Genomic DNA, 72,089 nt, shown 5'->3' with positions numbered 1-72,089 from the left:
GCAGTTTAGAGTTTTATATATCAGAACTGATTCACAAGGAACCATCTTAAAATTAATCTTCCAGTTTATAAGATATTTGTGACCAATGAAGTCACATGCCCCGCTCACTGTGAAATGCAGCTGAATGAATAAGCTGTAAGTACGCGACACTTAGCAGGACTGAGACCTACATATAATACAAAGTAGTAATGTTAGTTTTTATGACACCAGCAAATAATTAAGTTAATAATTCAGTAATAATTAATTTTCAGGCAGGCCTACAGGACTTTATCTTGAATCTGAGTCAACAGATAGTAAATATATTTTGTTGCTTTACTATTATAGATGTGTCTAAAGATATATGCAAATAGTAAGTGAAAAAGCTATGAAAATGGAACAGAATTCATTAATGCTCACGTGAGATGGATTTCAACTACATTGGGTACTTAAAAGGCAGTTGTCTAACTCTCAGGTAGATCCCAAAGCTATGAGAAACATGACCCTCTGTTGATGCTTGCTTCTGTCTGTTCACTATAAAAGTAAGCCTTGTGCGAGTAAGCTTGACAACTAATTTTTAGGCATCTAGCCTAATTTTTAGGCTAGATGAGGAAAATACCACTTTACATGATCAAGCCTATGGGGTAAAATTAACATTTAGTGGACTGTGGGAGACTGTTGTAAAGACAAATGGAAAGAAAGTTTCACACAGAAGTTCTCCAGAAAACACTTGAAAGATGACTTCTGTTAGGCTCTTACCTCCAATTTCTAATGGATTAGAAGACTCATTGATATGACTGGGGGCTAGAAGCAGTCAGAGTGATAAAACAGTAACTTTGTCATGGCAAAGACAGTATGAACGTGATGAAACAAACAAACAAACAAACAAACAAACAAAAATCAAAAACCAAAACTATATGAACCTTAGAAGCCTCATCCTCAGATGCTGGAAATTAGAACATTCATGAGTTGAAAGAACATCATAATAGCTGAGATTTCAAGGGTCTTTAAAAGCTTGGCGCTACTGGTGTCTCCCTGGAATAGAGTTAGGTATCTGACAAGCTGGATTTTTACTATTTTAACTTCTTGTTGTTGTTGTTGTTATTTCCTCTCTATATGAAATTTTTCTGTTCCAAGTATGTTGCTTTAAGGAGATTGTTTCATCTCTGACTATAATTGCTATTGCTCCCAGCATGAGGAGACAACTAAATGATGGATATGCCAGAGGTGCTAGGGTAATTGCTGTTTTTGTACATAGGATTTCAGATTCCAGGTTTGGCCTGAAAATGAGAGAACCGTCTGCAATTGAAATGATGATCAGACTCAGGTTACTCTGAATGAGACCAAAATGACTATCAAGTGATAAAACCCTCCAGCCTCAGCTGGAACCTCAGTAGTTTGAGCATGAAAAGAGATTACAGATTAGTTCTGGAGTTCTAAAGATTATTTTTTTTCTCATTTAAGATTAGTCACTTTGCAAAATCTTCTGTATGTTTAAAACTAAGCATAAGCATTGATTGCCACAGAGTTGAGTTTAGGTGTCTTAACGGTGCATCATCAGGCTGTCAAACTGCTGGCTGATAGTCACTATTTTGAAAGACCTTTCCAGTTACATTTGCACTTCTATATGAAACTTTTCCCTGTCACCTTATCCACCATATATTCTTTTGGTGTCCCCACTTGAGTAGGGGGGTTGGACCAGATGACCTCCGAATGTCCCTTCCAACCTAAAACACTCTGTGATTCTGTGATTCTTCTCCTCTCACCCATCATGATGAAACCAGCAACATTAACCATGTGGAATCACTGCTTTTTTACTGTTTTTTTTTATTTTTTTTTTCCTCCTGTTCTTTTGATATACATTCCAAGGTTTTTATTTTAATGATAGCTCCAAACCATTTCCTGCACTTTCCTTAATCTTTCAGTACAGATCTGCTCACAGCAGACGGTTCCTCTTATTTGCATGCCAGCACAATATTAAGGCCTTTCAGCCTGATTTGAGTGATTGACAATTTTAGTTCCTTTTAGCAGTCTGGAACAACTGATTTACCACTGTGGGTGTAACTGCTTTCTTTGCAACACTGCTAATTTACCAAATGAATTGTGTTCTTGCACCTTTACTGAGATTAACAGAAATTGGAAGTTAAAATTAGGTAAATCAGTTGCAAACTTGTTCTGAATATTTCACTTAAACAGTTTTTCATCTTTCCAAAACTAGTCTCTGTGTGCTACCGTTAACTAAGGTATCATTGATACAGATGGGTATTACATTTTTATTTCTAAGTAAAATAAAAGCAAACAAACAAACAAAGAAACAGCCCTGATATATAGCTAATATTAATGGAAAAAATGAATAGCACAGCAATCACTTCCTGCATATGTTTTACGATTGCTCTGCTCATTCTTCTTCATCTCATTCTTCTTCATTCTGTACAACCACAAATGAAACTGAATTTAGAACAAAGTATTTGCAGTTAGTCTATGATTAATTCTAAATTCAGGATTTAACTGAATTTACATTGAAGAAAAACAGGAGAAATGAAATGAAGAGGTAGTTAATTACTTTCATATGCTTTACTTCAGTTTGCTTTTTTTTTTCTTTCTTTTTTTTTTTCTTTTTTTATCAGGAGCAAGGAATGTATGGAAAGGAATACAGTAACATTTTGAAATGGGTAAACAAACATTACATTAATACCTTATAGGTTTGCAGAGCTGCAGAGTTGCTCACCGTGGCCCTACTATACCAAACTAGACCACTGCACTGCTAAGGAAGTAGAAGATGGCATCTTTAGTTTTTAGGACATCTGATCTGAAATTAAAGAACCATTGTCCGGGGTAGAGAAAAAAGCTTTAGTCAAAATTTCTGTTCATCAAAACCCAAACTATTTCCATAGTGGTTTGAGCTTCAGTTTTTAAGTTTAAGGCTTCAGCCTTAAAGAATTTTTTTTCCCTGCATTTTCTAAAGTTCTGCTCATGTGATATATATTTTTTTTAATTTTCAGAGTGACTTGTTATATATTTACATTTATTTGTAGAAAAAAAATATATTATTTTGACATGGGATTCAAATCAGTTATATAAAAGTTTTTTTTCGTTCCTAACTGCTAAATATTGAAGAAGTTACTCAAAAACATTTTGATCAGTATGAGTTTAATTTTCTTGCTATTGTATATATATATACATTAATATACTAATTTGGATTGAAATTTTATTTTCATATTGTCTATTTTTCATTTCCAAACAGGTCTCATTTGCAGGTTACCATGGAGGAAATAAAAACATTTAGCATACGAAATCTCAGGCAACGTTAGCAGAAGCAGTTAATATATAACTGCCTGCAAGGAGAGAACAATAAAATAACTTATTTTTAATTTGCTAATAGAGAAAAAATATTTAATAGTAAAGAAAAGTGACCAAACTGTCCACCTGCCTCTCATATATAAGTCATGCTTTTTGTAGAACCAAGTAGAAGTGTTAAGGTAAAGACTTAAGGAAAGTCTGTAGTAACTATGTTAGGGTATGGTAAACCTACAAAGTTGCTGAGGAACATTGTAAGCAGAAACTGCTGTACTCCAGCTAACATTGACATACTTATGGTCTATTGATGCCAGTTGGGTCCAACATGTTCATTCTCAAGAAGCTCTTCTGGTTCACATCTAGCAAGCACTGTGTTTGCAAGGATAACGCCAGCCTGGAAACCTAAAGGCATGCATCAAGTGAGAGTAAACGTATTTATTTGTCACTGATGGCTGCTCAGGGCCAGGAGGAGAAATGCCAGGGGCACACATGGTTTAAGGAACCAGAAGAAAAGTGCTCAGGGCAACAGGCTTGCTAGAAAATGGTTTTCTACATCCCAGATAAAATGTAGCTTTACAGCACAACTGTGGAGGCAATTGCAGGGACCCTGCTAGCAGCCCATGCTGGGAGTTTGTATTGCCATGTGTTCCCTGTTACTGTCAGCCAAGCTTGCTAGATAACACTGGCAACTGGGTTTACTCTGGACTGCAATCACTGTTCCAAGTAGGACATGGACCCACCTCCTCTGAGGAGCTGCTCTTGCTCCTCCTAATCTCTGTGGTACTGAAGACAATCTCCCCCAGTGTTGGCTGGGCTGGCAGCCCACTGCTAAGTGAGCAGCATTTGCAGAATAATGGATACGGGCAGTTACATCTTGGTGTAGGGTCAGTTAAAAGGCACACAGCAGAATGTTTTGAAATGGACATCTGGCATGCAGTAAATGCATTTAGGAAGCAATAAACAGCTCATTTTGAATGACTTCTGCAATTGGTTTCAACACAAGCAGTTGGTGGAAAAACAAGCTTTTAGAAAGGTCATTTAGTGCCATATATAACCCATCTCTTCCAGTTAAACTGCTTAGCAGTGTACAAAGCAAATCCCAGCCCATTTCTGGTCTGATAATTAATAGAGTCTTCTACTCCAGCTAAAGCAGTACAAAGAAAGTGAATGTTGTCCTTGTTATAGAGACTTAATAATTCACCATTTAAATTGTCAGGGTGTCTTTGAAAGAAGCTGATTGTCGAAATTCAAGTGCAACACATGTGAAATATGGTATATTGTGTCTTCATGATGAACACAGAATCCACATGCTTTTAGTCAGTAACATTACTTCTAGTAATTACTTCTAGTCTTTGGAAAAGGAGAATAGATTTTCGGTCATAGTACTTAATACTGGAATTTGCTTGCTGATATTTTGTTCAAAACATATAAATAAAATATGACTATCAAAGCATTTAATTTTCTAACCCTTAAAAAATAAAACATATTTTCTTCCCTCTATTTACCATCAGATATGATAGACCAGCAATAAGAACAATACAAATATAGACTTCTAGTGATAAGTAAATGGATCAGGTTTCTACACTGGCTAGACAAATTGACACCGATACATGACAACTACATAACAATCACTCTGGCAGAAGTTATTAGTTAGCTTTTACAATAAAATAAATATATTTGATGTACTGAGATATCAGTTCTAGACAACATTGATTCCACATGCTCCAAATTCAGAAACGATCATCCTTACTCTTGAAAATCGGTCTTTATTTTGGCTTAAATATATCAAGCCTACTTATATAAATGAAGGCAGGTAAATCACATTTCAAATTGAACATAAAGACTACAACACCTCAGGACATGTAACTCTGAATTTTTACACCTGTAGAAATATCATGGAGAGGGCTTGGCAAAATGTTTCTAATTCATGTTGAATTAATTGAAAGTCAGATGGTGTCTCACCAACTGATCATGAACCTATTCTAAGTTGAGTGGAAGAAAACAAGAGGGGAAGAGAATTTCGGAGAAGTTTAATTTTAAAATTTTATTGTAACCTTTCATATTAAGATGTTTTAAATTAAAACTTTTTATTTTGGCCTTGGAAATTAAGTTTAATATAAAAAGGAAGCTGAACTTATTATTATTATTACTATTACTATTATTATTAATTATTATTTAGTGAGAACATTAATTCCTAATTTTGGTGTTTATCACCACTTGAAAAGAAAAAAAATATGTTTTATTCCATGTTAACCAGAATATATAGCTCTTTTCAAAGAACAAATGTGCTTCTTTTCCCAAGTATTCTTTTCTTAATTATTTTTTTTACAAATGAAGAGACATATAAATTATATTTCAGAACACAAGGTAGAAATTGTGAAGATAGTGGAGTCTTGTGTCCTGTTTCCTGGCTCAGAAACAAGAATTTCATTTTGTCCTAAGTGTCCATATTTCAGATTTAGTTTTCATTTTGTAGAGCAAGGCAAAGAGCTATCAACATTTAAATTAGAAGACAAGGAGAGTACTGTTTAGTCAGCAGATGATCCATTTGTACAATCGGACAGGTTTAAGAAGGACCACAGTGCTCCAAGGCAGCCTGGCCCAGCAGTAATCTCATGCTGCCATGTTCCAGCCAAATCCATATTCAGAAAAGCCATCACTTCCTCTAATGGAGCATCTGGGGAGGGGAGGATGCCCTTCCCTTAGAAAGTACAACCACAGCTTGCTTCCACAGAACAAAGATCTTCTCACGTAAAACTTCTGCTTCAGCAAAGTATATTCAGATAGTAAAAAAGTAGTGGGAAAGTTCTCTTTCTCCATTTATATCCTGACTTTGCCAATATTCCACATTGTGACAAATGGAAAATTCTTTTCACCTCTACATGTGGAGTAATCTGCTTTACACTGATTCTGAATTAACTTTTGGCTATAAGGTAGTATTTCTCATGATAAATTTATAGTGATGAGCAGTAATGTGAGGAAAGAAAAAAAAAAAAAAAGAAAAAAAAAGAAAAAGAAAAGAAAAAGAAGCTAGTCCTGTCTGTGCTCTTCCAACATTCTGAAAATTCCAGGACATTTCTACACTTCTGCTGAAAGAATCTGTAAAAAGGTAGTTAACATTGACCATAAGTGGTCATAATTAGGTCTGTAAGTGAACAAGTTATTGAACCCTGCAATTTCAGCTGCATTTCTATAAGAACTGCTATTCAAAGTAATCTGTCTCTGGACCTTGGCAAAGCCTCACATGAGGTATGGCTACACTTGTAATTGTGAAGCTATAGCGAGACTGAATGTCACTAATTTGCTACAAATAACACCAGAGAGTTCAGCATGGGTCAGTCAATCACTCACCAAAGGAGTGAGGTTGGCAGTTTAGACAGTGCTTCAGCAATGCCACAGCCACCTTCCATAGCCTTCCTAGCCAACTAAATCAGTTCAAGCCTATATTACCAAGACATCTGCTCTAGTTCAGAAGTTCTGCCAGTCTCACATTGCTGGGAGATGGGGGGGAATATTGTGGGCAAGAACTTCTCTGGGCTAACTGTGGCTTCAGCTGCAACTAGTGGTGAAGTACTGTGCTAGCTGGAGCTGCCATCTGACCCTCTGCATAAGTTCTTGAGCAATTTCTCTACCAGGTATATCTCTAAGAGCATCCATCTTTTGACAGAAATATGAACCAAGCATCAGAACATTTCATCTTCTAACCCCCAAGGGCTTTGGTGGGCCAACACCAATATCTATACCAGCACAGACTAAACCATTAACACAAAATGTACAGGCTCATGAGTATCCATCTATACAGGTTAGCCTCTGTTTTCCTTGCTTACCCTTAGTGCCGTCTCTTTGTTATTGAATATTCACTGCTTGCCATGCTGCTTTTCTAGGCTGATGAGACAAAGCAGCTGTGACAGAGGATTCCTGCAAGAACCTTTTACATGGGATTAGCACCATTCAGGAGCTGGAGACTGTCAGCCAGGGCAAGGTCGTCTGTCTTGTTGGCAAAGTTAAGCATTTAATTGAACATTCAGATTTGGCAGGGGGACAGAACAGACTGGTGACTTTATCACACCTAGATGAAAGCTTATGTGTATTAAATCATCTTGCATATTTCCCACTTAAAGGAAGATCAGGTTGGGCTGAACATCTTTCAAAGCGAAGCCACTCTTAGCAGAACAGATATTGGCGACAGTGGCTCAAGATAGTTCTCTCTTGGTAAATTAAAATTTGAAGTATCACAAGTGCAATAATTAAATAACAGCAAAGATCTGGCACACACTTGATCATTCCAGCTCCTTTGAAAGTTTATGTGATATTTAAATGATTTTGATTCATAATTTGATTTGATGAACAACATTTTTAGTTGAATATAAAATAATTTTAAAAGTGTTGTGTAGCTATATAAACTTGAGCAATATTAGACATTAGACAACATGATAGTAGGAGAAGCTTTCTTTTCATGGTATATTTTTAGTGCACAACTTTCGTGCCTGCACCCCTTCATTTGGGAGTATAACATCTAATTGATAGATTTATTATCTGGTAAAATTCAGATTAAAAAACGTGTTGGATTGGAGGTGAAGGGAAGGGAGATTGTAAAATAAATAATTACCTGCCTGGCTTCCATTATTTTCAACAGACTGCTTGGAACCAAGGAATTTTGGGGGGAAGGTGGGAGCTGGTTGACTTCCGTCCTTATCTAGAGAATGGACTGCACATATACAGATGGGTAGTATCCCCTTTTCAGATATAAATATCAACCTTTGTTATTTATAGACTAGATATCTGAAGAAATTACCCACCTCTTCTTGTCTGTAAAAAGCATTGTGATGAGTTTGTGCCAAGCATTTTCTTGGCACAACCACAATGATTTCAGACAGTGTCTTGATAGGAAGAATGCCTGTTTCCTATTGCACAGTTACTTGTGGAAATCAATGCAGGTAAACTGGGAGTGGAATGGGTCAGCTAAGGGTAACAGGTAAAGGAAACTGAGATGGGGTTCTGACAGAGCAGAGCTCACACTAATTAAGAAGTGGGAAAAACGAATGTGAGAATGGATAACGTTCAAGAAAAAACAACTCTGTTTCTTCTGCTCTGTTAATTCATTCACAGCTATGTCACCCCAACTAACTTCTACCAATAAATATTTCCTTCTATGGCTAAAAAATCAACATCCAACCAGTTTGGTTCCAGTAGGCACTACTCTTGCCTAACCATATTTTAGCACCCAGATATCTAATAAATGTTTCTTAATTAAAAACAACAGCAAAAGAAACTTTTAAAATCTACCTTGAATATTTTTGGAGGAATGTTTCTTTTAGAAAGCTGGCATCATTCCTCACCTTTAAGAATGGAGTCAAGGAGATGTCTAGCCTTCATCAGAGCTACAAATGCCATCTGCACATGACAAGGAAATGTAGGAAAAAAACGTCATCCTCAGGCTGTGATGTGTCTCTCACTCCTCAACAACCTCCCATGGAAAGCTGAGCAGAAAGGCAGAGGCCTTATAGACCTGTTGGGGGGAATAGTGTGAAACTGTAGTTCTGAACTGTCTTCAGAAAGGAAATTAAGGTAGCTGGTTGTCTCCATACATATCCCCTTTTTCAAGCCTCACTCCTTTACAAACTCTCTAAGCAAAGAGTGAACGTAGAACAAATGTTCAACATGAGAGATGGACTTGCAGGGAAAGGATAGGCTTCAGGAAAAAACAGAAAGCACAGGACAGCAAGAGAAGGCTTTGCCCTCAGTCCATCCTCACAAAGCTCTCTGCCCTTGAGAAATAATGTTATGTATGGAAATGATCCCTGACTTTACTCTGACTCCTTGGTCAGTTGTTAACCTACGGCAAACAACTGCTCAGTGTGCGAGAAGCAGAGGATGCATCAAGAGTTGGAGAGAAGACGGTATTGATTTTATTTTAATACTAGACTATAAACTGATGCTATTCTCATGGAATTTGAGTTTCCAGCTTGTTCACTGTACTTCAAGAAAGGTAAACAGAAATAAACTTCAGGTACATCAAAAGACTTTCATATGGAGTGAAACTGAAGTGCCTGAGGGCTTGTCCACACAGAGAAGTCATACCAGCATACCAGTGACTCAGACACAACTAAACCATGACCATAATGTCAGATTACCCTCCTCTCCTCTTGCTGGTGGGATAGCCTCATTGTGGAATGAGTGGTTTTATTTATTTATTTGTTTGTTTATTCAAATGAGCTTAAATCACTCCTTGTGTTGTTTTGAAAGTTAGATGGGGAGATGGGGAAAGGATGTTCACAGATTATCCATATAAGTTTATTCATAGAATGGCTTGGGTTGGAAGGGACCTTAAAGATCATAAAACTCCAAACCTCCTGACATAGACAGGGATGTCACCCACTAGATCAGGTTGCTCAGGGCCTCATCTAACCTGGTCTTGAACACCTCCAGGGATGGGGCATTCACAACTTCTCTGGGCAACCTGTTCCACTGATTCACCATCCTCTGAGTGAAGAATTTCCTCCTAATCTCTAATCTAAATCTCCCATCTTTAGTTTAATACCATTCCCCCTTGTCCTGTCGTTATCTGATTGAGCAAAGAGTCACTCTCCATCTTTTATATAAGTCCCCTTTAAGTACTGAAATAACCTGGGATGCTGGGTGCATTAACCTGTGACTACACCTGTGCTGTAGCATATCCAGCAGAGATGTTGATGAGCAATGGGAAACAAGCCATACACCAGTAGCCTCTGGAGGACATACGTGGATGCCTAATAACAGCAAGGCACTACACAAACCCTTCCTGTTGCTTCAGCACCCCACTGGTAGTTACAGTTTCAGCAGAAACTGTTCTGAGGCACCTCCTGTTTGCCTTCCCAGGGTATCATGACCTTGGCCAAGACAAGTGTCATAGTCTCCCAGTCTCTCAAATGTGCTTGGGAATCACAGATGAGGCCCGCTGTGGACATCCATACTACAGGATATCAATGTCTCAAGGTAGGTTTCTGAGGCTCACTTCACAATCAAGGATATATGAGTATCTTTAGCATTTAATCCAAAAATAAATAAAAATGGATGCCTAACATGGATCAGACAAACTGCTATGAAAGGAGGCAAAAGGTACTAGCTCATGCATTTTCTTTATTGCAGACACCTTGACTCAGACATGGTGAATCACACCATCAGTGTCTGTGTGTCTAGGTTTCCCACAAGTGTTAGTTCTAGTAGATCTACTCAGAATACACCTGCCCCATGAGGAGTGTACTCACCTGGCCACAAGGAACAGCAGTTCTGCTCACTTTCAGCAAAACATGGGTCAAAGGATACAGTAGTGTCTAATTATGGAAAAGGATCTAGTAGGCCATTCACTCAGAAAGAATGTGAAAGATATGAGTATACCAGAAAATACTGGAGCCTGATTCTGCATAGACAATTACCTCATGCTGAATAGGTGTGTTGAGTTGCTACTTGCCTTTTTGTCAGCTTTTTCCCTTTTTTTTTGAAGCTGTACTATGAGCCCAAGGACTGCAAATTTTGACCAACATTGAGAACTGTTAGCAACGAGACCGATTTTGGACTGTTTTCTGAAGAGAATGGGGCTTCATGTCACGATGCAGTTAATCAGATCTCCCCTCTTCTCCATCCCTGGCATAATTTCTAAACCCATCAATCTATCTCAATGTAGCAACACGTTACCACTACCAGGAGCTGCTCTCATATCAGTTTAGGTGCTTTAATGAATTAAGATACTACTTCAAATATTGATTCTCCTGCCCCACAACATTTTTTTAGGGATTCTTATCTCTCTTTTATTTTATTTTATTTTATTTTATTTTATTTTATTTTATTTTATTTTATTTTATTTTATTTATTTTATTTATTTTTAACGGGTGCCACTACCTGCAAAAGGATTGCTCTGTTCCTCCTTTGGTCTTCAGGAAAGGTGCAGAAACTGGGGTTTCAGCTTCTCTGCTGGGAATGACTAGAGGAAAAAGGGGGAAGGTGAAAAGAAGCAGAAAGCATAATAATTAGCATTAACTGCAGGCACATATGATTAATGTTATTTGTATAATAGCATTTAGCCAACAGCAGCACCCTCATAACAATAGGTGGTTTGAGGGAATGTTGTGGCAAATGTAAGGAGCTGCTGTTGGTGGATAATAATGTGCTTCCGCAAAAAGACTCACTTCATGATTCATGCATTAGAGTTGCAAGAATAACAGTAAGGGGGGAAAAATAGCTCCTGGGTACAAATACCAGACTGCAGCTGAACCTAGCCAGCACCTTCATGAATATTACAAGGACACTGACTTATCACCAGTGTATTTTTATATAGCACTGTCTTCAGATTGTTAATAGGACTAAATGAAACAAGCTGCAAGCTTCTTTTTTTTTTCTCTTTTTTCTTTCTCTCTATTCATTCACTATTCTATTATGTAAACCTTCAAAAACCACTAAAACAATATGTTTTACTTGTTTAAGCCTATGGATATTTTTCTGAGAATTATCCTTTTGATATTACCTCTTCTAGTAAAAAAAAAAAGGTAAAAGAAAATGGTCCTTTTTTTTTTTTTTTCTTTTTTCTTTTTTCTTTCTTTTTTCCAAAGGCCAGAGAAACAGACAGCTTTTATTCTAAGTGCCTGCACTGCTGTTCATCTGCAGCCTACAGGAAATCAGGTCTGTGAGGGTCACATCCTTAAGTCATTTTTCTGTGGCCATCTAATGGTTTGTTCAAGTCACTTTTCCATGCTGGTCCTGGGGAATATGAAGAATGTTCTGTAATACAAGCTGTGGCTCCAGCTCTACAAAGACATGTGTGATATGCTAAATTTAACCCCTCTGAGTCTTGCTGGCTTCAATGAGATTATTCATCTGAGCAGAATAGTTCAGCAGCTACAAAAATAAGCATGACTGAGCCGTACAGTCAGGATCCCTAATTATAAGTATTGTGAGCTTCTATTATCTATATATTTGTTAGGCATCTACAATTTGCTTGGCACTAGCCATTACTAGATACATTAAAATAATGTGAAAGTTAAATTTAGGTACCACAACAAAATTCTCTTAGGCTCCAACAGGGCCAGTATTTCAGCCTCACAATCTGTGAGCTGTCTCTGAAAATAAAATGCCCCAGAAACTGTAACTATATTTGAATGAATAATGAAAAAGAAAAAAATATTTATATTTGCTGAATGTAGATAAAGGTACTCATAATTGAAACTATAGTCTGTCATAGTTTTTCTTCTTGGAGGATACATGGTTCATTTTAAGAACTTCATTATATTCTAATATAACAGAAATCCAAGTTAGGTACCTTTGGTGCACTTCTGGACTTAGCTGAGAACCCAGATGCAAAAGAAGCAAAAAAGTAGCCAAACAAGAACACGTACAGGAACAGGGGGCTGAAAATAAGATAATATCTTCAGAGAGGGAAACAACATGGTTTCATCAATTCTGCTGTGTACAATATTGGCTGTACTGCAGAAACAGAGAATTTCCAAATGATTCTGCTGGCAACAGCAGACGTGCTTCGGGCATATGATCCCCTCACCATCTTGATGAAGAAACAGCAGATTCCACAGGTTAAAGACAACAACATTGTTAGAAACAATGTAGTTCCATAACAACCTAAACTCCTCTGGAGGCTGGTTCCACCCTCCCTTCTGGCCCACAGATTAATGGTTCATCCCTACAGAAGCTTCCACAATGAAAAAATAGTCCCTAAACAATGTTAGTCAGCAATGAGCTTACCTGACTGATAAATAATAATAATCATCATCATCATCAAAATAAAATCACTACATTACCTTAGCTCACCTAGTTGTCACTTTGTTGGACTTCAGGAAAGAGAGTATGAACACCAGTGGTGTAGAGGTTATTCAATTTCTGCTAATATCTAATGCATTAAAAAACACTGATTGTCAGCACCTGCAAAATGAGGAAAGTCAATAGTAAAGTTGCAGTTTCACTTCCAATAAAAACAATTAGACTAGATTGGCCAAAACCATGATAGAACAGTACCAAAAATATATATAAACAAATATTTCGGAATCACCTGATGTCCATTCTGTCAATTAATTCTGCAAAAGACTCTGATCCACAGCTATACAACCCCCATAGTTAATTGCAAAGGAGGAGCACAAACATATGGCTTGGACAGGAGCTGGAGACAGGCCTGCTCCTTTCAACATAGCACAGTTACAGATTGGCTTAAACAGGTCATGAAACTGTATCCTTAAATTATAGTGGGTCAAAAGAACAATGTCCCTATTGAGTCCAAGGCTTTTTACAGACTATCCAGCTAAGAATTTGAGCTTCCAAGATCGCCTTGCTTTCTGTGCTTTCCATGCTTTCTGTGAGTCTCCCTAGAAGATCGTGACAGAGAGGTCAGGAATGGTGGATGTTTTCTGAGACATATTTACCCACTGGAAAAGGGGCATTGAAGCCCTTTATTTGTCCTCTGTGAGAATTCACTCCAACATTCAAAGGAATACTAGTTCATTTTTCAACCACGTATGGTGACAACATTTTAGGAACAAGTTACTTCTACCTATTTATACTGGAAGTTCTGGTGATGATTATTTTAGAGACGAGTGGTTTCTTGTTTGTTTATTTGCTTGTTTGTTTTTTAATGTAGAAAGAAAATTTGTAATAATATTGCTTTGAAGATATAATTTTTCAGTGTAAATTAAAATTACTTGATTATTTTCTATGTAGACTTCAACATTATGTCCTGGTATACTACACACAGGTGTGTACTGTTGTTGAAGTTTTTCTTTCATAGAAATAGGTTTATACGTTAATATGAGCATTTAATTCTAAATTGAAACACTAAAATAAAATGGATTTCTCCAGAGGAGTGTCCTCTTGCTGGGAGTTTGTTTTTGTTATTGTTGCTGTTATTGTTTTATGTTGTGGTAAATTGGATGTTGTCACGGCTCTAAGAACAGATGCAGCATTATTTGAAAGCTCAACTAAATGTCAGAAAATATATATTTGATTTAGAGGATTGCCAGATTTGTGGCGGTAGGTGTATTAATCTGTGAATTTATTTTCTTTTTTTGAACATGTTAATTGTACACGATAGGTTAACATTTCTGTATTTTATTGCAAAGTCTAGCAGTCTAATGGTGGTAGAACACTGGTGGTATCAGCTAAATTCTTGACAAAATTAACTATAAAACCCTACTTTGAATTTCTTGTCAGAACAACACAATGTTGATTAAGAGGTTATCTAAAAAGATAGTTGTTACATAATCTGGAGAGAAGGGCATCTCGGTGTCAATAGTTTTGCCTCTGGTTCAGAGGAAAATACGGACACTAATTTGACAAACTCTTTAGCGTAAAATTTGTTGTCAATATGAATTTTATGATTTTTTTTTCCTTTTTTTTTTCTTTTTAGTGAGGATAGCACAATTATATGTATGAGAAACAGGTAAAAAGTTCATATGGTGGGAATGTGAGAGAAGACTGTAGAGAAGGACTTATACGAAAGGGCTTTGCTTACCTTAGCAAGAATGAAAAGACAAGCTAAATGTTTACTCTGTTTTGATTTACTTTTCCTGCAAGTTTTAAATGTTGCCAGAAAGAAAAATAGATTGTTATAGAATTGAAGACTACTATGTAAGCACAAGGAGCCTGTTAATTGTATGTGTGATCTCCATTCTGGCATTGCATAACTCCTGTATATTGGGAGGTTTTGCAACTATGACCTTGTAGTACAACTTAATTCCTTAATTCTGGATGGAATGTTAAGAATTCATCCAGTATGCTATACAGAACATGAGTTAGCTAAGAATTACTGGTTTAAAACTTGAAATTCAAAACTCAACCACACCTGAAATAATTATGATAGGAGGGATACAGGCACACCTTTGACGTTAAGACAACAACCTTCCAGTTTTCCAGTTCCTGCTCAATAGACAAGCAATAACTGGAGTTTTCAGTTTGACAGGACATATGGATAAATTAATATAAAAATATATAGGGTATTTTTCTCTCTCCACTGAAGAAAAAAAAACTTCACTATTTTAACTGAAAATTTTTGTTGGAAAACCAAACTGTGGCAGACAGATGGCAAGGAAATTTTCAATTGCAAACAGGTAAACATACACAATTTTAATCAAGTTAAAGCAAGACATTAAAGATTGATTGTAGGCATCACAACCTATCTTATAATACACAATCAAGTGACCTTTTAAATAATTAAAAAAGACTAAGCTTCAAAACCAAGATTATTTTATTTCCCTTTTTATTTTTATTTTTTATTTAATATAAATTATACAATTAGACTGGGTGACACATTGCCACAGGGAATTTTTAAATTCAAGCTTAGGTAAGAATCAGAAAAAAAAAATAATCTTTTTCTCAACACTTCACAATTAATCATAATATCCTTTCTTTTTAAGTAAGGCATAGAAGGATTCAGGACTTGAGCCTTTCAGGATGGGGTCTAGTATATCGCATGTTTTATACCTGTCTTTCTGTATAGTAATTGCTACTGATTACAATCAGAAACAGATTATAAGATAAAAGGAATGAGGCATCTCACCCCTTACGGTAACTGTCCTGTATTATAATTTTGTTGTGTTCAAGATAAATAAGGGTAGAAGAATAAAAATGTACTTTCTATCTGTCTCTGAATTTTAATAAAATATTCTGGTAAGGAATTGCTGGCTTTACTGTTGCACTATGAGCAACTGTACTTACCAACCTTATTTATGGAGTCCCTTAGTTGTTACTTTTTGCTACACTTTAATTTATTTTGAGATCTTAGTATACCTATAAATACTAATATTTTCTGCATAATATTCATCTTGTATAAAAAATAAATAAATAAATTCCAAGTGATATACATTTTGTGAAATTTCTTGCAGGATGTGTCTCATGCTATAGTGCCATTCTCACAATAGCCATTGCAAAGTGGCTCATGGCATTATTATTTGCCCATAGAAACCAAGATTAAATTAGAAATAGATTTTTAATAATTGATGAAAGATTGTGAAACAAACAAACAAAACCTATTTACTGTCTTGAATCAAGGCTGCAAATTTAACATAGGATTTTTTTCATAGGATTTTTTTTTTTTTTTTTATCATCTCCACCCAAAATATAATTCCTTCCCCAAGGAGATTTACTCCCTTTTACACTCACGCATAGTCATGTCCAATATGATTTCTATCCATTGTGGCCTCTGTAATATTAATAACACCCGTAATTACATTGTGCCTTCTGACCCCAGTTTAACATAACACATTTGAGTTCATGCACTAAGTGAAATGTTTAATCACTAGTGTGCTGAGGGAGGAGCAGGTGTTCTCAATATCTCACTTCCAAATGCTTGCCCTATGGCTGGTTTCCTCTTACGCACCCATTTATTATAAAGCTGATGGAACTCATAGCTCCTGCCTCTCTGAGCTTCTTAAGTAGCACCTCCGGCATGAGCTTTATTAAAAAAAATAAAATCAAATCAAATGTGAAAGAAATAGGGCAGGTGGATAGTCATAGGGACTTGGTGCTATTTAGATTACACAGCTCCTCAGGTATGTCCTTACATTTAATGATGAGCATTTGGTACCTGCAAGTATATAATCACCTCTACTCATGTCATTACTTGGTTTAACAGCTAATGCGTAAATCATGGTTCTTGATGGATTGACAAGAGAATGCGTTTCCCTTCTAACCAAATACAAAGGACAGAGATCCAAGTTTCCTTTTTTTCTTTTTTTCCTCCCTCTCTAAAGGTTTTTAAGACTGCAACTTAAGACTGAACCTGCAAGGGCTAGGCTAAGTATTCATGCAATAATATGAGAAGTGTATTTGATACAAAACTTGTGTCATTCTGTGCAGGTAAAACACGGGTCACTTTCTTTTCAATAGAAAACTATTCCAGTTAAATCTGGATGCTCCTTCTGCATCTCTGAGGTTCAAAACAGTGAAAACAAGCCCTCCAAATATTCTTATAATCTGGTGGGGGCAGATATTTATTATGCAGGACTGACATTTTGATGAGAATTCTTAGAAATTGCTACCACTTGTATGTTTGCAATGCACTTGGAGCTTTCCTGGTGTATATGATGATCTGTTTTAAGGCCAAAAATGATTGCTATCCCTGTTACCTCTGACCTTCAACACAACAGACTGGAGAATGTTGCTTGGTAATACCTGAATAAAGCCCATAACTCCTGGTTGAGATACAGCAGCTGTTCTTTAGAAAGCCATCCAGTCTTTATATGAAGACGTTATGTGATGAATGAAATGCCTAGCTAGTTAACTACTGTAAGAAGTGTTTTTTTATGTAAAAGTTCATGTTAATTCCAGTCACTAAATTTTAAATTGTCAGTTGGAATTAAGAGCCTTCTTCACTGGAAAACAATTTCTCAAAGCTGGTACTTATACATTGTGACCAAGTAACCTCAAGTCCCTCCCTTGGATATACTAAACAAATCAAACTTTTTCACCCTCTGGTTGAAAATATGTGAATCAGACATGTTCAGGAAAAACATAACTCTTGTCACCCTTTTCTAATATCCTCTAACACAGACGCCAGAACTGACAGTAGCGTTCTTGTTAATGCCAAGGAGAGCCACACCACTAGCTCTTCATATTTTTTCTTGTTTCCATTTCAAAAGTTCTTGTGAGCTCTCTCCACACTTAATAGTTGTGGACATAGGCATTCAGTTGGTTGACTACTGTGACCTTGTATTGTCCTCAGAGTTGCCAATTGCTAAAATGGAGTCTTGTTCTATAACCATGACTCATTTCCTTGTATTTGGGTATATGAAAATTTGAGTTGCTAAAGTACTACTTATAATGAACTTCTGAGTGCTCTGTAGAACTGGCCTGCTCTTATTATTTACCGTTCCCCAGATTTTGCTTCAGTTGCTAATTGTCTCTTTTGTTCAATTTAGCATCAATGTCCCATTAGTTACTCCTCAGACTATTCCATGATCCATCTGTTCTCACCAAAAGGAAGTTATATTCATCTTAGTCCTTTTTCTTTCTTAAACTCATCTATTGCACCTATTAATATTCCTTTCTGCAATCTGAAGTCTTTCTTCTTTCACTCCAGGAAGCCAGCCTCCAGTGCTAAGCCTGGCAAAGGCAGTGATTACAATGGATGAAAATCTGTTTTGTTTTGTTTTAACCTGTTTTTTTTTTTTTCTTTTTCTTTTCCCTCTTTTTTCTTTTTTCCTCTGCAGCTGTTCTAACTGATTTGGGAATGACCTGCAGGCAGTCAGCAAGCATTGGCCTATCCCTATCCATCATAATGGTGTGTACTTGGCCCGTCTGTCATTCTGTCTCATCAAGTCCATTAAACCATTTTTCAAAAGATTTGTCTTTTTATTTCCAGCATTTTCCACCATGCAGTGCAGTAACAACATTGGCACAAGCCCTGCTACAGGGAATGAACCATGCCCTAAGCCCATCTAAGCCTTTTTCACAGCCCCAAATTTAGCCAAATTTTAAGTGTGGATCCCATCTGCTATTCCATTGTCCACCCAGTTTACTGCAACTCCTGTATCAGGAAAAAAAAAATAAAAAAAATCATCTCTTCCCCTACACAGGTAAACAACGTAAGGTGTAAGGAAGACACTGCTTTGTACAGCGCAACAGGAGTGTCTACGTGGAGATGTTCACAGGTTAACTCTTTGTTCTAGCCAAGCAACAAATCCTCCTACGAGAACTTAGCCATAAATGGATTTTTAAACATCATACGTGAGCTACTGAGAAATGTTTGGCCATGTATATGTATGTATACACTCACATTGCAGTAGCTTGCTTATATACCAATAATCACAAACTTGGGTGAGCTGATGCACTGATGCTGCCCCATGTTCCTAAGTTAGATGCATCCTTGACTCTCCTCAGCTGTGCTCATACCTCACCCTCCACAAAGAAATAGTGGGGGAATATATATATATATATATATATTTTTACACCAGCAAGTGAAAAACACGCCTGAGAGAATGGTGATCTGCATGCAGATGCATTTTCTGTCTGTTTTTGAGAAGATGTTTTGATTCCAAATTATGAGACATTTGTAGGAGTCACTATTGTATAGCTTAATAAATAAATAAATAAAATCAGAAAAGGCTGATATTCACATCCTCATCCTCAAGAGAAAGCTTACACTCTGGTTTGTAGCAGTTGCCCTGATCTTCTGGTGGGACTACCCCTCCAAACAGCAAAACATTATACCCACACATGGAAGGGGCTGAAACAAGCCACAAGAGAGTCTAATGCTCAGGTCTGGGAGTCAGAATTGTGAGAAGTAATTCTGGAAATTCTGGTCTCTGCTGAACGGGATATTGTTGAACGTTATCTTATGGCTTTTCTGCTTAAACTACAGAAGCAAGGATGCAAAGCAGTAACTTTGAATTGTTCTCTGCAGCAGCTGTAGGTGTCCTCTCTGAAAACGAGGTTTGGAGCTGGAGAGGATATAAATGGCTGCCCAAAGCCCTTACCTGGGGTATTTAAGTACTGGAAGGAGAGGAATTGTACCAGCCTGTGCTGAATAGTTCTATTAATTAGAAGTAAAATGAATTTGATTCATTGTGCAGAATTTTTCTTGTCATTTTTTGGTGTTTACTTATGAAGAAATTCAGAGATCTGTTGCTGTTCTGAGGCTTTGAGGTTCTTAAAAGGTAGGTCTTATAGCATCAACATGGGGACTGAGGAGTGCCCAAGGTTTGTGCTGGCTGCAATCTCATATGAAGCTGGAGAAGAGCAGGTCAAGAAGGGGTAGGAGATCTGCCTCACGCTGGGGAAAATGATGATTATAAAGGGGAAGTCCCTCCAGCTGGGATGCATTAGAGCAGGATGATGTAAGGATGAGACTGAAACAGATTTTTTCCCAAAGAAGGAGCTGAAACACAGAAAGGAAAAAAAAAAAAAAATCTTATTGTGAGAACTCTTTAAAAAGCCACAAAGGCATAGTAAGGCCCTAGGTAAGAGTATCTCTCATGATTGTTTCTTCTTCTGAGTCTCAGAATGATTCCTGACAACAAAAATATTTTTTTCCTCAGTCTGAGGTGGTCCAGAGGTCAAAGTCTCTCCTGTCTCCCTAGTCCTTAAATGGTTCTTACTGCTTGCTCTCTCTTCATTCTTTTTGTTTATCCCTAACGAAGCCATCTGGCCCAACTTTCACAAGGCTGCTCAATACCTCACTGGGTAGGGCCTCAGACTCCCTTATTCATGTCAAGTATTTAAGTCAGACACCATTTATAGTTTTTTCACTTGTAAAAACTACAGGAGCTTGGAAACAATAACTGATTCTTTTTTTTTTTTTTTTTTGGTATTGTGATAAAAATAGCAGACCACAATAATAAAACCACTCTTCTACACTAATTAAATTAAACCAAAACAGTAATGCTCTGATTCAAACAGGGAATAAAGGGGAATATAAAGCTAAGTTTGAAAATGTCTTAGTCCACATGAGCTGACTAAATCAATCCTCTGCTCGGGGGAATCAGAACCTTTTCCAAAGTGTCTCCAACTTCGAACAAGAAATGTATCTGAATTTCCTGGATTTTTACATGGTCAGAGCAGTGCCAGGCATTTTATCTTCAGTCCAGCAGTGGGTTTAGTGGACCTTGGAGCGCATTAAGTTTTCCTGGTACAGCCGTTTGTTACCTCAGCCTCCTCCTTCCCCAAAACCTACAGTCACGCCTGTTGCCACTGACTGAATTTATGCCAGTAAATAAAAGCAGACAGTGCTGCTTCACTGCTACTGGGGACAAAAAATACAGAAGGGCTCGTGTCCACACAGCTTAACTCTCATAACCCTTCCTCCCCAAAACAGAGGGGCTGAGTTCAAACTGCCCACTGAGAACACTGCCTGGCCTGAGCCAGCTCTCAGATTGTCCCCATGATAGCACTAATTGGCTGAGACCAAAACCATGCCAAAAATTTCACAGTATGAACGGTTGTATTCATACAGTGCTCAGGCCCAAGTGCTGACCTTTTTTAGTTTATTAGTTTAGTTGTAACCATTGTGGCCATGTCTAATTCTCCATGGGCTGCTCTTTGGCTTTAAATAAGGTCAGTTTTATACACCCAGCCTTGGATATGAAATTACCTAGAGTACAATCCTGCAGTCTATCTTCCTAAAAACAAATAAAAACACATTTTCCTGAATATATGTATATATTTATATTTTCTGAACTTTTTGTCTTGTGGTTGTAATGTTTTAAAATTTAGATAATAGAAATCAATTAAAAAAAAATACAACCATTCTAAAAAAAATATAAAAAAATCCATAAACGAAAGAAAAATAAAATACTCCAAAAGGAATTCAAAGTTTGGAAAGTAGGGAAAACAATTAAAATCTATTGTTTAAAGCATGCTAACAAGCAAACAATCTAAAGACACACATTCAATTACTTATCCTTTGACCACTCCAAACTGAGTCACTGTAAGTTCTGTTGGTTAAAAAAATGTTTCCATTATTACATCAGAATATAACAATGACATAAGAACTACTTTCTGTCTCACAATAAATAAATTAATTAAAAAAAAAAAAGTATTTTTAGAGGAGTGATTGTAATCAGATGCTGAAAAAGTCCTTTCATACTCATCCCCAGAACTGGCCTCACTACTAGAATTGGCAGTGATATGAAAACTGCTAAATGGGCATTTTTCTTCTAACCCCAGGTGGACAGAGACCAGCTTGTGTCATGAAAGAACTTGCTTGAGATCCTCTCTAAAGATGGTATGCCTTTTTTTTTTTTCTTTACAAATATTTATATATATATTTTCCCCCAACCTACATAAAAATTCTTGCAGCAGAGTCCTATAAGTAATTATTTCTTGTGTTTAAACAAATATTTCTGAGGGATTCTTTAGCCTTTTCATTTTTATTATCCTCTTGTTATTACAGCTCCATCCCCAGTATTTCAAAGAAGAAAAATTTTGGAAACTTGTCCTTGCTGGATATGGTTGATGTAGTTTGAACTAAAAAGTTTGGAGAAAGTTCATTTTCCATATTGTGGAAAATATGCATTTAATTGGCAGGTTACTTTAGAAGAGGCAGATGAGGTGTAGGTACTACTGTTTCCCCCGGTGTGCAAAGTGTGGTGTAGTCTCATTCTAGAGAGAGGCATCTTGCTCAGCATTTGTTTATGATGATGCCAGTTTTTTTCCTGAAAGATATCTTAGCCCTTAACTTGAAATGCTTTTCCACAGTCAGATGTGACTGTAGAGAAAATGTGTAGAGAAAGAAGCAATTCTCTTTTATCTCCAGCTCTTTTTTTTTCAGTTCAGCAATGGACAAGTACCCACAAAAACTGTAACTTGTATGTTACCAGTGCAACAGCCCAGTGATCCAATCAGGTGCTGACCAACTGAGCGATTTAGTCCCTTGTCTGTGGCCTCTAATCCAAAGTGAAGATAGTGGAGAGAAGGAGGAAGACTGTCCCATCTGATGACACATTAGGTATTTTGGATGAGAGAGAAGGCTGAAGGTGTCCCTCATAACTGTGTCCCCTGCTTCCTAGGTACTGTTTTAATTATTAAGCTATTTGGATTTGCAAACCTTTGCTTTGGGAATCTGCAGCATTGAACAAACCAGTGGCAGAGCTCATCTGCTGCCACAGATGCTAGAAAACCCTTCCTGACTTCTCCATTTATGAAGCACAGACCAGAAGTGGCATGGTTACTGCATATTCCTGTTGTGCAGTGCCTTTGAAATAAAGATGCAAAATGTAATAAATATAAAAAGATGAAATGAGCAAGTAATAACCATTAAATAAACACTGCTTTGAAGAATGAAAATGCTGCAGAGCACTAGTGAGAACTTTGACTGTCACGTGAAAATGCAGAGTTAACCTTATGGTTATTAAAAACCAGGCTATATTTTCCATCCATTTTTATTTGTGAGGTCTCATTGAAATGACTTATAAAACTTGGGAACCTAGGCAGCTTTTCTCTAGGGAATATAAAACTATAGCAGCTGATACTGGTAAAATAGGTTATGTGGAGACTTAGAAATGACTGCTTGATTTGTCCAGTATTTATTGCCTGAGTAATGTACAAAAACAGTAAAACAGAAAAGCACAACTTTCCATCTGTGCTGCATTATGCCATACATAAGAACTATTTTTCATTTGAAATAGTGGTAGCCCCCGTAGGCTTTCTTGCTTTGATATCCTATGCTACCACACATGATATGATAGAGTATAAACAGACTGACTATAAATCTGAATCTTTACAGTTTTGAAAGCTGAAATTTTCCAGCACTCGCTTCCCACCAAACAGGCCTCCTAAAGTGTAGGTCAGGTGTTTGATTTTTTTTTCTTTTTTTAAGTGGAGAGCAAGGGTTGCTACATCAGAAATGTGAAGCCAGCCAGGAGGAGAAAAACAAAACAAACCAACCAACCAAACAAACAAAACAGCCAAACAATTAATCACAGGAAAAAAAAAAAAAAAGCGTTCATATCTGGTCCATAAGATGTAGAGACCCCAAAATCATCAGAGCATAAGCAAAGGTTATGCTGATTTAAAGAGAACTTTCAAACATTAATATCCCTTTAATTCTCTAAAGCTCTGTTCATAACTTTGCATGGCTTAAATGTCACCAAAGCATGAGCCTTCGTGATGCTGGAGGAACACTATCCTCCTTTATCTCTACCCATCTGTAATCAGAGAGAGAAAGCAGGTTAAAAACAGATGGGCTTTAAAAGGGATTAGAGTTGTTAGGGGGAAGGGTCAGTTTATTTCATTTTCTCTGTCCCATAACTTTATATTTTTAAGAATATGAATATAGAACTCTCACAGCTTTGTGGAATATGATGGATTTGGGGAATCAAACAGTTTTCATTATTTCAATGTTTTATTCAGTTTTTCTGACTTCATAAATTGATATGAAATTGCAAGCGTTTTCTAGTGCTGAGCAGCACTTTGGAGCCCCCCTAAATCCTTCTGAATCCAGGGAGGATCCAAGTCATCTAAGGATGACTGTCAGGTATTCTGAACAAAGACTTTCTGGGAATCCATCACTGACAACAATATCTGTAGATGGATCTTAAATTAAGGAAAAACACCCATATGTGATACTTTAAAAAAAAAAAAAAAAGGTAGTAAATCACACATGGAAGGGGAAGGAGGAATCAAATTACTTTGTCTACCACATTCTGTCATTTCCTTCCATTACCCTTTAAAAAAAAAAAAAAAGTTTGCATTTCCTGTCTCTTTGTGGTTCATCAAAGCCCCTTTTTTTTTTTTTTTTTTGGTAAGAACTACATTGTGTATGACATTTATTTCAAAGGAAGAATCACTAAACGTGTTTATGAGCCAAAGTACAAGTTCTTCATTTTTGAATGACACGTGCATTTATAACTATATCTGTTCTGCACTTCGGAGTATTTCTATGTATATATACATATATATTACTACTATTTCTAAAAATGGAAAAGGTCAAAAGTTGAAAGCCTCAATATTGTTGATTTGTAAACATAAAAGAAAATTCTGAGTTTAGATCAGAAAGACTTCAAATGTTATAATGCAGGTATTAAAGAAATGCATTTCTGGGCTAAATAAATAAATAAATAAATTGGAAAACAAAAATGACATCCCCATAATATTCATTATAATATTGCCCAAGGGGATTACACATCCATATCGTGCACACTCTAGGCCTATAGGAATGTTTAATATTATATTATATGCTTAATATTAAATATTTTAATCTAAATTATTTAAAATCATTTATAAATAATAAAATGTGTTTTAAATGACAAACACAGCAGCTATGTCATTTTCAATCATCTCTCTCTCAAAAAAAAAAAAACATCTTTAAGTGGTCATTTAATTAAAAAAAATAATAAAAAATAAAAAAGGAAGGACAATTTTGCTTTTTGCTAAATTCCCATATTTAGTATCAGCCTGTGAGGCAGGGGTAAAGCAATTTGCTTCCAATTCCTCAAGGCTCCAGCCTCTCAAATACTGCAGGTATTTTGAAACTGGCTGTATCACACCAGATTTTTTTCTGGACCTCAAACTAACCATACACAAAATGCTGACCCAGCCCCAAGTCTGCAATCGTATTTTTGTTAAAGACCTAGAGTAAAGCACTGACTACACACAGCTGGACTCACAACCCCAAACTCACAAACCCACTGCTGTTTCCTGCAGCAGTGTCTCATGGCTTTGAGCCAATGTGAACAACAGAGCCCTCTGCACGCCTCTGCCCATCACAATGTCATGGGGACAGGTTTTGCCCTTTGAAGCAGTGTCTGTAGCTTCTTTGGAAAAAGGAAAAAAAGGACCTTTTGGAGTCAGGTAGGATCTGTTGAGAGTTTTCACAGACTACATCAAATTTCTCTTGACCTGCAGTTTCCTTAGCTGGGATCATGATGGCATTGCAAGACTGAGAAAAACTTAGCAACCACAGACATCAGGAGAGGTCATGGCTTCTTGGGCACATCTCCTTTTCTGAAATCCCACATTCTCATGCCATGAAAACCTGATTAGCTATATAACGTGTATATAAGTCTCCTTCATGCTACAAGCATGGTGTTAGGGAAGATGTTACAACCAAGGATTCATCCCATATGGATCAGTAAAATTACCCAAGTGGCAGTCAACAACAGTAGATCATCTCATAATTGTCCTGCCTCATGAACTGCACCCAGCTTGACAGTTTATTTAAAAGTTAGTGTTCTGTTAAAACACATAGGTCACTTTCGACATATGAATAAGACTAGTGGGGAGTCAGTAATCCTTTTCTCTAAAACTGCAAAGCAAATTTTCGTATCAGATCTAAACCAGTAATAATATTTCAGCTGCTTAATGTGCTTGACTCAATATATTACTGAAAACAACATTAAAAAAATGTAAAATTTAATGTGATATGAGAGAAATGGATGCATTTCTAATTTTGATTCTAAACTGGTGATTCAAAGTGTAAGTTATTCACAGAGTGATAACTCCAATTAATAAACAGAAATCTATTAGTAATCAATGTAGTACCATCATTAGCACAATAAGTGGTGGCATAATAATAGTTTATATATTTTGCATTCGTGAAGTATACATATGCCGTACCCATTAAAGCTGACTTAAGTTACTTAACATTCAATTGTGCATTTTGTGGAGTGAGTCAATAGAGTGACTCACTAGCCCACTGCAGTGCCATATGGGAAACTTTCCCTCTCCTGAGCAGATGGAGACTAAGCATGTCACAGACAAAATGTGTTTTGTCTCTGGAGAAAGGATGTTGGCTGCTTTGTTCTTAGACTTTTTGACATGCCAAGCCTTCTGCTCACAAGTCCTACATTTTGGGGTCTCATGGATATTTCAGCATCTCTTTGAAAAGCTGAGCTGCCCAAGACAGGCAAAACCAGACTTTCTAGAAGCCTGCAAGTAAAATATGACTATTTCTGTGTGATACAGTATTTGACTGGCGAGAGAAAGCAGAAGAAACCACCACTTTGGCCATCCTTTTAACAGATAATCCTCTTTGAGGGAGGCAAATGCTCTCCTTTTTACTGTAAAGATGTAGGTGGAGGGCAATTTAGATGGAGTTTTACCTCTGAAGGTGACTGAGGCCACAGAAAACATATTTTTTATTCCCTCTGGCTACATCTACTGAGAAGTACATTTTTCCTCCAAATCCCTTTTGTATATAGTTTTGCTGCTTCACTTTTCCTCATTTTTCTGAGCATTTCCTTCTGTGGGTGAAGGGTGACCACATCCCTACACATTAGTCTTACAACAGCAGAAGGAAAATGCTAAGAGAGATTACTGTTGTCCTTCCTTTGTTAAAGTACCTTTCGTTGCTTAGCAGAGGTAAGCATTAAGCATGTGCACCTGCAAGAGTAAACATTTATCAAAGGGCTAATGCAGCAATAATGGACGTACTGCCTCTTCCTTCTAAATCCTTCTGCAAAAGTTGCTATGTTACTTAATATATTCAAAGAACATAAGCCTTGTAACAGTTTAGCAGCTTACCAAACAGTAATTTATCTTTATTGATCACAATTGGTCAAAGTGCCTTGTGCACCTTGTTGTTTTCAAGGCCTTTCTTTCCTACCTCACCATAACTTTTCAAGACCATTTGCTGCTAGGGTCAAGTGCTTCCTTTTTCTGTTCCTGCAGTGTGTACCACACTGAGACCCAGATAAGTCTCTTATATCCTCACCTCACTGTCCACTTATCTATTTAGCACTTTGTATATTTGTCAGCAATGATATTGTGAGACAAGGTGTCATGCCATGCTGAAGTCAAGATAAAGAACATCCACTGCTTTTCCCTTGTCCTTTGAGTTAGTCATTTCATTGAGTCAGGTTGGTCAGACATGATTTCGCTGTTGTAGATCCATGCTGACAACTCCCCATAACCTTATTCTCCTATGTTTGGAAATATTTTCCAACAATATTTGTGCTCTCACCTTTCCAAGGATCAGGGTTAGGCTGATAACCCCCTGGTTCTGCAGATCCCCTGGTTCTTGAAGACAGAAGCAGTCTTTGTTCTCTTTCAGTCCTCAGGAACCCCTTTTAGTTGACATGGCTTAAAAAAAATAATCAAAAGTGCCCTCACAATAACACCAGACAGCTCCCATTGCACTTATGGGTGAATTTCATCAGGGCACATGGACTTGTGTATATTCAGTTTGTTTAAATGTTTCCTAACTGATCCTCTTCCACCAAGGCCGTCTTCCTTATGCCAGACCTTCCCACCTATCACAGGGAGCTGGGATTCATGAAGGCCAGTTTTACTTTTGAAGGCCAAGACAAAATGCAAGCTCCTGCACCTGAGTTGTGGCAATTGCCCGTATCCGTACAGACTGGTTGATGAATGGATTGAGAGCAGCCCTGTGGAGAAGGACCTAGCAATATTGGTAGAAAATGAAACATGAGCTAGCAATAGATGCTTGCAGCCCAGAAAGCCAATCACATGGCGGGCTGCATCAAAAGAAGCATAGCCAGTAGGTTGAAGGAGGTGATTCTCCAAAGAAGAGCTGATTACTCCACTCTTGTGAGACCCCACTTAGAGTTCTGCATCCATCTCTGAGGCTTCTAGTACAACAGAGACATGGATCTGTTAGAGTGGGTCCAAAGATAGTCACGGAAAATGATCAGAGGACTGGAGCACCTCTCCTCTAAAGAAAGGTTGAGAGAGTTGGGGTTGTTCAGCCTGGAGAAGAGAAGACTCTGGGTAGAGCTTATTATAACCTTTCAGTACTTAAAAGGGTCTTATAAGAAAGATGAAAGAGAGGCAAAGGGTTCTGTGCCACTTGGTACTCGCTCCACTTAGCGAGGTGGATGTCATCTTTTCCTCAGTCCCCAGAGAGTCCCATGGCTGCAAAACACAAATCCTTATTGTTAATAATGACTGTGTAATTCTTTGTTGACCCATAGAATCCTTGCAGTTCTCGTCAAGCCCTTCCTCCCTGGCAGGATCAAGGAGATGCCACCTGGTCACCCATGTCCTTGGCCTTCACCTGCGGTAAGATATAGTCACACTTGCCACACTCCAGGTCTCCCCTGCCAGTATCATTGGTGCCCACATGGAAGAGCAGCTGGGGGTAATAGACTGAGGACCAGACAAACCTTGGCAACTTTGCCACAACATCTTGGATCCAAATGCATGGCAAGCAGGAAACCTGCCTAGACAACAGGTCAGATCAGCAGATGGTGACCTCCATCCCCAGCAGCAGGGAGTCTTCCACAGATAATACTGTTGCTTCCTCCTGGTGCTTCTCAGATGCTTCTTTGGACACAGCTCCCAGACCCTCATCTGCTACCAGGGCACTGAACCTACTCTGTAGCTACAGATGAAGTCATCCTCCTGGTACCAGAAGACAGTTTTCTAGCTTCACAATCATGGGAGTCTCTGGTAAGCACAGACTTGGCCTGGTCCCCACTCAAGGCAGTTAAAGGTTTAGAGTCTTGAAGCTAGAAGCTCTAGGAGAAGCTCCAGTCAGTCTCTTTTTCAACATTTCTGGTGCTGCACAGTCTGCTGATCTCTTTCCACAGCTGCTGTACTTGGATACACAGAAAATCCCCCAATGCATACCTCCTGCAGGCAAGAAGCCCAGCAAGAAGACTCACCCTTCAGCCCTGGAGCTGCATCCTCCCTCAGCAACTTGGTTTGAGTGAAGGTCTTTAACACACCAGAGACAGAGCTATTCCAGAGAATGCAGGGGACCATACCCTATAGCTTTTCACCACCACCAAGCACCTGTACACTGTTCTCAGCAGAGCCTTCATAAGCAGTTATACAGGCCTCTCTCCAGCACCTCTTTGGAAGGCTGCTTGACCCTCCCAAATCAGGATTCATATGGAGTCAGCACCCTTTGGTCAAGAACAGCTGGAAGAGATTATGAGAAGTTGTTAGAGCTTACTAACTATCCTGGCACTCTGTAGCCACCCTTTCCCAATGGTAGCAGCCACCCCAAAGTTCCTCCAAGTGTTTCTAAGAGAATTTTCTAGAAGATCTAGAAGGACAAACCATAAACTGCTGTATTTAACTGCCTACTTCTGTTAGCTGTGGCTACTGAGACAGAAGCCACAGTCAAGTGCCATTCCATATATGCTGTTTTCTTTTGTTTTCTAATTAATTTAATTTACAACAGATTCAGTTTCTGAAATGGGACCTTCTTCAGATCATCTTCAGAATCTACAGCTATAGGAGCTGACATCTGTGCTGGTATTGAACTTACTAAAGTTCAATGAGGCTCCAAACAGTTTTATAGCCTTAAATATTCTATGGTAAGTCTAAGGTTAAATGTTGCCACCTTACAGCTGGAGAATATTGGATCAAGGAGCAGCAGTTGGCATAAATTACTTTACCTCCACCAAAACAAGGGGAATCACAGCAACTCACAATAGTTCTGCGTTTGGAGCATGTGGTTTCTCCATTGCACAAATGAGTGACAGCTTCAGTGATAAGAAAGGATCAGAATGAGCCTTTGGAATTCACTTAAATCACTGTCACCTATATATTTGTACTAGGAGAAAATGTCAACTGTGGCTAATCTAAAATATGTTTTCAAAAGCTGTCTCTTAGCACAAAATGTTATTAGTGACATCTTAAGGAAGAAAATATGAATTTTACCCAAAATCTGCTAATGAAGGATCCAGATTTTTTTTTTTTAATGGCTGTCAGACTTGCTATGTGTGAGGTCCTTACAGACAGTACACTTGGTGCCATATGAGCAAAATGGGTCAACTGGACTCAAGTACTTTGTGAATTTTTATAGTTAGTCTTTTCAGTTGTGTCTTGATGAAGTATTGAATGCACAGAAGAGTACAACACATTGAGGTGCTTACATCAGTGTTAATATTTTTTAAATATACAAATGTACATTATAAAAAGCTGTTAGGAAATGACAGACCAAAAGATTGGAAAAGAAACAGAAATGGAGGAAGAATGTCTTGACTGGAAAAATTCTCAACCCACCATTTCCACAGAGCACAAAAATAAGGTCTTGGGAACATTGCTCAGCTGGTACATTCATCACAGGTTTATTACCACAGCTGCTCTGTTGAAAAAAGGTAGCTGACCTTGTGTTCCTGCATGTTCACAGCCAAGCAGAGCTGTATGGGAGCAGAGATGGAGCTAGACGAGTATAGCTGCTGGTCCAAGGCCGGGCAGGTCACAAAAAGTAGATGTTATTTATTTAAAGTGTATCTTAAATTGTTTGGTCATAACGTCTCTGAGGAATGTTTGTTAGCTTTGCTGCACTTCTCACTTTTCTGCACTTTTATCTGTCATAAAATGATGACAATGTCACAAATGATTCACAGAGGCAGAATTTTTCCTAATATTTGGTGAAAGTGGCAGGACTTCTGGAATGCAAGTCCTGTGAGGAGTGGCTGAGGGAACTGGGGTTGTTTAGTCTGGAGAAGAGGAGGCTCAGGGGAGACCTTATTGCTTTCTACAACTGCCTGAAAGGAAGGTTTGGGGAGCTGGGGTCGGCCTCTTCTCACAGATAATAGTGATAGCACTAGAAGGAATGGCCTCAAGTTCCACCAGGGGAGGTTTAGGTTAGAAATTAGGAGACATTTCTTCTCAGAAAGAGTAGTCAGGCATTGGAATGGGTTAACCAGGGAGGTGGTGGAATCACCGTCCCTTGGGGTGTTTAAGGAGAGGTTGGACGTGATGCTTAGGGTCATGGTTTAGTGGGTTATATTGATGGTAGGGGGACGGTTGGACCAGATGATCTTGGAGGTCTTTTCCAACCTTAATGATTCTATGATCCTACTATTCTATGACTTCCACAGAAAGTATTCAACTACTACCACAAATATTCTTTAAACACAAATGCGAGTGACTGGCTTAAAAATATCATTTGAAATTCTTGCATCTACTCATTCATCTAGATTCTCATCAGCTTTTAAAATTGTTTTGATATGTGGTGCTTAAGATTTAATAATTTCCATCTGTAATGTGTGTCTTGCATAAGTTCATCCACATCAGCCCACTTTATCAGAAGAAAGCTATTAAAGCACTTTTGTTCCGTAAAATATTGGCCTGTAGTGACAGGCCCTGTGGTGCGGCCTGTTAGCATCAGAGACACCATGCAGCCTCAGGTCAGGTTGTTGTGGGCAGGGCTGAAGGCAAGAGCTATGAGCAGCTGTGCAAGGGGCCTCCCCACCTGCTGGGAACCTCCCCGTTGCCTCAGAGATGTGTGTCAGCTCCAGCCCTCGACCTTGGGCCTTGTCTGAGCTACAGCACTTGTGTCTGTGCTCATGGACCTTGCTGATTCCAATCCTGGTTTGACTCCCTGAGCAGGCCTTGGACCCCTTGTCATCATGAACTTCTCCTAGGCTCCTGGTGGTCCCTCGTGACCATCACCAACCTGCCATGCTCACCTCATTCATGTGCTGTGGGGCAGGGCCCCCATAGCCTGGCTTTCATCCCACTTCCTTCCTCTCCTGCCCCTACAAACCAGACCTTGCTGCTCCCACGCACCAGCCTCAGCACCTTGTGGAGCTGGTGGCAAGACATACCTGTGACTTCTTGGTTAGACTGACCGCCATAAGAAAAGTCAGGTCATGTATCTGGAATTCACTTGTCTAAATCTAAACTTACCAAATAGCAACAGAGGAAACACTAGAGGAAAATTCACTCCTTTCTGAAACAGGTGACAACAGGAAAGACACTGCAAAGGTGTCACCCTCTCTCAGTTTAAGGGAAGACTGCCAGCCCAGATTTAAACCACTACTTTTTATATGCAAGAAGTGAGGTGAGATGAATCCCATGAATCCCACCTCCAGAGCTTGAATTAGGAGTCACAGTTATTTCTTTCCCACCAGCTGTAGTGGAGGCAAGATCTGGCAGGCCTGCATATCCTGGATCACTCATCTCACTCTTGAATTTAAACACTGTATTAGTAGCAATGCCTAAATTAGGCATTTAGAGTAGGTGGTTTAAATATGGTCCCCGATCATAATTTCATATGCTTTTAGAGTGCCTGGAAATACTTGGGCTTCTTTCCAGACTGAAACATCTAAATAGTATTGCATTATAAAGATATCATGAATGATGTATAGCTTTGTATCATAAAGTAATGTATAGCATTTTTATCTATGTTTACTTTCTCCTTGAGTTTAGTTTGAATGTCCCCAGCAAAATTGCTGATATTAACCACAGCAGTGACCAAAATATGATTGCACCATTGTAAAAAAAAAAAAAAATAAATAAAATAAATAAAAATCAAACCATACATACATAAAAAATTAAGCCACTTTTACTTCTGAATGTTGTTTCTTTTTTCTTTTTTTTTTTTTTTCCTCATTCTCACTGTTGGAAGATATTACTTCAGAGATTGGACATTTCAGTTCATTCCAAGTTTTAATAGGCGGTAAGAAGGTTACAGACCTAGAAGTTAGCCTTATCTAGTTATTTAATCAAAGAATGCATGCTAATTGTATGCTGAACAATATATTGTCTGCTCTGCCAGGAAAAAGTAGCCTCCAGCTCAGTACCTTACTGGCTTACAATTCATTTAACAATGGGAAAGGTTTTATGGAATTTAATATATGGCAGAAAGTATATATTCACTTAGCTCTTTCGGGAAGAGAAATATTGGGGGCCAGGAAAAAAGAAAAAAAAAAAAAAGAGAGAGAGAAAAAAATCTTTAAAGCAGAGAATAGTCCACTTTATGGGCCTCAGAAACATGGATAGATATAAATCCAAAAGAAAAGTTATGTCTGTGTTTCATCTGTTTTTTTTTTTTCCTTCTATGTTTAGTTTTTCTGTCTACAATACTAAAAACCATACTAAACACGTGAGAATCAATGCAGAGATGATCTGGGAAATACACTCAAAATACAAGATATTTAGCTTTGGTAATAAATATACAGTTACTATAAATGGTTCTGTGCACCTTTATTCATTTATGAGACCAGGGAGGAATATTCCTACATTTGAAACTATATCCCGCTGTTCGATATTTAAATCTCTATTTTATTTAAATATAGCTGAAAATGAGTATTGACTATGGACATTCTCTAGAACTTTCTGAACCTCTGTAAAGGTGGACTCTGTTTGAAAAGGAGGAAAGAACAGTGAGGTTAAGTGGGACAGAAAAGGTTGAGAGTCTTACCTCTCCATTTATATTTATGTGAAAATCTTACAGGATTCCACCCAAATTACAATTAATCTAATTTTTTTTTTCTCTGTTAGTTAAGAGGTATATGAAGAAATTATGGTCCCTGAAAATAGACCCATGGAGTGGCAAGATTTAGAAATCTCTCTATTATCCTCTATGTTTTGTATAAATTAAGCTTTGCAGAGACACAAGTATGTTCCTTTTTTTGCACATGGCTGATGACATAATTCCACCAATCATTCTAGGCTACACCATTTGACCATCCCCATCGCATTCTTCCTAAAAATTTTCCCTGCATCTGCTCTCAAACATCTAAAATATATACTTCCAATTTTCTTTTTGGTCTTTTGAATTAAAATGCACTTACATACCATAGAAACATATATCCAGTGCAGGCCAGGGAGAGAGATGTAGAGTTTCCATTAGTGCAGGAACTTCTTGGTGTATAGATTAAACTGACTCCAGGAAAATGTACTTGGAGACATCATGTGAGAGAAGGAGGATTCCTCTGTTTAGAAAGAGCTTTGAAGCAGAGATTTTGTGGGTTGTATTCCACTGTTCTAGCATGGAAAGACCAAATATAAACTTTCTGATAGACAATTTATAGATGAAGGAGAAATCTGTAAACACAAGTTCAGAAGTGCATGGATACTCTCTAAGTATTTTAGTATGACATGGGATTTAAAGCCAGAGATTAAAAGCCACTGTGATGTCTGTAGTCACTGCAAAGCTAGACCTGTGAAGAAGCACAACACTGTTAACAAGCTGAGAGACCTCGAAGAACATTTATCACGTGAGAATTCGACAACTTCTCAATGTGAGGCCAAGAATAAAGAGTCTAGAGGCTAGACTAAACAGGCTAGAAACCTGTTTTAGTAAAACTGAACCACAGGCTTAGATGAGAGGAAATATTTAAATGTACATTTATTTTTCATCTTTTATTATTTTTATCAGAATATCTTTAAAAAGAGAAAATACTCTTTTAGAACCTTCTAAATAGAAATTTTATGTTAATGAAAAACATTTCAGAAAGATTTTTTTCTGGATGGTGTGATGTGCAAGACCTTACCTTACTTGATTTGCATAAGCAAAATCACTATTATCTCAAAAATGATTGATGCTTTTTTGTTTTGAAAGCATTAAATTCAGATGCCTTGTACATTTTTGCATACATATTCTGTCATTAATAGCCATAACAATATCTTTATGTAGTCATATTTTTCAATACTGTCAGTTAGAATACTGTGTTTCAAGTACTCATAATTTTGTTAAATTTTAATCATCCAAGATGAAATTTCAATATCAGAAGTGTGCCTTAGGCTTATTTATTTTTAACAAAGTGCTTTAGGTGTTTTTGCAACCAGGATAGAGGAAATATATATTGTTGTGTCCACGCTAAGAAATTCTTATAACTGTTTTATTGAGATCTCTCAATACAATGCTCTGAAGTATGGATGCAAAAATTGGCATTGGATGTATGTGCTGAGCAAAAGTCAAAAATGTATATTCTTATCTATGAAAAAGATATTCATGGACTTGTTGAAGTATGCAGCTAAATTCAGTGTTTGCTATCTGAACTAAACATGAATTTACAGTTTAGATCTTCTTCAGACTAAGTGTGCACCTTGTCTCTAGAGCAAGTGAGCATGTGCCAGTACAAGCTATATGCATCAGGCAGACAGATTCCTTTCCCCACTACTGTGACAGGAGCAATGCAACATGCAGAATATTGTATCTTCATTGACCTCAACCAAACAACTACCCAAATTAAAAGAATGAGTCAATCTTACTTTTCCTGACTTCATTCTTGGAAATGACTCAGTCATTTGAAACTTAAGCAAGGAAAGAAGGAATGGAGGTGCCTGTGGTGCATTGTTGAACTTTACCCACTGCGTTAAAAATAACAGAGATAGCATAAAGTATATCAGATATAGCACAGATCCCATTTGCATGGGGATCTTCATCTTCATATGTGTAGCATCAGTGTCTTTCAATAACAGAAATCTTTTAAAGATGAAGTATGTTGGATTACGTACATCATCACATGCTACAATTCATTAGTCTTCCCATCTTGAAAATAAAACCAGATTGAACCTAAAGTACAACTGGAATCAGAATAAAACCTTTTTTAAGCATTTCAGTTTGGAGAAAGTGTCATTTTACTGTGTATTTCATAGCTGAGTAACAGAAATCAAACACTGGAAGGAAAGCTGTTCATGTGGTGCCATATGTCTAACCAAACTGAAAAACATAATAGCAGAATATCTCATGAGATCTTGTCCTCATGAGATTTACAAATTTGAGAAAGTGTTAAAATAAGGAAAGTAGATAAAATCACGGGTACTTGAATCTCAAAAACTCAAAGGATTTCACAGAATCACAGAAAAAAGCAGGCACACTTAGGGGATGTTGCCCAGTACCATGTCCAGACAGCTTTTGAAGGTCTCCAGGAAGGGAGACTCCACAACCTCTCTGGGCAACCTGTGCCAGTCCTCCATCACCCGCACAGTAAAGATGTGTTTTCTGATGTTGAGCCAGAACCTTCTGTGTTCTGGTTTGTGCCCATTGTCTCTTGTCCTGGCACCAGGCACTACTGAAGAGAGCCTGGCTCCATCCTCTTTGCACTCTCCCTTCAGGTATTGACAGACATTGATGAGATTCCCCTCTGAGACTCCTCTTCTTGAGGCTGGACAGTCCCAGCTCTCTCAGACTCTGCTCGTAGGAGAGGTGCTCCACTCCCTTGATCACGTTGGTGAACTTGACTTGGATAGGCTGGAGAAGGGGGCCCCTATGAACGAAATGATGTTCAACAAGTCCAAGTGCAAGGTGCTGCACCTGGAGTGCAGACAGGAGTACAGACCGGGAGAAGAACATATTGAGAACAGCTGTGCAAAGAGAGACCTGGGGTTTCTGGTAAATGAAAGGCTTGGAATGAGCCAGCAGTGCATGCTTGCAGACCAGAAGACCAACTGCATCCAGGGCTGCATCAACAGAGAGGAGTGACCAGCAGGTTGAGGGAGGTGAGTGTCCCCCTCTGCTCTACCCTTGTGAATCCCCCCCTGGAGTATTGCATCCAGCTCTGGAGCCCCCAGCACAAGAAGGATGTGGAGCTGTTAGAGCAGGTCAAGAGGAGGGCCACAAAAATTTCAGAGGGCTGGAGCACCTCTTCTATGAAGAAAGGCTGAGAGAGCTGGGGATGTTCAGCATGTTGAAGAGAAGGCTCTGGGGTGACCTCATTGTGGCCTTTCAATACTTAAAGAGGTCATAAAAAGGATGGAGAAGGACTTTTACTTGGATAGATAATGATTGGACAAGGGGGAATGGTCTTAAACTAAAAGAGGATGGATATAGATTAGACATTAGGAGGAAATTCTTCACTGGTAATGAGGCACTGGAACAGGTTGCCCAGAGAAGCTGTGGATGCTCCATCCCTGGAGGTGTTCAAGGCCAGGCTGGATGGGGCCTTGGCCACCCTGATGTAGTGGGTGGCATCCCTTTCCATGGCAGAGGGGTTGGAGTTAGATGATCTTTACTGTCCCTTCCAACCCCAAACATTCTATGATTCTATGTCCAGTCAGGTTTTTACATATCCACAGATGGAGACTCTGTAACCTCTCTGGACAACCTGTTCCAGCGTTTGATCACGCTCAGAGTAAAAATAAATAAAAACAATAAATGTTTTCTTGTGTTCAGATAGAATATCATGTGCTTTAATTTGTGTCCATTGCCTCTTTTCCTGTCAGTGGGCACTACTGAGAAGAGTTTTATTCCCTCACCTTCGTTTCCTTCCATGTGGTACTCATACATATCAGTATGATCTGATCTAAGTATGATATTCCCCATGATCTTCTCCAGGCATTTTTGCCTGACTTCCTCTTTGTCTTTGTCTACTTTTCTATGACCTTGAAGTGTTTTTTTTTCTTTTTTTTTTTTTCTTATTTAGTTTTCTTCATAATTGTGTATTTCTGTAAGCCTATTTAGAACTACCTTTCATGACACCAGCAAGGTCAGAAAGTTTTATAATACCTCAGAGTGAATAATTTCCAGAAAACGTAGATCATCATGTTTTCTTGTGCTTATAGAGTGAGTACATGGTGTATTTGGCATAGAACTTCTAGTCATGTTTTCTAAAAGAGCACAACACTTTTGATTCAGAACACACTAGTCCTGATAGAAAGAATAAATAGAGAATCGAGGATTTATCCACACAGCCCATAACAATATTAGAGAAAATCTTCCACATTTTGTTCAATTTACTAACCTTTATTTAAACTACAAATGAGCCACTTTTTGGAACAATCTCAAAATCGCCTGTGCCTGTAATCATAATGTATTTTTTTTCAAAGCTTGCTTGTGATTTCTCAACCTGAGAAGAGTATGGCTATACATAAATTTTTTACTGATGGGAGATTAAATGTGTAAGGACAAGTGCTGAGTAAAAAGCACTGATGTAACAATGAAGACTCCTGACAGTGGTCCTGGTAAAAGGATCCAATCTCAAGACCACACGCTATATACAGAATTGGCAATATGTCTGTAAACTTATTCCTTGATTGTTTCAAATATGCCTCATGTCTTTTAACTCTTTTGCTTCTTCATTTAAAATATTTCCCTATTCCTCAGAACTTTCAAAAAGCTGCTTCTGAAGACCAGAAGCCTTGTACCACTGGTACTGATTAGTCATAGTAATATGTCCCATGAGGTGCTATTTTCTGCACTGAGTGCTGAGCTTCAAGGGCTGATGATTTTTTGTTTCTCAGTGAGGGACGGTTGCTGGGAATTATGACATAACAAATGGGAGGAAGTAAAGCTGATGCATAGGACAAAGGCAGGCTGTGTAAACCATTTCGTACCACTTCAAAACTACTAAAGGTTTTAGAAAAAGGCAAGAAAACTAGAATAGAAAAATAATAAGCTGTGCAGTGTGGATGTCTCAGTGATTAAGGTGTTGCACTGGCATGGGATGCCCAGGCTTCTCTTCCCATTATGTGATGTGGTGTCAAGGCAGTCCCTGGTACAGGTATCTTCCCCCACCTTTCATCAACTTTGCTGAGTGCAGCTACAAATCCACTGTAACCTTAAAATTGCCTGTGCAAATTCAGTACTTAATGCATTTCTGAATCACCTCAGCACTACCTTAACCAAACCACAAAAAGTGCAGATGCTGCTTTAGCTTTCTGAGAAGAAACTATTTTTTTTCAGTATACAAATTTCCCATTCCCAATCCCCAGATGAAATTGCACCAAATAAACTTTACAAGGGAACTACAAGCCATTCTTCCAATGTCTCTGCAGCTCTGTTTCTCTTACAACCTTTCTCCTAGTTTTTCACTCTCCCCTTCTGATCTTGTCCTCCCTCTCTTTTCTCTGTTAGACTTTTCCTCATCTGTCTCTGTCTCCTTCCTTACTGCTTTCAAAAGGGATTTGGGTCAGCACTGGTCAGCCATGCTTCCTCCAGGCTTATTGGACACTTCTGTCTCTGTTTGACAGATGAAATTCCCAAAGCTCCTAGTTAATTTTAGGGTCTCTGGGGGAGGGAGAAGCCTGGCACTGAACCAAACACATATTTAAGTGTGCCAGAAAATTACACAGCAGTCAGAAAATTGCAAAATCTGCAATTTTTATGCAGCCCACAATTTTCTAGAGGTCTTGATTATCATCCGGAGTTCAGTGTTTTACAGGAAGTGCAAGGGGTTACATTTCCAGTGATTTTTAAGTGACCCCAAAACTACTACACTGTGAAAAAAATCATAAAAGGATTAACTATTTAAGTGATATTTCTATCTGTTTAAAGAGCAGCCAACACAGAAGAAAACTTTTTAATGAAACAGATTTCACTTTTGAGGGTGATTATTCTTAACGCTTATATCCACAGCAAATTACCTAAACATTTTGGTTTTGGGGAGATCCATAGTGAAAATTCTGTTGTAGGAATGTGGTTTTGTGCATACCTGTGTAACATGACAGATGTTTGAAAGAACAGTATTTAGCGAGGCAGGAGCAGTGTTGGTTATTCATTACCTAGATAATAATAATGAGGTGAGAATGTCGTTGTTGCCTGTTGGAAAATAGAAACAATGGCCATTACCTTCACTCATCTTGTAATTTTCTCCACTCTGTCCATTTTGCACACATCCCAAGTTCCTAGGCACCTGCTTGTAAGCTTGGAGACTGCCAGAAAAAAAATATAAATAAATGCTGTGACATGACAAGACAGCTGGAGTGTCAGGACCATCTAATTTTCTCCTGTGTGGCGCTTTTTGTCCTTAGGCAGAGTTGCCACAAGCACATCTCTGCAGCTTTGAGGATGGTCAGTGAGATCCCAAATGTGGGCAACTGCAAAGGCACAGAAAACTTTTTGTCCCAGTTTGTTGTGATGCTGGGTGAGGAACTAGTACATGTGGTGTTCATGTTCAGTGCAGGAGGAAACCAAGAGAGATTTTACCGAGGGTCATCAAGACCCCATGGCTTATAAGAGCTGCATCTGTGTCCAAGACTCCTTTTAAGATTTCTCTTCTAGCTTTTACTTCTCTCAACTTTTTAATTCCTCTCAACAGACACCTGCAAATGTTGGAAGTTCCAGAGATAGTCTTAACTTGCAGAGGTTGTCTTATTTGGAGTCCTAGTCTGGAATAAAATACCTAGAGCTGTGACTCCGTTCTGCTGTGCATCCTGCAGCCCTGGACCCTTCACAGGCATCCTGGGTGATGTGGCTTTGGACAGGGTTGGGATCTGGCCACATGCAGCCCCTCTGAGAGGACTCATTGAGAAAAGAGTAGGTGTGCTCCTACTAGTTCTTTGGCTTGTACAACTGGGGACAGAGAGCATGAGGAACTCCCACACAGTGAGGTGCAACCAGCATGCAATAAATCATTTAGTTCAATGTTTAAGATAGTCTTGCCTACTATCCACAATATCTTTTTCTTTCTGTAAGCTGTAGCACGTTCCTGTCACCTGAATGTTCTGCCACATTTTAACCCTTTCCCCAAGGAAAAAAACAAACAAACAAACAAATAAAACCCTTAGATTTTGCTGATTTATTGATAGCTGGCGAAGTGAATGATAAAGGGGGACAAGAGTGGGAGAACAACAAGGTTGCACCACACTGGATTTGTGATGTAAGACTGCAAGCTTGACAAGCAGATACCTGAAAGCTTGATGGGTAGGAAATGGAGTAAGGATGGAGTGACAGGAGCAAGGCATGTTAAGGTTCCTGTAGTCTCCTATCTCATGACCATATGAGGTCTGTCATATACTCACTATTCTCATTACTCTAAATTCAAGCTGCACTGGTGACCTCAGTAGTGACTCATCCACAAGGACTGTTTGGGGTTTTCCAGTGAGCCCAAGCCTCCTGAGGTGAAGGATAAGCACATATCCCACTAAGTACTGTTAACTTGCATTATAACGGTTCCTTGTGTGATGAACACACGTGAGCAGCATGTGTGAGAGGTAGCACTTTATATACAAAGACAGTCTGTCTTCATCATGTGCAGTGGCCATGTGGAAGGTCATTTTTGGCATACCTACTGAGAAGAACTTGAAAGCAATACAGCTTTCTAAGTTGTGCTAATTAAGTTGTATTCATATGAAATTAATCAAATGATTGTTACTTACAAAACAGGGATTGTCTTTTTAATGAAATGTCACCTCTCTTCTACTGACACTCTTCCTAATCTGATGTTTAAGCATGGCATCAGAAACATGTGTTTATAAACTTCATCTCTTCTTTCTAGCTCTCCTTATAATTTACAATCATACGTCAACTTACAATTGTGCTCCTTGACACTGGAGAAATAGTGATGACTGAATGGTTCTTTTTATAAAAAGGCTAATAAAATTAAGCAATAATCTATAAGCATGAGAAGGTTACAGTTTTAAATAATGTCTCCCGCTGTGAATTGAATAGCAAGGTAAAGAAAAGGTTTTAGCATTTATAAATGTCAAGGCAACACAGACATTCATTTTAACAGCATGACAGGCATATCACTTATAAACTTATTGCACTTAAGGATTATTACCACAATTCTACACAGATGGTTTCAGGATTCAACTTAAAATTTTAAATGGTTTTGAATTTTAGGGCTTTGTTGAAACAACTAATAATTCTACTAACCATCTTATCACTAAAGCCAGGAATAACAGCAATGCTATAATAAGCATCACAGTCTTACACGATATTAAATTTTAGAATAAGAAAAGAAAGCCCTAAACAATTTGACTACAGCCCTGGATGCTCCCTTAAATGTTCTGATTAAAAAGCACTATGCCTGGAATTGGCCGGAAATGTCATTTAACCCAACCTGTATTTTCTGCCTGCTTGCTGTCAAGAGACACAAGAAATGCTAGAATTAAATGGTATAGATTCAGACTGTCATCAAGACACTGCACTTTCAAAACAGTGGTGAAATGTATTTACTTAGCCAGAAAGGAATGAGGTTGAAAAAGTGAGAGATGTCATGTCAGCACCTCCAGCTGGGAAATAAGATGTGGTCTATATGCCAATTTATTGCTCTGATCAGAGACCCTGACATTTTCCTTCCCTCTCCCTCCGTCTATCTTCCAACCTGCTTTGCTGAAAAGAATGATGAAAATGCACCATAGTGTTTTCTTCCAGGATGTCACTGCCATTTGGTGATCTAATTGGCCCCAGAGGGCCATTCAACCATTTCCATCAGAGATAGAAAAGATTTTCTTCCTTCTGCTGGAGACTGATAGAAAGCATTAATTATGCGGACAGCATCCAAGAGAACAACTCAACTCTAAACTAAATCAACATGCAAAACAGACACAGAATTGTCACATCATAACAGCAAATGGCTATGGCAGGAGGAGTTAAAAACAGAAAAGCAAAAAAAAAGAAAAAAGAAAGAAAAAAAAAGAGAGAAGCAGCAGCAGCTTATTATAAAAAAAAAATGCAGTATTTGTTTTGATGTGCAGACTCTACAAAAGTACATAAAGTTGTACTTGATATCTTCTCTTCCATTAGAGACATGATTCAAGGCAGAGTAATAAGAAAAAGTTATTGCAATAAAACCCAGACAAGGATTCTTGAAGCTTTTATTTGAGCTTCTTAAACTACTAGAAAACAAAGATACATGCCAGCCATAAGGGGCTATATAAGAGGTTTTGGACAATGAAGCCCTCTCCTTTCTCTAGCTGTGGAAAGTTTGACAAAATGTTCCTACCTTTAGAAAAGAGGAAATGAAGAAGGGGAAGGGAAGGGAAGGGAAGGGAAGGGAAGGGAAGGGAAGGGAAGGGAAGGGAAGGGAAGGGAAGGGAAGGGAAGGGAAGGGAAGGGAAGGGAAGGGAAGGGAAGGGAAGGGAAGGGAAGGGAAGGGAAGGGAAGGGAAGGGAAGGGAAGGGAAGGGAAGGGAAGGGAAGGGAAGGGAAGGGAAGGGAAGGGAAGGGGGAAGGCGGGAAAAGGGAAAAGGGAAAAGGGAAAAGGGAAAAGGGAAAAGGGAAAAGGGAAAAGGGAAAAGGGGAAAAGAAACACAATTATTGCAGAAGGAAAATTATTGAGAGAAAACAAGGTATACAGACAGCCCCAGCTCTATGGAGTATGTATGTGTTGCAGACAGCTGCATAATTTCCCCAGGAGAGAAGTGTCATACAGAGCTATTGTCAGTACCAAGCGAACTCATCTGAAGCTAGCTCCAGCATCCTTACACTGCACTGTCACCCCCATGGAGATATCCCACTATCATCTCTAAGAAGAAAAGTCAGTCATGGGAGAAAGCTGCTTGCTGTGCTATCACTGTGACATACCTTCATCAGGGCCAACAGGCAACACATGCAGGCAGGCACTTTGTGTCTGTGCTGCAGTATGATCTGTGCCTCTGGTGGCAAGGCTGTGATCTTAGCCAGCATCAGCAAGCAGCATTCAGCACACACACTGCAGTATGTAAATCCACATGCTGACTGGAGAATTACAGAAATATGTGCATAATAGCTGGCACACCCTCCTAGTTTGGAAAGGGTGAGTAAAAGCAGTGTAAGCGAGCTCATGCTTTGAGGTGGACTTTTTTTTTTTTTTTTTTACTTTTTTTTTTTCTCTCTCCTATGCAGCTGCAGCCTGCCAGAGCACTTCAACTTCAGTCAGGAATAAAATCTCAGAGGCCATGGGCAAACAGTCCCAGCTCTTCCTGTGCCAAAGCACATGCTTAAGTCCCTAATGAAACTTGGGAAGATGCAGAGGGCTGATCTTTGTATCTCAGTATTTGGCTTAAGCAATCAGTGGGATGTGAGGTAGATAGGTAGATTCCCCCTTCTCTTGTCTTTGGAGTAACAGAAAAAAGATTTGGCTCAGCATCTGGAAATTGTCTCTCTGAGTCTGGTTCCAGCCAATAAAATCAAAGCCAACATTGGACATAGCATTACTAGACAAGAAGCATTGTCTGCAGAGCTGAACTTTCCTTGTGTAGACTTAGAGTCCTTCAGGAACATTCCTACTGAATTCCCAGCAAGAAAATCCCATTATCCCATAATGCAGAGCCAAAACACATTAATTCCATTGCAAAGCATGTTTTGGAAGAAGAGGATTTTATCTACATGATATGCCTCATGAGTCTACCCTGACAAAGCAGTAATTTTCCCAGTAACTTAGGTATTAGGAAGACCAAGCCAATACAGTGAAGGTAATAACACAGTGTCCACTGTCACTGTTTTGCTACTTTCACAGTTTCTAATTAGGAAGAGAATCTCACTTTTTGTACAAGTGTCTGTTGTCAATCAGACCTCACTGAAATTGGCATACGTAACTGTAGGTTAAATCACATCATTTCACAAGTCACAGGATTTTATGATAACATATCAAACACCTTCATGATGCCAACCAATCTGTCAGCATCGCTATGAGAAACAGATTCTTTTTAAATTAAAAAAAGATGGTAAATGTAGTTAAAATGGTAATATAACCAGTAGAGCCAGAATATAATAAAGTCAACATTGTACGGTATATATAGTGTACTTTCTGCTGGAGAGAATGTCTTATGGCAGCTAATGACCAGTAAAATAACCCTTCTGGCTTAGGAAATCTGTTTCATCTTGAAAGGTAAAGGATTTTTTTTTTTTCAAATAATTGTCTGTGTGCAACATTAAGTTCTGTTCAGTCTCCCTACTGACTGTAGTCATTGGAACTGCATGCAGAAGCAAATATATTTCTGCACCATGTGTGGCAAGACTAACATCCTGATCTAGTTAAGCACTTAAATAGAAGCACCTGAGTAGAGTAGTACTAGTTACACAGCAAAAACTGATCATCAGTTAAGAAATCTGCCAGATCAAAGGCCTAATAGATTTCAAAGAACGTGATGAAAATATGTTCTACATAACAAGCATGGCTGGGTGCAAATCTGTGCACTTTCCACTGTAGGCATTGATTTTCAAGGACAGAAGCAAGTGTTTTACAGCTGGGTCTTTTGGATCTTTTTTTTTTTTTAATTCTAAACTGAATTTTGTTTTAATTGGCAGCTAATGGAAAACCATGTTCCTTATTTTTAAAGGGAGGAAGAAAAATGTAGGGCTGGCTTCGGGCTGCTACTTCTTGTACTGTAATTGTAATACAACATTCATTTGTCAGACCTGCAGGGAAGCTAAGGTGAAATGGTAGCATGCAATACCAGTGTGTATGCCACAGATGCTGCCCAAGGATTCAGGTTAATTACATACCAGGCATGCTTAGGGACCACCCATGTAAAGCAGCTGGCAGGATGGAGGCTTAAAATTGTTCCCTGCTGGTCCCACCATTGCACAATTTCAGCAAGAAGCACACTGCCCTCTTCAATGCAGTGTGAATTTCTTCGTCTGGGCTAATTTACTCTAGCCAGGATAAGTAACTTAGGTTCACTTATCTCTTTTCTCCGAGCCTTACTGGCTTTGGAATTGATCCTTCCTATTCCCTACCTCTTATATTGCTTCAATTGACCGAACCTAAAGAGATTATTCATGTGGATGGATACAGTTTTCTAAGTACTGTACACATCACAGCAAAAGCCAAAGGAGGCAGGTACTAATTTAAAATAATAAAAAAAAAAACTGTAACAAAGACCCTCTCTTTTGTGTAAGCTTATCTACCCAAGGAATGATTTACTGTTTTACTCCATGTTCTGATATTATTATACAAAATACTCTTTTCTTATCTTCACTATAATACTGAATCATTTGAAATACTGAGGTCATCCTGTTATGTTTATCTTAATTCTGTGCTTCTAGGGTATTCTGGATTTTAGCTGAGCCACTATAGTACTTCAGCACAGAAAGGATTTTTTCTCTTTTTTGTTTTGTTTTGTTTTGATTTAAATGACATATTATGAATGCCAGTATGACCATAGGTGATAGAGGGTAATGGAATATATTCATAGTAATTCATCTCACCCAGATCATGAATTAGGTTTAGTTTCTTAAAACACCCCATAACCATAAATTAAAATGGTGATAAAATGTCCTTGGCTTTAGAGATATCAGCTAAAACTGCCCATCATTCTCAGTATATTTTTTATTATTAATTTATTCTCCTGATATTGCTATGCAGTAAATGTAATATTTCAAAAGGGTCATTATTACAATCTGGATATTTTTAGGCAGGTTTAGCCAGAAGTTTTAGTAAACTGAGCTCACTGAGTAGCACTAATGGATACAATGCATTGCTGAATCTCTCATTTTACTTATTCTGTAGAAAGATTTGATTTTAGATAGAATTAGAATTAGAATTTTACAATTAGAATTAGAATGAATTAGAATTAGAATTAGAATTAGAATTAATTAGAGTAGTTCAGTTGGGAGGTACCTACAAAGATCATCAAGTTCAACTGCCTGACCACTTCAGGGCTACTTACAAGATAAAGCATATTATTCAAGGCATTGTTCAAATGCTTCTTGAACACTGACAAGCATGGAGCATCAACCACCTCTACAGGAAGTTGGTTCCAGTGTTTGACCACCCTTATGGTAAATAAATGTTTCCTAACATCTAGTCTAAACCTCCCCTAGCACAGTTTTATGCCTTTCCCATATTTCCTACCAGTGGTTACCAGGGAAAAGAGACTGACACACTCTCTGCATTTCCCCTCCTCAGGAACATGTAGAGAACAAACAGATCATGAGCTAATACATGACTAACTGACTGAAAAGACTTAACACTGGCCTTAGTAACCAACGTACATATCACTAAAGACCCTGCTCTGGCGCTTATATGTAACATGAGTAACTGCTGGCACTTGAAACTCAACCCACAGTTCACAGGAGAGACTGTCTCTGACTTTGGTAGGCTTTAGAGTAGACGCTTAAGTAGAGCTGTGTGCATTAGTTTCTTATTCTTGGTCATATGCATCTGCTCTAGGACTGAACTTAATGGTAGATGGATCAGGTCCTACAAAAAGAAACTGCCCTGAAGTTCCCATGTTTTTTCAGGCAGATAAGTAACATGTCCTTTGATCTGAACAAGCCTATTGAGAGGTATTGTGAATACTGGATTGTCAGTTATCAGCAGATATATTTACAGTGGCATTGTAAATAAATGCAGAAACTTGGCACAAACAAGGAATATGAGAGATATCCAGTAAGTTGGACTGAGGGAATTCATTCTACCCTCCATGACCAAAATGAGAGGTTGTGTAATGCAAACTTCTGAATCTAATCTCTGCCTACATGACACGGAATTCTGTTTGGGAGGATGAGCTGCATCGCTGCTGAGAGTTAAAACAGTGTTAAGATGCATCTACTTACATTTACAAAAGATACAGCACATGTACTAGCCCCCATCTGCTAGGGGTTACAGTTATAGTTCTACGCCTGTCCAACCCTTTTTGACTTAACCAAGAAGGAGCCATTCAGGATCGAAGAGTGTAGCATTGCCTCAAGCTCTGATGCAGTGGGAAAGGGAGTAACTTGTGGAAGGAGTGAGTCTGACACAACAAATTAAAGGCAAGTTTGCATAGTAGTTTATTGCATAGTAGCTCATGGTAGTGGGATAGAAATCACTAACTCCATTCAACTACGCTAACAGAGGAAGGGGAAAGTTTATATCCTTCTTAGTCCGCTTCATATACTGGTTATGATTCCCCCTCCCCTCAGTCCTGGCATCTGACCACAGCCTGCCTTGTACTATTCATGAAATCAAGTATTAAGACACAATAAAAATAATCTATTCCATTTATATGTATAAATATATATATGTATAAATATGTACAGTATATAAATATACAGTCCACAAGTGAATTGTAATAATACCTATAGATGGAATTTTAATGGAGCAGAGGCATGACCACCCTGCATTATAATCATAGGCCTACCTAGCCTAGCATCCAGACTCTCATGGTGGCAAAAAACATACTTTAAGTTGCTGGAATCCAGTAATGAAGGACTTCATCTCATGTGGCTTGTATTCTGGGTTGTATCCTCATGCACAAGATTTCAGGTGTTTCAAAACAAAATGATCCATGGAGCAAGGACCCTTGGGAACACAAAATGAGAATCACTCTGAAAACACTTGAATATATACCAGCACTGAAAGTGAATCCCATTCTTTGGATTCATGCACTTTATTTTTAATATTATTTTTATTTATTTATTTTTATTTTTTTTATGGTGGATTGAATCCAATAATAAGAACTTTTTGTTGCTTGGTGGTCTCTAGACAAGCAGGTGGGAAATCTTCCTGCAAGATAACATGAAAACTCTCAGTCTCTTTAGTCTGAGGCAGAGGGACTGAACCAAGGTTTCCTCCTTCCTCAACATATGCTTCACTAGAATGAGACTACTGAACGTGGGAGGTACCAGGAATTTTAAAACACATGTGATGCAGAGTCCTTTTAAGTCCTTTCTTGATGCAGTGCTCAGCTCCTTGCTGTGTACACAACAGATCTGAGATTCAGCCTCCGGGGCTGAGGCATTAAGACTGTACTGAAAAAAGCTGTGTGAAAGGAAATCACCAACTTTTTTATTTTTATTTTTAAAGAGATAATCTATGTTTTTATATGTTGAAAGTTTTCAGTCCCTGACAGAAGTGATCTGTAAATTCCTATCAGACCAAGCCTCACGCTGAATTTAGGTGAAGTGCTGGGCATAGACAAACCAGGAGTTTCAGACCTTGAAGACCACTCATGTCACACGAAAAGCTTCTGTGGAGTATTGGTGCTCCCAGGAATGAGGAGGGGTCAGAAGGTGTCCATATCCTTTTTTCAGAGTTGCATAATTCCAGTATGTCATGGCCTCATCACTTCAGCACCTTCTGTCACCTACCACAACCCCCAGGATCATCTTCCAGCACCTAAATCTCCGCTGCTTTACAAGCTGCTGTCAGGAATTTAGTACCTTAAGGCTGACTTCAACACCTTTCTTTTATGTTTTATGTTTTTTCCAGTTTTATAGCCATTACACAACTGCAGTAAATGGCAACAAATCAAGTGAATGACTTAAAGCACTGCAGAAAAAAAATCCCTTGTCTGCCCATGTTGCTCTCTCAAAAAGAGTTAAGTGCTTATTAGAGCAATAAGTAATATTTTGATCTGCAGAACAGCATGTTTTCTTATTTTCCTTGTTGACTGTTTAATATAAACAAAATAAATGGCTCTCCTGTAAGCTTTTTTTGATGAGGCAAAGCTAATAAACAGCACCTGATTTCAGACTCCAGCCATTCCAGGTGCAGCTCACACTTGGTTCAGGGCTGTCAACAGATCCTTGGGGAGCCCCTTTTCCTGCTCTGAGAAAAGAATTCCACCCATACACACACCCCACACCCCTTTCTGGCTGCTCAGGGTATGTCATTATTTAGTTATGCAAAGCCTAGACACTTCAGTTTTGATGTCAATGGGCTTCAGAGCAGGCTTTAAGTTCACAGACACCTACAGTCTTGTGATCAAATAGTTAACTAAGCATGTCTTGATTTTCCCTTGGGCTTATCCCTTGGGTCAACCAGTGAACCAACGAGCTATTTCTGTAGCTTATATTTTTTTAGGCTCCTGGATATGGCATATATCCACTGGCACTAGTCCCAAGAACTCCAAATGCAATCCCTAAAGAGGACCTGAGAATGATCAGATATTTGCAATTTGCTGTTGTTATAAATGTGAGCTATGTTCAGACAATTGCAATCTAGGCAATTTCTGGAAAGATGACTTTATCAAGAGATGAGTTTATAGTGTTGTTTTCATTCCCCCATTTATAGTGTTGTTTTCAATATTATATATATATATATATACACATATATATAAACATATTCACACACTTGCATGTACAAATATGCAAAATAATTTAAAAATACACACAATGTAAAACTGATTTATATTTTATTGTGTTAGCTAGTCCCATTTTCCTGATCAATAGCACAAACTAATCAAATTAATCTTGAATAGAAAACAGCAGACCAACAATAATTATGGCATCCAAGTAAACAAAAACACATAGCTGATGCAAAGCATAGATATAGACTAGAAAGCTGATGCAAAGCATAGATATAGACTAGAAACATTTTCACCAGAGCCTGTCATACAACATGGAAAGTTTTTTTTTTTAAGTCTACTTTCATTCTTTCCTCTAAGCTCTGAGATTTCATTTCATATTTGTTTATGAGTAATTGCTTTTTACATTTACAAGGCAAACACAAGGACCAGCATTGATATCGTGTGGGCCTGCTGGACTGTTTCTAGCCTAAGTGCGTGCCTGTAAAATTCACAGATTCACAGATTCACAGATTTTTCTAGGTTGGAAGAGACCTCAAGATCATCGAGTCCAACCTCCGACCTAACACTAAGTACTCCACTAAACCATATCCCTAAGCTCTACATCTAAACGTCTTTTAAAGACCTCCAGGGATGGTGACTCCACCACCTCCCTGGGCAGCCCGTTCCAATGCTTAATAACCCTTTCGGTAAAGAAGTACTTCCTAACATCCAACCTAAAACTCCCCTGTCGCAACTTTAGCCCATTCCCCCTCGTCCTGTCACCAGGCACGTGGGAGAATAGACCAACCCCCACCTCTCTACAGCCTCCTTTCAGGTAACTGTAGAGAGCGATGAGGTCGCCCCTGAGCCTCCTCTTCTCCAGGCTGAACAAGCCCAGCTCCCTCAGCCGCTCCTCGTAAGACTTGTTCTCCAGACCCCTCACAAGCTTGGTCGCCCTTCTCTGGACTCGCTCGAGCACGTCCATGTCCTTCCTGTAGCGAGGGGCCCAAAACTGAACACAGTACTCGAGGTGCGGCCTCACCAGAGCCGAGTACAGGGGCACAATCACTTCCCTCGACCTGCTGGCCACACTGCTTCTTATACAGGCCAGGATGCCGTTGGCCTTCTTGGCCACCTGGGCACACTGCTGGCTCATATTCAGCCGACTATCCACCAATACTCCCAGGTCCTTCTCGGCCAGGCAGCTTTCCAGCCACTCATCTCCCAGCCTGTAGCTCTGCTTGGGGTTGTTGCAGCCCAGGTGCAGGACCCGGCACTTGGCCTTGTTGAACTTCATGCAGTTGACCTCAGCCCATCGCTCCAGCCTATGCAGATCCTCCTGCAGAGCCTTCCTACCCTCGAGCAGATCGACACACGCACTTAGCTTGGTGTCATCTGCAAACTTACTGAGGGTGCACTGGACGCCCTCATCCAGATCATCAATAAAGATATTAAAGAGGACCGGCCCCAGTACCGAGCCCTGGGGGACTCCACTAGTGACCGGCCTCCAACCAGATTTGACTCCATTCACCACAACTCTCTGGGCCCGGCCATCCAGCCAGTTTCTAACCCAGCGAAGCGTACGCCAGTCCAAGCCCCGAGCAGCCAGTTTCTTGAGGAGAATGTTGTGGGGAACGGTGTCAAAAGCCTTACTGAGGTCAAGGTAGACCACGTCCACAGCCTTTCCCTCATCCACCAAGCGCGTCACTTGGTCATAGAAGGAGATCAGGTTCGTCAAGCAGGACCTGCCTTTCATAAACCCATGCTGACTGGGCCTGATCGCCTGCTTGCCCTGCAAGTGCCGCGTGATGACCCTCAAGATAATCTGCTCCATGAGCTTCCCCGGCACTGAGGTCAAACTGACAGGCCTATAGTTCCCCGGGTCTGCCCTGCGGCCCTTCTTATAGATAGGCGTCACATTGGCTAGCCGCCAGTCAACCGGGACCTCCCCCGATAGCCAGGACTGCCGATAAATGATGGAAAGCGGCTCGGCCAGCTCCTCCGCCAGTTCTCTCAGTACCCTCGGGTGGATCCCATCCGGCCCCATCGACTTGCGCACATCCAAGCTCCGTAGCAGGTCGCCAACCATTTCCTCATGGATAGTGAAGGCCACATCCAGCTCCCCATCCCCTTCCACCAGCTCAGGGCACTGGGTGTCCGGAGAACAACCGGTATTGCCGCTAAAGACTGAGGCAAAGGCGGCATTAAGCACCTCAGCCTTTTCCTCATCCTTAGTAACTAGGTTTCCCCTCGCATCCAGTAAAGGATGGAAATTCTCCCTAGTCCTCCGTTTCGCGTTGATGTATTTGTAAAAGGATTTTTTGTTGTCTTTAACGGCAGTAGCCAGGTTGAGCTCCAGATGAGCTTTGGCCTTTCTAATTTTCTCCCTGCACAGCCTCGCTACATCCTTGTAGTCCTCCTCAGTGGCCCGCCCTTTTTTCCAAAGATTATAAACCCTCTTTTTTCTGCTAAGCTCCAGCCGCAACTCTCTGTTGAGCCAGGCCGGTCTTCTTCCACGCCGGCTCATCTTTGGGCACGTGGGGACGGACCGCTCCTGTGCCATCACGATTTCCTTCTTGAGGAGCGCCCAGCCTTCCTGGACTCCTCTGCCCTTCAGAACCGCCTCCCAAGGGACTCGGCCAACCAGCGTCCTGAGCAGCTCAAAGTCAGCCCTCCGGAAGTCCAAGACAGCAGTTTTACTGGTCCCCTTCCTGGCCTCGCCAAGAATAGAGAACTCTACCATTTCGTGGTCACTCTGCCCCAGACAGCTTCCGACCACCACATCTCCCACCAGTCCTTCTCTGTTTGTGAAGAGAAGGTCTAGCGGGGCACCACCCCTGGTAGGTTCACTGACCAGCTGCGTCAGGAAGCTATCTCCCACGCTCTCCAGAAACCTCCTAGACTGCTTTCTCTGTGCCGTGTTGTGTTTCCAGGATATGTCCGGGAAGTTGAAGTCCCCCACGAGGACAAGCGCCGACGATTTTGCAACTTCTGTCAGTTGCCTATAAAACTCCTCATCCGTCTCCTCATCCTGGTTCGGCGGTCTATAACAGACCCCCACCAGGATGCTAGCCTTGCCGGCCTTCCCGCGGATCCTAACCCACAGGGATTCAACCTTATCATTCCCAGCCTGGAGTTCTACAACATCGAAAGATTCTCTAATGTAGAGAGCCACGCCACCACCCCTTCTGTGCTGCCTGTCCCTCCTGAAGAGCCGATAGCCAGGCATTGCAGCACTCCAGTCGTGGGAGCGGTCCCACCATGTCTCCGTGATGGCAACCAAGTCGTAGCCTGCCTGCTGCACAATGGCTTCCAGCTCCTCCTGTTTGTTACCCATGCTGCGTGCATTAGTGTAGATGCACTTCAGCTGGGCCATCGCCTTCTTCCCCGGCCTAGCCATTGTTTCCCCCGGCACAGCTCCGACAAGCCTTGTTTGAGCCCCGTCCCCCTTCTTACCTAGTTTAAAGCTCTCTCTATGAGCCCCGCCAGCTCCTGGCCTAGGATCCGTTTTCCCCTTGGAGATAGAGACCCATCTGGGGCCATCAGGCCGGGTGCCGAGTAAAGCTCCCCATGGTGAAAAAACCCAAAATTTCTATGCTGGCACCAGCCTCTGAGCCACCTATTAACCACGTGAGCTTTCCATGTCCTCTCCGTGCCTCTCCCTTCCCCCGTAGGGATGGACGAAAACACCACCTGCACTCCCGCTCCCTCCACCAATCGTCCCAGCCCCCTATAGTCCTGTTTGATGGCCCTGAGGCTTCTCTTTTCAACATCATCGCTGCCAGCCTGGACTATCAAAAGCGGGTAATAGTCAGAGGGGCGAACCAGGTTTGGAAGCTTCCTGGTAACGTCTCTGACCCTGGCCCCAGGGAGGCAGCAGACTTCCCTATGTGTGGGGTCAGGCCGACAAATAGGGCCCTCCGTTCCCCTGAGGAGGGAGTCGCCCACAACAATCACCCTTCTTTCTTTCTTGGTGGAGGCAGTCCTGAGGCGTGGAGTCAACTTCCTCACCTCAGGCATCCTCCTGGGTAGGCTTCCTACCTCATCCTCACCCACCGGTCTCTCCAGCTCCAGGGCCTCAAACCTATTGTTCAAGGGCACCTGGGAAGGCGGCGCCGGAAGGGGAGGGCATCTCCTGCGAGGTCGAGCAGGGACCTGCCTCCATTCCTCCTCAACTCGCAGGTCCCCTCCCTCTGCCCGATGGCAACAGGGCAGGGGGTCCACCCCCCTTTGGGGCGTCTCACCCTGGTCCCTCTCCCTCCGGTCCTGCAGGGAGTCGCTCCACCAGTCTATCTCCCGCTCGCACTCCCTGATATCCCTCAGCCTCTGCACCTCCTCCTTGAGCTCTGCCACCATGCGGACCAGGTCGTCCACCTGCTCGCACCTCACGCAAGCAGTCTCTCTGCCCCCCGCCGATGGCAGCAAGAGGCTCAGACACTCCCCGCATCCGGAGACCTGAACTGCCGCATGTTTGGACGGGCAGTCGGTCTGGGTGTGCACTGACTTCCTAGAGAAAGCACCGTGCCTGGTGGAGACCATCGCAGCCCAGCTGACGGGAGAGTGCCGTTAGAGGAGTTGTCCCTATGGGCGGGTGTGAGCGCTCCGCCCTGCCTGCCCGCCCTGCCTGCGCCAACTGCCTCGCTAACTGCCGCGTCACTCCCACCGTGTCACTCCCTGTTTGCCGGCCCTGGTCGCCGCGCTCCTGGTCGCCGCGCTCCCTAAGGGCTGCCTTTGAACGGCCGGGGGGAGGAGCTGTCGCTGACGCTGCTGGCCCCGCCTACGCCTCGTCAGCCTCCCTCACGAGGGCTGCCGGTGCCTGGCGGCTCCCTCACGTAGGCTCGATGCCCGAAAAATAGCCCTGAAAAATATAGCTGGGGCCCAGGAGGAGGGCTAATTGTGCTTCTCTGTATAACTTCAGCCAGACAACTGTGTGTTAGAAAGATGTGGACTTCTGTCTCCTTCACTTGCAAGGATCAAAATGTGTGGGTGTTGGAAGGTACCTGAAATGACAGGCTGGGGAGCCAGAGGCATCCCTTAAAATTTTATTTTTTACCCGTAAGCCTTTTTCTGATACAGAAAAAAGCTTGATTCCTCTTCCTTCTAGGCAAAAATCAAAGCATTCCACATAATTTTAATTGATAGTTTATCTGTCTCAATTTTTCTTGCCAGGACTTTCAAGATGTTTACTATTTGAGAGGGAGAAGTATATGAGGGAGTGAAACAAAGTAGGAAGACAAGAGGTGGGGGTGTAAAAAAAAGACTTCTATTGACATTTAAAAGGAACAGCTCAGTATAAGTGTTCCCTTTATCTGCACTATTCTCCTTTGAGCAAATCACATTTTCAAAGTCTGGTCCAGGATTTTCTCTGTGCAACTCATATGACCTTTAACAAGATCAACCTCCCAAACCTCCCAGGACACTTTGAAGATTTAGACATTGCTATTTACATTAACAGTGGAAATATTGATATCTTTAGTCTTTGAAAAAATGTTTTTAAGTCAGAACTGGCATTAGGTTATCAGATTAGACTTTGTGTTACTTCTTCAGATTAGGTGTCTTTTTTGATTAAATAGTCAATAGACATCCCCCCAAGTGTGTCTAGTTTGTTAGATTAATTCATTTGTAAAAGGAAAAATCCTAAAAACATTATGTTGAAGACACCCCATGTCTTTTTGTTTTCTTCACTTTTTTATTATTATTTTATTTTTATTTTTATTTTTTACCTGGTCAAAAATTGACTATTACCTTTTTTAATTATTATTATTTATTTTTATTTATTTTTATTTGGGGGCCCCTCTACATGCCACTGACTAAATGAGAACTTCAGGAAGGTAGATGTGCACTCTGGCTTCAGCACATGCCTTTCCTTCTCCTGATGCCTCTGTCTACACAGGAGAAATGAACACCACACTCCACATATAAGTGCTGTGGTCCCCTGTGACTAAATACTGCACCAATGTTGCAATGAAGGCAAACTTCTACCTTTTCAGTGTTGGGCTAGTACAAAAGGGAGATGACTGGACCCAGAATTGGGCTTATAATACCACAATAACACAAACATCTGCCAAACTGGAGCCTCAACTAATACCCTAAGAAACAGAAGCAGGTGATCAGGCCCAGCCAGCATGGGTTTATGAAAGGCCGGTCCTGCCTGACTAACCTGATCTCCTTCTATGACAAAATGACGCGCTTGGTGGATGAGGGAAAGGCTGTGGATGTGGTCTACCTTGACTTCAGTAAGGCTTTTGACACCGTTTTCCACAACATTCTCCTCAAGAAACTGGCTGCTCGTGGCTTAGACTGGCGTACGCTTCATTGGGTTAGAAACTGGCTGGGTAGCCGGTCACAAAAAGTCGTGGTGAATGGAGTTAAATCCAGTTGGAGGCCGGTCACTAGAGGAGTCCCCCAGGTCTCAGTACTGGGGCCAGTTCTCTTTAATATCTTTATCAATGATCTGGATGAGGGGATTGAGTGCACCCTCAGTAAGTTTGCAGATGACACCAAGTTAGGTGCATGTGTCGATCTGCTCGAGGAGAGGAAGGCTCTGCAGGAGGATCTGGATAGGCTGGACCGATGGGCTGAGGTCAACTGTATGATGTTCAACAAGGCCAAGTGCTGGGTCCTGCGCCTGGGGCGCAACAACCCCAAGCAGAGCTACAGGCTGGGAGATGAGTGATTGGAAAGCTGCCTGGCGGAGAAGGACCTGGGAGTACTGGTTGATAGGCAGCTGAATATGAGCCAGCAGTGTGCTCAGGTGGCCAAGAAGGCCAACAGCGTCCTGGCTTGTATAAGAAGCAGTGTGGCCAGCAGGTCTAGGGAGGTGATTTTCCCCCTGTACTCGGCTCTGGTGAGGTCGCACCTCGAGTACTGTGTTCAGTTTTGGGCCCCTCACTACAAGAAGGACATGGAGGTGCTCGAGCAAGTCCAGAGAAGGGCAACGAAGCTGGTGAGGGGTCTGGAGAACAAGTCTTATGAGGAGCGGCTGAGGGAGCTGGGATTGTTCAGTCTGGAGAAGGGAAGGCTCAGGGGCGACCTTATCGCACTCTACAGTTACCTTAAAGGAGGTTGTAGCAAGGTGGAGGTTGGTCTATTCTCCCATGTGCCTGGTGACAGGACAAGGGGGAATGGGCTAAAGTTGTGCCAGGGGAGGTTTAGGTTGGATGTTAGGAAGAACTTCTTTACTGAAAGGGTTGTTAGGCATTGGAATAGGCTGCCCAGGGAAGTGGATCAGTCACCATCCCTGGAGGACTTTAAAAGACGTTTAGATGTAGCCCTTAGTGATATGGTTTAGTGGAGGACTTGTTAGTGTTAGGTCAGAGGTTGGACTCGATGATCTTGGAGGTCTCTTCCAACACAGATGTTTCTGTGATTCTGTGATTCTGTGATTCTGTGATTCTGTGACTGTACAGAACTGATCAGTAAATTATCAGCTCCAACCAGTGTCTATGTTGTAGTATATGTGTAACATGACTTTATGTGTTTTTGTTTCATGAAAGCAGGGGTATGAAAGGGGAAAATAATGTAGCAGGAAGTTTATATTTCAAGCAGATCCATCCACATCTCTTTACAAGTATATGAGAGATGATGTGTGGTCACTTGTAAAACATCGCCTTTAGGCATATTTTATTTCTTTGCTAAATCAAAAAAAAGAACTATGCAGGGGACTGATTTGTCACTATGTTGTTCTGTTGTCAAGGAAAATGGCATTTTAAACTAAGTATGAGTTTAAATGTAATAGATGTTGCAAGAGAAACTGAGGCTCCTCTATCCCATTCAGGTTAGTTCTGTAGTTCAGTACCAAGCTTTAATGAAGTTAATCACGAAACAGCTGCTTTTAAGTTTAATGTATTTTAGTGCATTCCTGAATTGGGGCAATTTTGAAGAAATTAGAAATCCCTAAATTTCTACTGCAAAGTATATTGAATATTATGGAAATACTGATAAAATGACTATCTATAGACTGCTCCTATAATTCTGTCTCTTCATTTTGTTAATGTCCAGATTATTAACCTTATGTTAAAACTCATTAAAAAGTTCATATGTCTGGTGATGACAGAGTTACATTCATTCCCTGCTGATGACCAGGCTGCCTATAAACACATGTACCTGCTTAGGTGCTGAGCAGTATGAGTTCATGCTGTCTCTGCTGTAAGTCAACAAGAAGTAAATCAATACAGAAGCTGTTTTGACACCTCCTCATGAAATTTTCCTGGAGTTACTATATCCTGCCTCTTTGAATAGACATATCTTGACAAGAGTAGACATAGCCTGTATGTGTGTGGGTGCTAATCTTGGCAGTAACACTGAACATATGCTGATGAACTCCAGACACTTGTTCTCTTATACAGAGAATTTATTGAGAATATTGTGCTTCTTTAAGCACATCAGTGATGCTTTGAACCACTTCTTCTTGCCAGTTACCATTTCATTGATAATCCTCTTAAAAAGAAGGAAGAAAAACAAAATCAAAGATAAAATAAATACAAAACCAAAAAAAAAATCAAAAAAAATGTGGCTGGATTGCCTCTGGCTGGATTTAAAGTTCCATTACTGACATTATCAGTTAATCATTTAACCTTAGATCTGCTGGTGAAGCTGAAACCCCAATTCCTTTTCTAGACAGTTTCAAGAAGAAAAATAAATTAAGCAGTATAAAATACATTCTAATAACCACTCTTTAAGTAAAAGGAGCAGATGATTTTAAAAAAGAAAGTCTAAAAGATGTCTGAAAGATTAAAGCTGGAATTCAGGTTAAAATTATCTATGAGAAATAAGAAATCCTTAGCTAACAAATCATTGAAAGGAAACAGAATATATTGTTCATTTTACACATCAGGATTTTAAAACACAATTCTTCTACAGTTCTTACAGGACAAGAAGGTACACATCCCCAAGGAATGCTACATCAAACTCAGCTCCTTGGCTCACTTATGGAAGAGTGAGATGTTTCTAGGATGTTTTTTTAAGAATGAACCAACTCTGAATAGGGAATAAATAGTTGGACATCTTATTGTAGAATCTGTCAGTGGAGAGAGACTCCTCCATTTGCAAAATGGTAGATGGAGGCCTCCATCAAATATTCACTCAATCTTGTCCTTTGTAGGAAAGTAGTGGCTTAGTAGGAAAAGAGTTTGTTTTGAGCCATGCAATCGCTTTAAAATATTTTTCTTTGCTTACTTATACCAAGGTTCCAGAAAATGTGTATCCATTATAATAAATCATTGATACTAAATGATAAAGCACGGATACTAAAATGAGGGTGAGAGTCATTGTTTTCATGTTAGAATCACATCTATGGTTGAAACTAATGTGGACATAGCAATGTGGCAGGGACTACAGAACCATGATAAATAAGAGCTTTTTTTTTTTTTTTTTTTTTTTTTCCTACAGAAAACAGAGAGGAGTGGCAAATGATTACGAAAAGTGAAGTGAAATGAGTGAAATGAGCTAAAGAAAAGTTACTAATATCAGCTGTCATATGTATTCTGGAGTCCAAAGGTAGGGATGGTTGAAAGAAAAACAACCTTAGATATCTAGGACTTGTCTTTCTTTCTCAAGGACTGCAGTTCTGATGGTGGCTTTTCCCTCATCTCAGCAGTTTTTTAGAAGGCAGGAGTGGATTTATCAGTCACTGTGCCAGGGCTTGCTTTCTCTTTATGTAAGCTTCCCTCAATATTCAATCTGTCTTCAGGCAGCTGCCAAGAAGGGTGAGTTTCTTGTTCTGCAAACGGCTCAGAAAAAAAAACAAAAACAAAAACAAAACAAAAAAAAACCACCTCCCCTGATACTGAGAGACAATCTTCCAAGTTCTTTTTCCAAGTCAAAGATTCAAAGCAAAAAGTGACAAAGAAAAGATTTTTTTTTTCTGAAATTGAAAAATACTAGAGCTATAAACATGATTTTTAAATGCATTTTTTTTCCTAAAACAGTGATTGCACATTTGTATAATGATAATTTTTGACATTTTTCTTCTGTCTTGGCTATTTTTAGAAAAAAAAATGGTTTCAGCAGTTATTGACTATCATAGTATATCACTTTTACTATATCACTTTAGCAAAATTAAGTTTTTTCATACTTTCTCCACTAATGGTATTTTTTCCCCAAAGAAAAAAGCAGGGAGAATTTGTAATAAAAGACTAACTGTATTGTAAAAACTTCAAAAGTCAATGTTCTCAATGTTGATGCTTTAAAATACTAAACATAGTTAAAAACGGGTTAAAAATGGTGGACAAGTGAATATGGAGCCAAACACAGTGTAGGTTGATGGCAGAAATATCCGCAAGCTTTGCTCCGGATAAAAGGAAGATAAAAGCAGGATTTAGATCTGTACAAAACAGAAAGAAAACAGGCAGCTCCTAGCACTGATAAGAAATAAAACACCAGTGCCAACAGCAGTAACAAGGCAACAGGCACCACCAAGACAGCAAGAGATAGGTTGGCAGACAGAAGCAAGAAAGAAATTATGCAGACCCAACTATGGTGACAGGACGATAGTTTGAAGGCTTCCAGCTTTGTGCATCTGGGCAACGAGCTGCCTGCTCCTTGCTTGGAGGTTACCTGACCTCCAAGGCATTTTGTGGGGCTATACAGGCACCCACAGTCAGTCTCCTTCACTTAGGTTGGCCATCACTTCACTGCTTGGCTGTGACTCAAGGGCTTCATGGGATGCCACCCATGGGTACCCCAATGCCAGCATGCATCAACAGGGAGTACTCCAGCCTGGGGAAACTGGGGATAGTTGGATATCCAGCACAGTGGGACCTTCCTTCAAGAGCATGAGGTAACAAATATCAGAGGATGGTATTCAGGCATCAGGTGGCCTGATCAGATCTGCCTTTATCAGTCTAGGTTCCCAGCTTTCTAAGAGCTCACAATGGAAGCAGGAAAGAAAAGGCAGCTTCCACCAGGATAAGACAGGTAACACCTCCTGGAAGAGGTAAAAGAGCTCCAAGTAATTTTATTTTACAGATTGATGGCCACAGCCTTTGAAGTTGACAAGCTTCCAAATAGGATGATCACCCATTACAGCAAAACGCCTATGGCATTGCTATGAGTTGCAGGAATGACTCTGTAAAACATACTACTGGTAGCCCATTGCCATTGTAGCAGGTCTGTTTGTTCGTGACAAGTATCACTTGCCAACCAAGATTTCCAGGCCAGCTATTGCTCTGCTACCTAACAAATGACCGCCAGCTGCGCTTTGAAAAGCCAGTGCTCCCAGGCGTTGCATAGGAACGCTGCTATGTAAAAACGAGTCTAGATCTTGAAAGAACATAAGAAGCTCTGTAAACAGATTAAGATACTGGTTGTTCAGGTGGGAAACTTTTTAAAATGTTAGGTCTGATTCTGTTCCTACAAACTGTGAGCTAAAAATAAAATTGTGATTTTGTTTTCCAAATTTTCTTTTTCTTTACTTCAGACCAATCTAGAAGACAGAAAACTAATGTCACAACAAATAAGATATATGTTAACAATACAGGCACTGCCTCAGGTACCAGGTCAATACTAGTAGTGTATGTCGGAGAAGAGATGAAGTACGTATGATTGCTATATGAATTATAAACCTAATTTACAATGGAAGCAGGGAGGTAGAAGAGCATACAGTAAACATCTCAATCTTAGATGTTGATAAACTGTAATTTTTAATTCTATTTCTTGCATGCAGGTTGAACCCATTTCCCCTGGAGTTTTCTGGAATACCAGACTACATAGGAAAACAATAAGGAAAGCCTTTATTCCTTCTATCCTCTCTTACAAAGGTATTGACAGTTTTCCACAATGGATCATGTGATAGAGCTCAGCTTTTATAACGTAATGTGCAGTAATTTCAACCATTTATTCTCTGTATTTCAGAAATATTTATTTGATGAACTGAAGAAATAAAGTTATTATTATGATGATTATGATTATGATTATGATTTTTTTTTCCTCAGGGTAACTACGGATAACTAAAGGAAAAAAGAATCCCTTAAGTTGATTCTGATTCTACCCCTCCTCAAGAGGACTGACGTGTTTTCAACCAAGGAATTGTTAATAAATGGCCTTTCCTAACAATCCCTAGGCTGAGGCTGTTTCTAAGATGGCAGTCCAGGCAGCTCAGAATGCAGAAACCCCACACAACCCATCAGCTAATGTTCAAATAAATTAAGTCATATATTTGCAAAGCTTTTAGAATAGGAATGTCCACATAACTTGTTTAAAATGTTCCTGTTCTGTTTGGAGAGGGTCAAAATCCCGGAGATGCTGTGTTTCAACATTATCCCTAATGTAACCTACAGACTGTCATGTCATAAGAATGAAATACACTTCTAGCCCTGGCTCCTATCAACAGCTGGAGTGGACTAAGCAACCTGAATCATTTTGTAGCCTGATCCTGCATCTTTCATTTGTAGTGAAGTACACTCCTGTAGCACTGCAGGTATGCCAGAAGAGCAATGTTCTGCCCAAGGAAGACCTTATGAAGGGAGTATTTTTCAGCAGGGTAAGTTAACCTTGGATATCCCTAAAGCCAGCAAGCTGAGATGCTGAGATGTTAGCCATAGTTTGATTTTTACACTACTGAAAATGTTCCACACCTTCCATTAGCACTAATGAGCATTATGTACAAAGATACCAAATACCAATATTGCAGAAATTATGAGCTCACTTAAGAAATTGTACTCTTTCTAGAAGGTTCCTGGAATAATTTGTGGTGAGTGCTAAGGCAACTATGACACAACTGAGATTAAATAATAATGCGTATTTTAAGTGTACATTATTTCCCTGTTTCTAAAGATCACACATAAAACTTTTAATTTGTTCATTATGCATATTAAGTCATAACATAGATTATTTCATTCTCTTCTGACAGCCAAATAGATTTTTTTTTCCTGTGCTACTGAGAATATGTATTGATTATAAGATCCCACTTGGAGTACAGCTCTGGGCCACCAGCACAAGAAGGACATGGACATATTAGAACAAGTCCAGAGGAGGGCCACAAAGACAATTAGAGAACCTCTCCTACGAATATAGGCTGAGAGAGCTGAGTTTGTCTTTACAGAGAAGAAAAGTCTCCATGGAGACCTTATTGAGGCCTTCCAGAACCTAAAGGGGGCCTACAGGAAAGCTGAGGAGGGACTCTTTGTCAGGGGGTGTAGTGATAGGACAAAGGGTAATGGCTTTAAACTAAAATAAATAAATAAATAAATAAATGTAGATTTGGATTAGATACTTGGAAGGCATTCTTTACTCTGAAGGTGGTGAGGCACTGGCACAAGTTGCCCAGAGAAGCTGTAGATGCCCCATCCCTGGAAGTGTTCAAGACCAGGCTGGATGGGGCTTTGAGCACCTGGTCTGGTGGGAGGTGTCCCTGCCCATGGCAGGGGGGTTGGAACTAAATGATCTTTAAGGTCCCTTCCAACCCAAACCATTCTGTGATTCTATGATTGATATTTATAACCTGCAGAAGCGTGAGAGCCCTCAGGCTGTGTCATTCCCCGGCTCCATCCACCATGTCTCCAAGCTCCCCAGGAAAGGTGTAAGGATCCTCACACCCCTCTGAGTGGGATGCAGTGTCCCGATATCCCAGCTGTCACTGCCCACTCTGATTGTCACAACAGCTTACCGGAGTGTAGAGGAAATGGTTTTGACTGGCATACTAAGACAATCAGTTGACATCAGCATACTCAGCTAGGTAGGCCTAAACCTGCTAGCTCTCCAGCAATACCTCCAAGCCTGGCTATCCTTTGATTAATAAATGATATTAGCAATTAAAACCAAAGCACACAATTGGACTAATGGATCTTGTACAATCCAATTTTATCTTTTGCTGGGAGGTAATGAAGAATAAACAAGAAGCTGAGATAAACTGAGCTGATAAGGAGCACAGCCTGTATGTCTTCTTGGCTTCATTTGCACAAGTCCCAGAAATACGTCTGTAGGCAGCCACTAAGCTGAGATTTATTTGTTTGCTCAACTTGATTAATAATTTTGCACTTTTGACTTGGTTTAGTGTTTTCTTTACATTTGTCCAGATATTTGAATCAGATAACTAGCAAATGACAGCTTAAAAGGCATTAAGTAGGCAAATATACAAACATGCCCTGCCATATCTGCCTTGGATTTTCATGTGAATGACATGTCAACCTGATCAAGGCAGGGGGATGCAATGATTTACTCTCTGTGAAGTTGTTCACAGCCATGTTTGTGTGAAAGGCTGTTTGAGTAAATCAGTTTCAAGTCAACAGCACTGTGAAAAAATTAGGAAAGTGCTAAACAGACAGGTGGATCCAGTCAGCCTTTTGTGAATTTGCACCAAATCTCGGGGAAGGGTTAGGAGATCACATTTCCCCCTTCAGTAGTAAAAGTCACAAAACTCCTCCTGGTGGCTTTAGGAGACTAATTCTCGTGTCTCACAGGGATTAGAGCAGAGTCCTGTCTTGAAGTCACCTGCTGTGGGTGTAGCTTGGGTGGGTGTGGGTGGAGAAGTTAAGATTTTGAGAAAGTCCTTAGCATTTCACACTAACTGCTATAATTTTGAGTGTCTGTGCCCAAAAGCTTCTCTGCTTTTTTTTTTTTTTTTTTGAGAAACTATCTTCCCCTAAGAAATTTGTCTTTCTCAAACTATGGATTTACAGCATTAATCCTCATGCTATGTAGAAGACAGGATTTACCTGTATAAAGAGGTGTTCAGCAAAATGGAAATCAGGTTTTTAAACTGCAGCTTATGGTTGAACATGATCAAAGAGCAGATGGATGTAAGCACCATACAGTTCAAACACCCTTGTACCTGTTTAAGCGTCACTTTTAAAGTGAGCTGTTGAACGGAGTCCCTGCTAGCCCTGATAGACACGTACCCTGCCTCTTCTCCTCTGTGGTCACACATAGGCCTGAAACAGATTTCTCTTTTTATGTTTCCACACACAGAAACAGTCTTGGTATCAGCAGAGTTGTGTTCAATACTTGAAGACTCTGGGGACATAAAAATCAATTCTTGGCTCAAAGTCCAGCAATATTCTGTCTCAGCAGAACTGTGCAAACTACAGTGTGATTACAGTGGTTATGCTACCGGTTAGTCAACTACTACCAAAATGAGGGGGTGGAGAGGAAGGCAAGCATTTCATCTTTTAAGTCACATTGCACTTTGTTGCTGTCAGTGTTCTGCCCTTCTGGGAAAAATAAATAAATAAATAAAATAAGAAAATGAGGGGGAGGTGTTCTGCCTGGGTGGTTGGAAGAGAAAAACTGCAAAACTATGCAGCACCTCCCTAAACCTTACTGCTGTTTATTTGGGTGGGAGGGGGGTGGGGGGGTGGGGGATGAGGAGGAATGGGGTAAGCTGGTTCTTTTTATATTTTATTTTATTTTATTTTTATTTTATTTATTTTATTTCATTTCATTTCATTTCATTTCATTTCATTTCATTTCATTTTTATTTTGGGTATGAAATACCCTTCCTCTTAAACTCAAAGGGGAAAAAAAGAAGAAAAAAAAAAAAAAGACTGATAATAAAAATTTTCCAGAGGGAAATACATTTATGTTTCAAGCTCTGCTTGTCAAGGACTGTCTAAAGACTGGTTTCCTCATGGTTCCTGCACATCTTCCTTCTGTACTCTGAGGAAAGTGTCTCTCTGATTGTTACCCATATGTGAATATGGGAAGGTCGCACTTTTACACATACAATAGTGAAGCTCCAAGAGAACTGAAAGCAGGATTTTAGCCCAGAGCATGCCAGAGATGTTGAGCTGAGAAGAACAAATATGTTGGGTTGGAGGCAGCGGTAATAAAAATGCTTTGCGACTTTGCTCTTGCAGGAGACTAAAATTATTACTCATACATTTCCTATGAAATTATTCAAAAGGCCTACAAGACTGCAGGCCCCCACATTGCCAGACCTTCAGAGGGATAGGGGATGCTGTCCCAGGCCTCTAGCAGCTGGAAGGGGAGCTGGTAGCAGTCCAACAAGCTGCCCTACTGAGGATTGTGTGCTGGGCTTCTGGGCTGCAGGCACACACTGCTGGCTCATGTCAAGCCTTTCGTCTACCAGAACCCCCAAGTCTCTCTCCGCAGGGCTGCTCTCAATGAGTTCTTCTCCCAGTCTGTGCTCCTGTCTGGGAGTGCTGTACTGGGTCTGGCTGGAATGTTAACTTTCCCTGCAGCAGCCCATACAGTGCTGTGCTCTGCACTTGTAGCTAGAACAGCAGTGGTATCACACCAGTGTTGTGTCTGCTGCTGAGCAGTGCTGGCACCACATCAGGACTCCCTCCAACCCCCCCAGAGCCAGCAGGCTGGGAGTGGGCAAGTGATGGGGAGGGGACATCACCAGGGCAGCTGACCTAAACTGACCAAAGGGATATTCCATACTATATGGTGTCACACTCAGCAATAAAAGGTTTTCTTTTCTTCTTCCCCTCTTCTGAGAAGGGAGAAGAGAGAGCAGTTGTGGTGGAGTTCAGCTGCCTAGCAAGGTAAAACCAGCACAATTGCCCCAACCCATGTGCAGCACCTTGCGCTTGGAGTTGTTGAACCTCATGTGGTTCACATGGGGCCAATTCTCAAGCTTGTCCAGGCCCATTTGGATGGCATCCCTTCCTTCTGTTGTACTGACTGCACCACTCAGCTAGGTGTCATCTGCAAACTGCAAACAAAAACAGAGTGCACTTGATCCCATTGTCTATATCATTGACAAAGGTATCAAACAGCACCAGTCCAGAGATGGACCTCTGAGGGCCACTGTTAATCACCAGCCTCCACCTGGACATAGAGCTGTTGACTACAACTCTCTGACTACTGTCACCCAGCCAGTTCCTTATCCACTGGCTGGTCCACCCTTTAAACCCATCTGTCTCCAATCTGGGGATCAGGATGTCATGTGGGACTGTGTCAAAGGCCTCATAGAAGTCCAGGTAAATTACATCTGTCAGTCTTCCCTTGTCAACTGATGCAGTCATTCCATCATAGAAGGCCACCAGATTATTCAGGCATCATTTGCCCTTGGTGAAGCCATGCTGTCTGTCTCACATCTCTTCCTTGTCCTGCATGTGCCTTGACATTGCTTCCAGGAGGACCTGTTCCATGAAATTCCCAGGCACAGACGTGAAATTCACCAGTCTATAGTTCCCTGGGCCTTCCTTTCTACCCTTTTTAAAAATGGGAGCGATGTTTCTACTTTTCCAGTCACCAGGGACTTTGTCTGACTGCCATGATTTTTCAAGTGTGATGAAGAGAATCTTGGCAACTCCTTCAGCCAATTCCCTAAGTACCCTGGGATGCATGTCATTGGGCCCCCTAGACTTGTACCTATTCAGTTTCATCAGGTGGCCCTGAACATGATCTTTGCTTACAGTGAGAGGGACTTTGCTCCCCCAGCCCTAAACTGAAAGATTCAAGGAAACAAGAGGTGTGGGAAGCCTGACTGGCAGTGAAGTCTGAAGCAAAGAACTTGCTGAGTGCCTCAGCCCTCTCCACGTCTGCCGTTACCAGTTCTCCTTTCTTCTTTATCAGAGATGGTGCTCCCTCCTTGGCCTCTCTTTTCTGACCAATGTGTTTGTAGTATCCCTTCTTATTATTCTTTTCATCCCTTGCCAAGTTCAGTTCCATCTGTGCCTTGGCTTTCCTGATCCCATTCCTATACGTCCGGACAGCATCCACATACTCTTCCCAGGTCACATGTCCCTGCTTCCACTGCATGTGCATTTCCTTCTTACACCTCAGTGTGCCCAGCAAGTCTTTGCTCAGTCATGCTGGATACCTGCCTTCCCTGCTTGCTTTCTTACACATGGGTATTGAGAGCTCTTGAAACAATCTTACTGATAATTATAAATAAAAGCAAAGATTTTAAATTCTTCTTAGATTCAGAAAAGTATAATATATTACATGAAGGTTCTGGGGAACCCCGTCTTCTACACTGACACTCCTACACATTTAGTACCTTAGTTGCAAGATAAAGTATTCAAAGAAAATTAAAGGTATCCATTATTTAAATGGAGCTATTATTCTCCAACTGAGGTGAGAAATTAATTTCTGGAATGAAAATAATGACAAAATATTCTACATGTAATTACAATATATGCATTTTATATACAGAACATACACCAAGTTGTTCTTTTACATGGTTGTTTTAGTGTTTCTTTCTTTTGAAACTGTTTTCACATCTTGAGGGAAATGACTCAGAAATACACAAAAGCAGCTTTCACCATGACCAGTAAATACTCATAATATATTCAGAATATATTCCAATCTTCTTTTGCTATACCCTATCTAAAAATTCTGCAAAGTTGAAGACTGGAGTCACTAGTTCAGGATAAACTGTCAAAGTTTTGCTGAGGGATTTGACCAAGCAATTCTAATTAATATCGTACTAAATCCTCCCCCTGCCCCAGTGTTAAAAATTGAGCCCTAAAGGACTAACCTGTTTGCCTACATTCTTTATTATTATTGTTATATCAACAGGGTTTGGAGAGCTAGGTAACATCAGTTCATCACTGCCACCACCTGGTAGAATTCAAAAACCCTAGATTCATGAGCACAGGTGTATCAGAAAGGTAGTAAAGGGGTTAAACAAAAAAGAGCAAATCCTGGGGGGCAATCATACTAAGCCAATGCTTTAATGTGAAATGGAAATATAATTATCCACACAATAGCTTCCAGTCTTTCCAAAGTGGAAAGATAAGAGCAAACCACAAGAGGTATAGGAGACCTGAGGTTAGGTTGTTTATATTTTTGGGGTAGGGAGTGGGAGAGGGCCAGGAGAGAGAGGTGGCATTGATTGATTGATTTGGTTGCAGGTGTTTTGCAAAGAGACTGTGAGTGGCTAGTTAAGGTAAAGCTGGCTAGGAAAGACCAGATATTATCCTTCAGATTCTGGTTGGTCTTCCACACTGTTCAATATTGTCTCATTGGAACTTATTTTTCATTCCTCCACACATGGTCAACCATTTGCGTTCCTGGGCAAGAAGCTTAGGACTAAACTGACTTCTGATGAGCTCTCCCTTATTTCTACTACCATCCTCTTCCTTTGCTTCCTGATACGCAGATAAATCATTCTGGGCCTTCAGCAAAACTCACAGGAGTGATTTGCACTCCTTCTGAATATTTAATCCTGCTCTATAACTTAATCTCTTTAATCATATAACTTCTTACCCCAGCTAGACACCTGTCTATTAATCAGCCAGTGCCAGGCTGAGCTTCACGTGGGATTTGGAGGCACCTGTAGCAAAGGAGGAAATGACAAGTGGCACGATCACACACAGGAGAGTACGTCAACCATGTGTTCAGTGTATGGAGGCATTGTCCACTGCAGCATGCGCAAGCTAGCTCCTCTGCGCATAAGATGCACCAGCAGCGTGGCAGCAGGTTGCTGAGAGCCCAAGACCACAAGCCTCTCTGACAGGCTTGTTTCAAGCTCATCACTGAGTAAGCAAGTTTAGTCACACCTCTATTACTCAACTGAACCACAGGGCAACCTTAAAAGCTCTTACCACTCAAAAAACATTTACTCCTTGACTAAGTGTTGCCACGTTCTTTAGGAGTGTGGTGTTTTCATGTAATTTTAAGCTCAGAATTTCTGGGGCTAGTGGGAAGAATCTCTGTTAAAGCTGACTGGGAGCTGGGTGTTAGTTTTTGGGCAGGGTTCCCTGAAAGAGGCTTCTTTGCTGCAGGCCATTTCTACTGTTCAAGGACTAACACAACTCATGCAATTTTAATTAGTGTCATAAAAAATATACCACATTTTGGGTCACCGGTTCCTTCTCTGGTGGGAGGCTGACGAGTAAGACTTCCTACAAGCTACCAGTCAGAATAGAATGTTGTCAATGTAAATGTAATAAATTAGGGAAAGTAATCTGGGCAGTGGAAAGGTGGCTAAAGTCGCTGTTCTGTTGATGGTTTTATTTCCCCTCTGCTTTAGCTTGGCACCTGTTATATAACTTATATTATCACAACAGTCTTTGTGCCAGGAAGAGTGAAGTACTCTGCTGTTCCAAGCTTCTGCTAGTCTAGATAAGCCAGCAATAATTATTTCTGAGTGAAACAAAATTAACCCTCACAATGGAGCCTGAGTCCATAGCTGTATTCCAATTTGGAAGTCATTTGTCTTGGTATACAAAGGCCCAGATTCCCCATAGCACAAAACAGCATGCTTGCAGACTCAGAGCTACATTGGCAAACCAGAAGTCTCAAAGCTGTTATTATAAATGTCATCATTGTTTTATTGTTACTCCATGTTGCTATAACTCCACAGCTAACATTGTGCATTGGGAAGAAAGCATAGATGAAATCTGTTTCCCCATTAATTTAAAAACTAGAGACACAGTTTTCTGCTACCATTGCAGTCAGATGAGCTATCATTGTGAGTCAGGATTTCTTGTGTGCCTGTTTTAATACATACAGATCAACACTTAGGTAAGACACAACAGAAGAACAGCCAAAGAAAAGAAAGGAAGAGGTAACAGGTAAAAAGGGAAGTGTTAGAAGGCTGAAGGAAAGGGACTTGATAAAAGGCATAAGAGGCAGAGGAGAGGGGACTATATGACCTCCTGGAGTCCCTTTACCCCGTTTCTTTGATTCTGTAAGAAATAATAGAGGGTGTTGTTTTAGCAAATCCTGTTTCATATTACACATTTCCCTTGCCTGTATTTTGAGTCTGTTGATGCTGCTATACTGATGGAAAAAGTATGGCACAGAAAAAATAAGGGAATAGCAAGTGAGTTCTCTAGTTTTAGACCAACACAGGGGAATGGGTTGTAATTTATAAAAATAAAATAAGTTGTAATTAGAAAAAAACACAAAACTATCTATTTAATCCCTGTAAAAATTATATAAAAACAAACAAAGAACATGCAAAATTACAGAAAAGGAAAATGACAGACAACTCAAAAAAATTGTTTCTCTGCTTTAAAGTGTCGGGTGACAGTTACATACATCAGCAGATAGTGTGATATATTTGTCTTAATCTGTGGAAGAGAGGTGGCTGAGGAAGACATGTCATAGTGAGCCTATCTTCATATTCCATAATCTATTAACAAGTACAGCTCTTCTGGTTGATAAGAAGAAGCATTTCTGCTGACTCCTCCCACTAACTCAATAAAACTACAGTGACAAGCAAAAGCACATCCTCCTTTATTACCACAGAGAGGTTTAGACAGCCAATAATCCTGAGTGGGGTATGCCCACATGCAGTAAACCAGACATCTGTTGAAGGCCTATTTAAATACACAGCATAGGCATACCTACCTAATCTTTCACTCTCGTGTGTAGGCCATGTTATATTATTGCAGTGGAATCTGGTGTGCCCTTCTTAGCAGTTATCCATGGGTATGCAATTAGAAGTGAAGCAGGCAGACAGATGTTGAGCAAGCACTGAGACGTCACCATTCATCATCAGCTAGCAGATACTGAACTTGGCTGACTACCCCAGCTTAGTCAGATAGTTTGGCAAACTGTCTCTCAGCACTAGGTTTTTCACTCAGGCTCTTAAATTGTACTAAAAGTTCACTCTGTAAATCATGTAAAACTGGGGGATGGGACTGGATTCATTTTTGCCATCAAGCAAAGTTATTAGAAATTCAGACCTTTTACAAGCGGTGTTGCTTCTCTGTTTGAGTCTCACCTTTCATCCCAAGATAGCATCACTGCCTATTTAAAAGAGAAAAAGGCATTTGGCCAGCTATTAAATTGAATTCCTTTCCTCCATCCTGCATGTGCTTAGTCTTGCATACGAAGCATAAAAGGCAAAACCAAAGGTCTAATAGATGGGACCATAAGGATCTTCACATACCATCTCTGAGTAAAAGAGATCAAACAAAGACTTTCAAGAACTCAGAAACATGTCATCATATGTGGTATTTCTCTTGTCAGCAGCAAAGCTGTCTCTAATGCACAGCACACTTAGCAAATCAAGAATGCTTCAGGCCAAATTTGGGTAAAAGCTAAAGCTTTGCCTCCCACAGGTTTTATCTACAGCTGCTGAAGCAAATATTTCTACCTTCCCTCCCTCACTGAATGGGAGATTGTGTTTCAGACCATTGTTTTCTGTAGACACTTATTAACCTTGTTGAATTTAGAGCAGGGGATTGCACTCAATATCTATTGATTAGCAGTCAGTGCTGCAGTAATCCTTGGGCCTTGATCAATCCGGGC

At 40.1% G+C, this 72,089-nt stretch overlaps 2 long non-coding RNA genes across 3 annotated transcripts; one reads left to right on the top strand and one right to left on the bottom strand.

Annotated features, from left to right (window-relative positions):
* Positions 1 to 18,745: 18,745 nt before the first annotated feature.
* LOC310895964 lies at positions 18,746 to 24,522 on the top strand. Its single transcript, XR_014581074.1, has 3 exons — positions 18,746 to 19,898; positions 21,907 to 21,964; positions 22,511 to 24,522. It is a non-coding gene; the product is annotated as an uncharacterized lncRNA (long non-coding RNA).
* A 681-nt stretch (positions 24,523 to 25,203) lies between these two features.
* Positions 25,204 to 71,237, bottom strand: LOC310895965. Of its 2 annotated transcripts, XR_014581075.1 has the most exons (3): positions 71,184 to 71,237; positions 28,498 to 28,551; positions 25,204 to 28,078 (listed from the first exon to the last, which is right to left on the bottom strand). It is a non-coding gene; the product is annotated as an uncharacterized lncRNA (long non-coding RNA). The 2 variants fall into 2 exon arrangements; XR_014581076.1 differs by lacking the exon at positions 71,184 to 71,237 and having other exon boundaries at positions 28,498 to 29,596.
* Positions 71,238 to 72,089: the final 852 nt, after the last annotated feature.

This window comes from Anser anser (genome assembly GCF_964211835.1).
Source record: "Anser anser genome assembly, chromosome: 3".
NCBI classification, from domain to species: Eukaryota; Metazoa; Chordata; class Aves; order Anseriformes; family Anatidae; genus Anser; species Anser anser.
Note: the sequence above shows the minus strand (reverse complement) of the source record. Positions and strands in the feature narration are given on the sequence as shown.